The sequence below is a fragment of the Oncorhynchus keta genome, unplaced genomic scaffold, assembly GCF_023373465.1.
Source record: "Oncorhynchus keta strain PuntledgeMale-10-30-2019 unplaced genomic scaffold, Oket_V2 Un_scaffold_2149_pilon_pilon, whole genome shotgun sequence".
In the NCBI taxonomy this organism is placed as follows: Eukaryota; Metazoa; Chordata; class Actinopteri; order Salmoniformes; family Salmonidae; genus Oncorhynchus; species Oncorhynchus keta.
Genome location: NW_026290864.1, coordinates 757698 through 829786, shown reverse-complemented (window position 1 = coordinate 829786; position 72089 = coordinate 757698). Strand labels below are relative to the sequence as shown.

At 48.4% G+C, this 72089-nt stretch overlaps 1 protein-coding gene across 1 annotated transcript; it reads left to right on the top strand.

The window, feature by feature from the left end:
• Window positions 1-14080: 14080 nt before the first annotated feature.
• On the top strand, window positions 14081-55077 carry LOC127928113 (ephrin-A3-like). Its single transcript, XM_052515122.1, has 5 exons — window positions 14081-14100; window positions 20473-20756; window positions 23815-23880; window positions 25355-25414; window positions 54470-55077. The coding sequence occupies exons 1-5, from the start codon at window positions 14081-14083 to the stop codon at window positions 54586-54588; spliced, it is 549 nt and encodes a 182-aa protein (XP_052371082.1). The 3' UTR covers window positions 54589-55077.
• Window positions 55078-72089: the final 17012 nt, after the last annotated feature.

The window sequence follows — 72089 nt, the reverse complement described above, 5'->3', positions numbered from 1 at the left end:
GTATTCTGCCACTGTGTACTCTCTGTTTAGGGTCAGTCACAGTGGTCAGGTATTCTGCCACTGTGTACTCTCTGTTTAGGGACAGTCACAGTGGTCAGGTATTCTGCCACTGTGTATTCTCTGTTTAGGGACAGTCACATTGGTCAGGTATTCTGCCACTGTGTACTCTCTGTTTAGGGTCAGTCACATTGGTCAGGTATTCTGCCACTGTGTACTCTCTGTTTAGGGACAGTCACATTGGTCAGGTATTCTGCCACTGTGTACTCTCTGTTTAGGGACAGTCAGTGGTCAGGTATTCTGCCACTGTGTACTCTCTGTTTAGGGTCAGTCACAGTGGTCAGGTATTCTGCCACTGTGTACTCTCTGTTTAGGGACAGTCACAGTGGTCAGGTATTCTGCCACTGTGTACTCTCTGTTTAGGGACAGTCACAGTGGTCAGGTATTCTGCCACTGTGTACTCCCTGTTTAGGGACAGTCACAGTGGTCAGGTATTCTGCCACTGTGTACTCTCTGTTTAGGGTCAGTCACAGTGGTCAGGTATTCTGCCACTGTGTATTCTCTGTTTAGGGACAGTCACATTGGTCAGGTATTCTGCCACTGTGTACTCTCTGTTTAGGGTCAGTCACATTGGTCAGGTATTCTGCCACTGTGTACTCTCTGTTTAGGGACAGTCACATTGGTCAGGTATTCTGCCACTGTGTACTCTCTGTTTAGGGACAGTCAGTGGTCAGGTATTCTGCCACTGTGTACTCTCTGTTTAGGGACAGTCACAGTGGTCAGGTATTCTGCCACTGTGTACTCTCTGTTTAGGGTCAGTCACAGTGGTCAGGTATTCTGCCACTGTGTACTCTCTGTTTAGGGTCAGTCACAGTGGTCAGGTATTCTGCCACTGTGTACTCTCTGTTTAGGGACAGTCACAGTGGTCAGGTATTCTGCCACTGTGTACTCTCTGTTTAGGGACAGTCACAGTGGTCAGGTATTCTGCCACTGTGTACTCTCTGTTTAGGGACAGTCACAGTGGTCAGGTATTCTGCCACTGTGTACTCTCTGTTTAGGGTCAGTCACAGTGGTCAGGTATTCTGCCACTGTGTACTCTCTGTTTAGGGACAGTCACAGTGGTCAGGTATTCTGCCACTGTGTACTCTCTGTTTAGGGACAGTCACAGTGGTCAGGTATTCTGCCACTGTGTACTCCCTGTTTAGGGACAGTCACAGTGGTCAGGTATTCTGCCACTGTGTACTCTCTGTTTAGGGTCAGTCACAGTGGTCAGGTATTCTGCCACTGTGTACTCTCTGTTTAGGGACAGTCACAGTGGTCAGGTATTCTGCCACTGTGTACTCTCTGTTTAGGGACAGTCACAGTGGTCAGGTATTCTGCCACTGTGTACTCTTTGTTTCGGGACAAATAGAATTCTAGTTTGCTCTGTTTTTTAATAAATCCTTTCCGTTGTGTCAAGTAATTCTCTTTTTGTTTTCCTATGATTTGGTGGTGTCTAATTGTGCTGCTGCCCTGGGGTTCTGTGGGGGCTGTTTGGGTTTGTGAACAGAGCCCCAGGACCAGCTTGCTCAGGGGACTCTTCTCCAGGTTTTTCTCTCTGTGGGTGATGGCTTTGTTATGGACGGTTCGGGACACACTCTCTCTCCCTCTCTCCCTCTCTACACACACACACTCTCTCTCCCTCTTTCCCTCTCTACACACACACACTCTTTGCATCCTGTATACTGTTGATGTACTTGTATGCAATCAGGGGACAACAACAAAGACACAAACTCAAGCAAAAACACAGCCAGTCACACTATCACTTGTAGTGAACACACACTCACACGCCTGAGATCTCTCTGTCAGGATGCAGGACTGTTTAACAGGGTGGGATTGGTCAGGATGCAGGACTGTTTAACAGGGTATGATTGGTCAGGAGGCAGGACTGTTTAACAGGTTGGGATTGGTCAGGAGGCAGGACTGTTTAACAGGTTGGGATTGGTCAGGAGGCAGGACTGTTTAACAGGGTATGATTGGTCAGGAGGCAGGACTGTTTAACAGGGTGGGATTGGTCAGGATGCAGGACTGTTTAACAGGGTGGGATTGGTCAGGATGCAGGACTGTGTAACAGGGTATGATTGGTCAGGAGGCAGGACTGTTTAACAGGGTATGATTGGTCAGGAGGCAGGACTGTTTAACAGGTTGGGATTGGTCAGGATGCAGGACTGTTTAACAGGGTGGGATTGGTCAGGATGCAGGACTGTTTAACAGGTTGGGATTGGTCAGGATGCAGGACTGTTTAACAGGGTATGATTGGTCAGGAGGCAGGACTGTTTAACAGGGTGGGATTGGTCAGGAGGCAGGACTGTTTAACAGGGTATGATTGGTCAGGAGGCAGGACTGTTTAACAGGTTGGGATTGGTCAGGATGCAGGACTGTTTAACAGGGTATGATTGGTCAGGAGGCAGGACTGTTTAACAGGTTGGGATTGGTCAGGAGGCAGGACTGTTTAACAGGGTATGATTGGTCAGGAGGCAGGACTGTTTAACAGGGTGGGATTGGTCAGGATGCAGGACTGTTTAACAGGGTGGGATTGGTCAGGAGGCAGGACTGTTTAACAGGTTGGGATTGGTCAGGATGCAGGACTGTTTAACAGGGTGGGATTGGTCAGGATGCAGGACTGTTTAACAGGGTGGGATTGGTCAGGATGCAGGACTGTTTAACAGGGTGGGATTGGTCAGGATGCAGGACTGTTTAACAGGTTGGGATTGGTCAGGAGGCAGGACTGTTTAACAGGGTATGATTGGTCAGGATGCAGGACTGTTTAACAGGGTGGGATTGGTCAGGATGCAGGACTGTTTAACAGGGTGGGATTGGTCAGGATGCAGGACTGTTTAACAGGGTATGATTGGTCAGGAGGCAGGACTGTTTAACAGGTTGGGATTGGTCTGGAGGCAGGACTGTTTAACAGGGTGGGATTGGTCAGGATGCAGGACTGTTTAACAGGGTGGGATTGGTCAGGAGGCAGGACTGTTTAACAGGGTGGGATTGGTCAGGAGGCAGGACTGTTTAACAGGGTGGGATTGGTCAGGAAGCAGGACTGTTTAACAGGGTGGGATTGGTCAGGAGGCAGGACTGTTTAACAGGGTGGGATTGGTCAGGAGGCAGGACTGTTTAACAGGGTGGGATTGGTCAGGATGCAGGACTGTTTAACAGGGTGGGATTGGTCAGGAGGCAGGACTGTTTAACAGGGTGGGATTGGTCAGGAGGCAGGACTGTTTAACAGGGTGGGATTGGTCAGGAAGCAGGACTGTTTAACAGGGTGGGATTGGTCAGGAGGCAGGACTGTTTAACAGGTTGGGATTGGTCAGGATGCAGGACTGTTTAACAGGTTGGGATTGGTCAGGAGGCAGGACTGTTTAACAGGTTGGGATTGGTCAGGATGCAGGACTGTTTAACAGGGTGGGATTGGTCAGGAGGCAGGACTGTTTAACAGGGTGGGATTGGTCAGGAGGCAGGACTGTTTAACAGGGTGGGATTGGTCAGGAAGCAGGACTGTTTAACAGGGTGGGATTGGTCAGGAGGCAGGACTGTTTAACAGGTTGGGATTGGTCAGGATGCAGGACTGTTTAACAGGTTGGGATTGGTCAGGAGGCAGGACTGTTTAACAGGTTGGGATTGGTCAGGATGCAGGACTGCTTAACAGGGTGGGATTGGTCAGGATGCAGGACTGTTTAACAGGTTGGGATTGGTCAGGAGGCAGGACTGTTTAACAGGGTGGGATTGGTCAGGAGGCAGGACTGTTTAACAGGGTGGGATTGGTCAGGATGCAGGACTGTTTAACAGGGTGGGATTGGTCAGGAGGCAGGACTGTTTAACAGGTTGGGATTGGTCAGGAGGCAGGACTGTTTAACAGGTTGGGATTGGTCAGGATGCAGGACTGTTTAACAGGGTATGATTGGTCAGGAAGCAGGACTGTTTAACAGGTTGGGATTGGTCAGGAGGCAGGACTGTTTAACAGGTTGGGATTGGTCAGGAGGCAGGACTGTTTAACAGGGTGGGATTGGTCAGGAGGCAGGACTGTTTAACAGGTTGGGATTGGTCAGGAAGCAGGACTGTTTAACAGGGTGGGATTGGTCAGGAGGCAGGACTGTTTAACAGGTTGGGATTGGTCAGGAGGCAGGACTGTTTAACAGGTTGGGATTGGTCAGGATGCAGGACTGTTTAACAGGGTATGATTGGTCAGGAAGCAGGACTGTTTAACAGGGTGGGATTGGTCAGGAGGCAGGACTGTTTAACAGGGTGGGATTGGTCAGGAAGCAGGACTGTTTAACAGGGTGGGATTGGTCAGGAGGCAGGACTGTTTAACAGGGTGGGATTGGTCAGGATGCAGGACTGTTTAACAGGGTGGGATTGGTCAGGAGGCAGGACTGTTTAACAGGGTGGGATTGGTCAGGAGGCAGGACTGTTTAACAGGGTGGGATTGGTCAGGAGGCAGGACTGTTTAACAGGGTGGGATTGGTCAGGAAGCAGGACTGTTTAACAGGGTGGGATTGGTCAGGAGGCAGGACTGTTTAACAGGGTGGGATTGGTCAGGAAGCAGGACTGTTTAACAGGGTGGGATTGGTCAGGATGCAGGACTGTTTAACAGGTTGGGATTGGTCAGGATGCAGGACTGTTTAACAGGTTGGGATTGGTCAGGAAGCAGGACTGTTTAACAGGTTGGGATTGGTCAGGAGGCAGGACTGTTTAACAGGTTGGGATTGGTCAGGATGCAGGACTGCTTAACAGGGTGGGATTGGTCAGGATGCAGGACTGTTTAACAGGTTGGGATTGGTCAGGAGGCAGGACTGTTTAACAGGGTGGGATTGGTCAGGAGGCAGGACTGTTTAACAGGGTGGGATTGGTCAGGAGGCAGGACTGTTTAACAGGTTGGGATTGGTCAGGAGGCAGGACTGTTTAACAGGGTATGATTGGTCAGGAGGCAGGACTGTTTAACAGGTTGGGATTGGTCAGGAGGCAGGACTGTTTAACAGGTTGGGATTGGTCAGGAGGCAGGACTGTTTAACAGGTTGGGATTGGTCAGGATGCAGGACTGCTTAACAGGGTGGGATTGGTCAGGATGCAGGACTGTTTAACAGGTTGGGATTGGTCAGGAGGCAGGACTGTTTAACAGGGTGGGATTGGTCAGGATGCAGGACTGTTTAACAGGTTGGGATTGGTCAGGATGCAGGACTGTTTAACAGGGTGGGATTGGTCAGGAGGCAGGACTGTTTAACAGGGTATGATTGGTCAGGATGCAGGACTGTTTAACAGGGTGGGATTGGTCAGGATGCAGGACTGTTTAACAGGGTGGGATTGGTCAGGAGGCAGGACTGTTTAACAGGGTGGGATTGGTCAGGAGGCAGGACTGTTTAACAGGGTGGGATTGGTCACGATGCAGGACTGTTTAACAGGTTGGGATTGGTCAGGATGCAGGACTGTTTAACAGGGTGGGATTGGTCACGATGCAGGACTGTTTAACAGGGTATGATTGGTCAGGAGGCAGGACTGTTTAACAGGGTGGGATTGGTCAGGAGGCAGGACTGTTTAACAGGGTATGATTGGTCAGGATGCAGGACTGTTTAACAGGGTATGATTGGTCAGGAGGCAGGACTGTTTAACAGGGTGGGATTGGTCAGGAGGCAGGACTGTTTAACAGGTTGGGATTGGTCAGGAGGCAGGACTGTTTAACAGGGTGGGATTGGTCAGGATGCAGGACTGTTTAACAGGTTGGGATTGGTCAGGAGGCAGGACTGTTTAACAGGTTGGGATTGGTCAGGAGGCAGGACTGTTTAACAGGGTGGGATTGGTCAGGAGGCAGGACTGTTTAACAGGTTGGGATTGGTCAGGATGCAGGACTGTTTAACAGGGTGGGATTGGTCAGGAGGCAGGACTGTTTAACAGGGTGGGATTGGTCAGGAGGCAGGACTGTTTAACAGGGTGGGATTGGTCAGGAGGCAGGACTGTTTAACAGGGTGGGATTGGTCAGGAGGCAGGACTGTTTAACAGGGTGGGATTGGTCAGGAGGCAGGACTGTTTAACAGGGTGGGATTGGTCAGGAGGCAGGACTGTTTAACAGGGTGGGATTGGTCAGGAGGCAGGACTGTTTAACAGGGTGGGATTGGTCAGGAGGCAGGACTGTTTAACAGGGTATGATTGGTCAGGATGCAGGACTGTTTAACAGGGTGGGATTGGTCAGGATGCAGGACTGTTTAACAGGGTGGGATTGGTCAGGAGGCAGGACTGTTTAACAGGGTGGGATTGGTCAGGAGGCAGGACTGTTTAACAGGGTGGGATTGGTCAGGAGGCAGGACTGTTTAACAGGGTATGATTGGTCAGGATGCAGGACTGTTTAACAGGGTGGGATTGGTCAGGATGCAGGACTGTGTAACAGGGTGGGATTGGTCAGGAGGCAGGACTGTTTAACAGGGTATGATTGGTCAGGATGCAGGACTGTTTAACAGGGTGGGATTGGTCAGGATGCAGGACTGTTTAACAGGGTGGGATTGGTCAGGATGCAGGACTGTTTAACAGGTTGGGATTGGTCAGGATGCAGGACTGTTTAACAGGTTGGGATTGGTCAGGATGCAGGACTGTTTAACAGGTTGGGATTGGTCAGGATGCAGGACTGTTTAACAGGTTGGGATTGGTCAGGATGCAGGACTGTTTAACAGGTTGGGATTGGTCAGGATGCAGGACTGTTTAACAGGGTATGATTGGTCAGGATGCAGGACTGTTTAACAGGTTGGGATTGGTCAGGAGGCAGGACTGTGTAACAGGGTATGATTGGTCAGGAGGCAGGACTGTTTAACAGGGTGGGATTGGTCAGGAGGCAGGACTGTTTAACAGGGTATGATTGGTCAGGAGGCAGGACTGTTTAACAGGGTGGGATTGGTCAGGATGCAGGACTGTTTAACAGGGTGGGATTGGTCAGGAGGCAGGACTGTTTAACAGGGTATGATTGGTCAGGATGCAGGACTGTTTAACAGGGTGGGATTGGTCAGGATGCAGGACTGTTTAACAGGGTATGATTGGTCAGGACGCAGGACTGTTTAACAGGTTGGGATTGGTCAGGATGCAGGACTGTTTAACAGGTTGGGATTGGTCAGGATGCAGGACTGTTTAACAGGTTGGGATTGGTCAGGATGCAGGACTGTTTAACAGGTTGGGATTGGTCAGGATGCAGGACTGTTTAACAGGGTGGGATTGGTCAGGATGCAGGACTGTTTAACAGGTTGGGATTGGTCAGGAGGCAGGACTGTTTAACAGGGTGGGATTGGTCAGGAGGCAGGACTGTTTAACAGGGTATGATTGGTCAGGATGCAGGACTGTTTAACAGGGTGGGATTGGTCAGGATGCAGGACTGTTTAACAGGGTATGATTGGTCAGGAGGCAGGACTGTTTAACAGGTTGGGATTGGTCAGGATGCAGGACTGTTTAACAGGGTGGGATTGGTCAGGATGCAGGACTGTTTAACAGGGTGGGATTGGTCAGGATGCAGGACTGTTTAACAGGTTGGGATTGGTCAGGATGCAGGACTGTTTAACAGGTTGGGATTGGTCAGGATGCAGGACTGTTTAACAGGTTGGGATTGGTCAGGATGCAGGACTGTTTAACAGGTTGGGATTGGTCAGGATGCAGGACTGTTTAACAGGTTGGGATTGGTCAGGAGGCAGGACTGTGTAACAGGGTATGATTGGTCAGGATGCATGACTGTTTAACAGGGTGGGATTGGTCAGGATGCAGGACTGTTTAACAGGGTGGGATTGGTCAGGAGGCAGGACTGTTTAACAGGGTGGGATTGGTCAGGATGCAGGACTGTTTAACAGGTTGGGATTGGTCAGGAGGCAGGACTGTTTAACAGGGTGGGATTGGTCAGGAGGCAGGACTGTTTAACAGGGTGGGATTGGTCAGGAGGCAGGACTGTTTAACAGGTTGGGATTGGTCAGGATGCAGGACTGTTTAACAGGTTGGGATTGGTCAGGATGCAGGACTGTTTAACAGGTTGGGATTGGTCAGGATGCAGGACTGTTTAACAGGTTGGGATTGGTCAGGATGCAGGACTGTTTACAGGGTGGGATTGGTCAGGATGCAGGACTGTTTAACAGGGTGGGATTGGTCAGGATGCAGGACTGTTTAACAGGTTGGGATTGGTCAGGATGCAGGACTGTTTAACAGGGTGGGATTGGTCAGGATGCAGGACTGTTTAACAGGTTGGGATTGGTCAGGATGCAGGACTGTTTAACAGGGTGGGATTGGTCAGGAGGCAGGACTGTTTAACAGGGTGGGATTGGTCAGGAGGCAGGACTGTTTAACAGGTTGGGATTGGTCAGGAGGCAGGACTGTTTAACAGGTTGGGATTGGTCAGGAGGCAGGACTGTTTAACAGGTTGGGATTGGTCAGGAGGCAGGACTGTTTAACAGGGTGGGATTGGTCAGGATGCAGGACTGTTTAACAGGTTGGGATTGGTCAGGAGGCAGGACTGTTTAACAGGGTGGGATTGGTCAGGATGCAGGACTGTTTAACAGGTTGGGATTGGTCAGGAGGCAGGACTGTTTAACAGGGTGGGATTGGTCAGGATGCAGGACTGTTTAACAGGTTGGGATTGGTCAGGAGGCAGGACTGTTTAACAGGATTGGTCAGGAGGCAGGACTGTTTAACAGGGTGGGATTGGTCAGGATGCAGGACTGTTTAACAGGGTGGGATTGGTCAGGAGGCAGGACTGTTTAACAGGTTGGGATTGGTCAGGAGGCAGGACTGTTTAACAGGGTGGGATTGGTCAGGAGGCAGGACTGTTTAACAGGGTGGGATTGGTCAGGAGGCAGGACTGTTTAACAGGGTGGGATTGGTCAGGAGGCAGGACTGTTTAACAGGGTGGGATTGGTCAGGAGGCAGGACTGTTTAACAGGGTGGGATTGGTCAGGAGGCAGGACTGTTTAACAGGGTGGGATTGGTCAGGATGCAGGACTGTTTAACAGGGTGGGATTGGTCAGGAGGCAGGACTGTTTAACAGGGTATGATTGGTCAGGAGGCAGGACTGTTTAACAGGGTGGGATTGGTCAGGAGGCAGGACTGTTTAACAGGGTATGATTGGTCAGGAGGCAGGACTGTTTAACAGGGTATGATTGGTCAGGAGGCAGGACTGTTTAACAGGGTGGGATTGGTCAGGAGGCAGGACTGTTTAACAGGGTATGATTGGTCAGGAGGCAGGACTGTTTAACAGGGTATGATTGGTCAGGAGGCAGGACTGTTTAACAGGTTGGGATTGGTCAGGAGGCAGGACTGTTTAACAGGTTGGGATTGGTCAGGAGGCAGGACTGTTTAACAGGGTGGGATTGGTCAGGAGGCAGGACTGTTTAACAGGGTATGATTGGTCAGGAGGCAGGACTGTTTAACAGGGTGGGATTGGTCAGGAGGCAGGACTGTTTAACAGGGTATGATTGGTCAGGAGGCAGGACTGTTTAACAGGGTGGGATTGGTCAGGAGGCAGGACTGTTTAACAGGGTGTGATTGGTCAGGAGGCAGGACTGTTTAACAGGTTGGGATTGGTCAGGAGGCAGGACTGTGTAACAGGGTGGGATTGGTCAGGATGCAGGACTGTTTAACAGGTTGGGATTGGTCAGGAGGCAGGACTGTTTAACAGGGTGGGATTGGTCAGGATGCAGGACTGTTTAACAGGTTGGGATTGGTCAGGAGGCAGGACTGTTTAACAGGGTGGGATTGGTCAGGATGCAGGACTGTTTAACAGGTTGGGATTGGTCAGGAGGCAGGACTGTTTAACAGGGTGGGATTGGTCAGGAGGCAGGACTGTTTAACAGGGTATGATTGGTCAGGAGGCAGGACTGTTTAACAGGGTGGGATTGGTCAGGAGGCAGGACTGTTTAACAGGTTGGGATTGGTCAGGAGGCAGGACTGTTTAACAGGGTGGGATTGGTCAGGATGCAGGACTGTTTAACAGGTTGGGATTGGTCAGGAGGCAGGACTGTTTAACAGGGTGGGATTGGTCAGGAGGCAGGACTGTTTAACAGGTTGGGATTGGTCAGGAGGCAGGACTGTTTAACAGGGTGGGATTGGTCAGGATGCAGGACTGTTTAACAGGTTGGGATTGGTCAGGAGGCAGGACTGTTTAACAGGGTGGGATTGGTCAGGATGCAGGACTGTTTAACAGGTTGGGATTGGTCAGGAGGCAGGACTGTTTAACAGGATTGGTCAGGAGGCAGGACTGTTTAACAGGGTGGGATTGGTCAGGATGCAGGACTGTTTAACAGGGTGGGATTGGTCAGGAGGCAGGACTGTTTAACAGGTTGGGATTGGTCAGGATGCAGGACTGTTTAACAGGGTGGGATTGGTCAGGAGGCAGGACTGTTTAACAGGGTGGGATTGGTCAGGAGGCAGGACTGTTTAACAGGGTGGGATTGGTCAGGAGGCAGGACTGTTTAACAGGGTGGGATTGGTCAGGAGGCAGGACTGTTTAACAGGGTGGGATTGGTCAGGAGGCAGGACTGTTTAACAGGGTGGGATTGGTCAGGATGCAGGACTGTTTAACAGGTTGGGATTGGTCAGGATGCAGGACTGTTTAACAGGTTGGGATTGGTCAGGATGCAGGACTGTTTAACAGGGTGGGATTGGTCAGGATGCAGGACTGTTTAACAGGGTGGGATTGGTCAGGATGCAGGACTGTTTAACAGGTTGGGATTGGTCAGGATGCAGGACTGTTTAACAGGGTGGGATTGGTCAGGATGCAGGACTGTTTAACAGGTTGGGATTGGTCAGGATGCAGGACTGTTTAACAGGGTGGGATTGGTCAGGAGGCAGGACTGTTTAACAGGGTGGGATTGGTCAGGAGGCAGGACTGTTTAACAGGTTGGGATTGGTCAGGAGACAGGACTGTTTAACAGGTTGGGATTGGTCAGGAGGCAGGACTGTTTAACAGGTTGGGATTGGTCAGGAGGCAGGACTGTTTAACAGGGTGGGATTGGTCAGGATGCAGGACTGTTTAACAGGTTGGGATTGGTCAGGAGGCAGGACTGTTTAAGCGGGTGGGATTGGTCAGGATGCAGGACTGTTTAACAGGTTGGGATTGGTCAGGAGGCAGGACTGTTTAACAGGGTGGGATTGGTCAGGATGCAGGACTGTTTAACAGGTTGGGATTGGTCAGGAGGCAGGACTGTTTAACAGGATTGGTCAGGAGGCAGGACTGTTTAACAGGGTGGGATTGGTCAGGATGCAGGACTGTTTAACAGGGTGGGATTGGTCAGGAGGCAGGACTGTTTAACAGGTTGGGATTGGTCAGGAGGCAGGACTGTTTAACAGGGTGGGATTGGTCAGGAGGCAGGACTGTTTAACAGGGTGGGATTGGTCAGGAGGCAGGACTGTTTAACAGGGTGGGATTGGTCAGGAGGCAGGACTGTTTAACAGGGTGGGATTGGTCAGGAGGCAGGACTGTTTAACAGGGTGGGATTGGTCAGGAGGCAGGACTGTTTAACAGGGTGGGATTGGTCAGGATGCAGGACTGTTTAACAGGGTGGGATTGGTCAGGAGGCAGGACTGTTTAACAGGGTATGATTGGTCAGGAGGCAGGACTGTTTAACAGGGTGGGATTGGTCAGGAGGCAGGACTGTTTAACAGGGTATGATTGGTCAGGAGGCAGGACTGTTTAACAGGGTATGATTGGTCAGGAGGCAGGACTGTTTAACAGGGTGGGATTGGTCAGGAGGCAGGACTGTATAACAGGGTATGATTGGTCAGGAGGCAGGACTGTTTAACAGGGTATGATTGGTCAGGAGGCAGGACTGTTTAACAGGTTGGGATTGGTCAGGAGGCAGGACTGTTTAACAGGTTGGGATTGGTCAGGAGGCAGGACTGTTTAACAGGGTGGGATTGGTCAGGAGGCAGGACTGTTTAACAGGGTATGATTGGTCAGGAGGCAGGACTGTTTAACAGGGTGGGATTGGTCAGGAGGCAGGACTGTTTAACAGGGTATGATTGGTCAGGAGGCAGGACTGTTTAACAGGGTATGATTGGTCAGGAGGCAGGACTGTTTAACAGGGTGGGATTGGTCAGGAGGCAGGACTGTTTAACAGGGTATGATTGGTCAGGAGGCAGGACTGTTTAACAGGGTATGATTGGTCAGGAGGCAGGACTGTTTAACAGGTTGGGATTGGTCAGGAGGCAGGACTGTTTAACAGGTTGGGATTGGTCAGGAGGCAGGACTGTTTAACAGGTTGGGATTGGTCAGGAGGCAGGACTGTTTAACAGGTTGGGATTGGTCAGGAGGCAGGACTGTTTAACAGGTTGGGATTGGTCAGGAGGCAGGACTGTTTAACAGGTTGGGATTGGTCAGGAGGCAGGACTGTTTAACAGGTTGGGATTGGTCAGGAGGCAGGACTGTTTAACAGGTTGGGATTGGTCAGGAGGCAGGACTGTTTAACAGGGTATGATTGGTCAGGAGGCAGGACTGTTTAACAGGGTATGATTGGTCAGGAGGCAGGACTGTTTAACAGGTTGGGATTGGTCAGGAGGCAGGACTGTTTAACAGGTTGGGATTGGTCAGGAGGCAGGACTGTTTAACAGGTTGGGATTGGTCAGGAGGCAGGACTGTTTAACAGGTTGGGATTGGTCAGGAGGCAGGACTGTTTAACAGGTTGGGATTGGTCAGGAGGCAGGACTGTTTAACAGGGTATGATTGGTCAGGAGGCAGGACTGTTTAACAGGGTATGATTGGTCAGGAGGCAGGACTGTTTAACAGGTTGGGATTGGTCAGGATGCAGGACTGTTTAACAGGTTGGGATTGGTCAGGAGGCAGGACTGTTTAACAGGTTGGGATTGGTCAGGAGGCAGGACTGTTTAACAGGTTGGGATTGGTCAGGAGGCAGGACTGTTTAACAGGTTGGGATTGGTCAGGAGGCAGGACTGTTTAACAGGGTATGATTGGTCAGGAGGCAGGACTGTTTAACAGGGTATGATTGGTCAGGAGGCAGGACTGTTTAACAGGTTGGGATTGGTCAGGAGGCAGGACTGTTTAACAGGTTGGGATTGGTCAGGAGGCAGGACTGTTTAACAGGGTATGATTGGTGAGGAGGCAGGACTGTTTAACAGGTTGGGATTGGTCAGGAGGCAGGACTGTTTAACAGGGTGGGATTGGTCAGGATGCAGGACTGTTTAACAGGGTGGGATTGGTCAGGATGCAGGACTGTTTAACAGGGTGGGATTGGTCAGGAGGCAGGACTGTGTAACAGGGTGGGATTGGTCAGGATGCAGGACTGTTTAACAGGGTGGGATTGGTCAGGATGCAGGACTGTTTAACAGGGTGGGATTGGTCAGGATGCAGGACTGTTTAACAGGGTGGGATTGGTCAGGATGCAGGACTGTTTAACAGGTTGGGATTGGTCAGGATGCAGGACTGTTTAACAGGGTGGGATTGGTCAGGATGCAGGACTGTTTAACAGGGTATGATTGGTCAGGAGGCAGGACTGTTTAACAGGGTGGGATTGGTCAGGATGCAGGACTGTTTAACAGGGTGGGATTGGTCAGGATGCAGGACTGTTTAACAGGGTGGGATTGGTCAGGATGCAGGACTGTTTAACAGGGTATGATTGGTCAGGATGCAGGACTGTTTAACAGGTTGGGATTGGTCAGGAGGCAGGACTGTTTAACAGGGTGGGATTGGTCAGGATGCAGGACTGTTTAACAGGTTGGGATTGGTCAGGAGGCAGGACTGTTTAACAGGGTGGGATTGGTCAGGAGGCAGGACTGTTTAACAGGTTGGGATTGGTCAGGATGCAGGACTGTTTAACAGGTTGGGATTGGTCAGGATGCAGGACTGTTTAACAGGGTGGGATTGGTCAGGAGGCAGGACTGTTTAACAGGGTGGGATTGGTCAGGAGGCAGGACTGTTTAACAGGTTGGGATTGGTCAGGATGCAGGACTGTTTAACAGGGTGGGATTGGTCAGGATGCAGGACTGTTTAACAGGGTGGGATTGGTCAGGATGCAGGACTGTTTAACAGGGTGGGATTGGTCAGGATGCAGGACTGTTTAACAGGGTGGGATTGGTCAGGATGCAGGACTGTGTAACAGGGTATGATTGGTCAGGATGCAGGACTGTTTAACAGGGTGGGATTGGTCAGGAGGCAGGACTGTTTAACAGGGTATGATTGGTCAGGAGGCAGGACTGTTTAACAGGGTGGGATTGGTCAGGAGGCAGGACTGTTTAACAGGGTATGATTGGTCAGGAGGCAGGACTGTTTAACAGGGGATTGGGGAGGCAGGACTGGTAACAGGGAGATTGGTCAGGACTGTTTAACAGGTATGATTGGTCAGGAGGCAGGACTGTTTAACAGGTTGGGATTGGTCAGGAGGCAGGACTGTTTAACAGGTTGGGATTGGTCAGGATGCAGGACTGTTTAACAGGTTGGGATTGGTCAGGAGGCAGGACTGTTTAACAGGTTGGGATTGGTCAGGAGGCAGGACTGTTTAACAGGTTGGGATTGGTCAGGAAGCAGGACTGTTTAACAGGTTGGGATTGGTCAGGTTGATTGGTCAGGAAGCAGGACTGTTTAACAGGTTGGGATTGGTCAGGAGGCAGGACTGTTTAACAGGTTGGGATTGGTCAGGAGCAGGACTGTTTAACAGGTTGGGATTGGTCAGGAGGCAGGACTGTTTAACAGGGTGGGATTGGTCAGGATGCAGGACTGTTTAACAGGGTGGGATTGGTCAGGAGGCAGGACTGTTTAACAGGTTGGGATTGGTCAGGAGGCAGGACTGTTTAACAGGTTGGGATTGGTCAGGAGGCAGGACTGTTTAACAGGGTGGGATTGGTCAGGAGGCAGGACTGTTTAACAGGGTGGGATTGGTCAGGAGGCAGGACTGTTTAACAGGTTGGGATTGGTCAGGAGGCAGGACTGTTTAACAGGGTGGGATTGGTCAGGAGGCAGGACTGTTTAACAGGTTGGGATTGGTCAGGAGGCAGGACTGTTTAACAGGTTGGGATTGGTCAGGAGGCAGGACTGTTTAACAGGTTGGGATTGGTCAGGAAGCAGGACTGTTTAACAGGTTGGGATTGGTCAGGAGGCAGGACTGTTTAACAGGTTGGGATTGGTCAGGAAGCAGGACTGTTTAACAGGTTGGGATTGGGGATGTGGTTGGGATTGGTCAGGAGGCAGGACTGTTTAACAGGTTGGGATTGGTCAGGAAGCAGGACTGTTTAACAGGTTGGGATTGGTCAGGAGGCAGGACTGTTTAACAGGGTGGGATTGGTCAGGAGGCAGGACTGTTTAACAGGGTGGGATTGGTCAGGAGGCAGGACTGTTTAACAGGGTGGGATTGGTCAGGAGGCAGGACTGTTTAACAGGGTGGGATTGGTCAGGAGGCAGGACTGTTTAACAGGGTGGGATTGGTCAGGAGGCAGGACTGTTTAACAGGTTGGGATTGGTCAGGAGGCAGGACTGTTTAACAGGTTGGGATTGGTCAGGAGGCAGGACTGTTTAACAGGTTGGGATTGGTCAGGAAGCAGGACTGTTTAACAGGTTGGGATTGGTCAGGATGCAGGACTGTTTAACAGGTTGGGATTGGTCAGGAGGCAGGACTGTTTAACAGGTTGGGATTGGTCAGGAGGCAGGACTGTGTAACAGGTTGGGATTGGTCAGGATGCAGGACTGTTTAACAGGTTGGGATTGGTCAGGATGCAGGACTGTTTAACAGGTTGGGATTGGTCAGGATGCAGGACTGTTTAACAGGTTGGGATTGGTCAGGATGCAGGACTGTTTAACAGGTTGGGATTGGTCAGGAGGCAGGACTGTGTAACAGGGTGGGATTGGTCAGGAAGCAGGACTGTTTAACAGGTTGGGATTGGTCAGGAAGCAGGACTGTTTAACAGGTTGGGATTGGTCAGGATGCAGGACTGTTTAACAGGTTGGGATTGGTCAGGAGGCAGGACTGTTTAACAGGTTGGGATTGGTCAGGAGGCAGGACTGTTTAACAGGTTGGGATTGGTCAGGAGGCAGGACTGTTTAACAGGTTGGGATTGGTCAGGAGGCAGGACTGTGTAACAGGGTGGGATTGGTCAGGAGGCAGGACTGTGTAACAGGGTGGGATTGGTCAGGAGGCAGGACTGTTTAACAGGGTGGGATTGGTCAGGAGGCAGGACTGTTTAACAGGTTGGGATTGGTCAGGAGGCAGGACTGTTTAACAGGTTGGGATTGGTCAGGAGGCAGGACTGTTTAACAGGTTGGGATTGGTCAGGATGCAGGACTGTTTAACAGGTTGGGATTGGTCAGGAGGCAGGACTGTTTAACAGGTTGGGATTGGTCAGGAGGCAGGACTGTGTAACAGGGTGGGATTGGTCAGGAAGCAGGACTGTTTAACAGGTTGGGATTGGTCAGGATGCAGGACTGTTTAACAGGTTGGGATTGGTCAGGATGCAGGACTGTTTAACAGGTTGGGATTGGTCAGGAGGCAGGACTGTTTAACAGGTTGGGATTGGTCAGGATGCAGGACTGTTTAACAGGTTGGGATTGGTCAGGAGGCAGGACTGTTTAACAGGTTGGGATTGGTCAGGAGGCAGGACTGTTTAACAGGGTGGGATTGGTCAGGAAGCAGGACTGTTTAACAGGTTGGGATTGGTCAGGATGCAGGACTGTTTAACAGGTTGGGATTGGTCAGGAGGCAGGACTGTTTAACAGGTTGGGATTGGTCAGGAGGCAGGACTGTGTAACAGGGTGGGATTGGTCAGGAAGCAGGACTGTTTAACAGGTTGGGATTGGTCAGGATGCAGGACTGTTTAACAGGTTGGGATTGGTCAGGATGCAGGACTGTTTAACAGGTTGGGATTGGTCAGGATGCAGGACTGTTTAACAGGTTGGGATTGGTCAGGAGGCAGGACTGTTTAACAGGTTGGGATTGGTCAGGAGGCAGGACTGTGTAACAGGGTGGGATTGGTCAGGAAGCAGGACTGTTTAACAGGTTGGGATTGGTCAGGATGCAGGACTGTTTAACAGGTTGGGATTGGTCAGGAGGCAGGACTGTTTAACAGGTTGGGATTGGTCAGGAGGCAGGACTGTGTAACAGGGTGGGATTGGTCAGGAAGCAGGACTGTTTAACAGGTTGGGATTGGTCAGGATGCAGGACTGTTTAACAGGTTGGGATTGGTCAGGATGCAGGACTGTTTAACAGGTTGGGATTGGTCAGGAGGCAGGACTGTTTAACAGGTTGGGATTGGTCAGGATGCAGGACTGTTTAACAGGTTGGGATTGGTCAGGAGGCAGGACTGTTTAACAGGTTGGGATTGGTCAGGAGGCAGGACTGTGTAACAGGGTGGGATTGGTCAGGAAGCAGGACTGTTTAACAGGTTGGGATTGGTCAGGATGCAGGACTGTTTAACAGGTTGGGATTGGTCAGGAGGCAGGACTGTGTAACAGGGTGGGATTGGTCAGGAAGCAGGACTGTTTAACAGGTTGGGATTGGTCAGGATGCAGGACTGTTTAACAGGTTGGGATTGGTCAGGAGGCAGGACTGTTTAACAGGTTGGGATTGGTCAGGAGGCAGGACTGTTTAACAGGTTGGGATTGGTCAGGATGCAGGACTGTTTAACAGGTTGGGATTGGTCAGGAGGCAGGACTGTTTAACAGGTTGGGATTGGTCAGGAGGCAGGACTGTGTAACAGGGTGGGATTGGTCAGGAGGCAGGACTGTGTAACAGGGTGGGATTGGTCAGGATGCAGGACTGTTTAACAGGGTGGGATTGGTCAGGAGGCAGGACTGTTTAACAGGTTGGGATTGGTCAGGATGCAGGACTGTTTAACAGGTTGGGATTGGTCAGGAGGCAGGACTGTTTAACAGGTTGGGATTGGTCAGGAGGCAGGACTGTTTAACAGGTTGGGATTGGTCAGGATGCAGGACTGTTTAACAGGGTGGGATTGGTCAGGAGGCAGGACTGTTTAACAGGTTGGGATTGGTCAGGATGCAGGACTGTTTAACAGGTTGGGATTGGTCAGGAGGCAGGACTGTTTAACAGGTTGGGATTGGTCAGGAGGCAGGACTGTTTAACAGGTTGGGATTGGTCAGGATGCAGGACTGTTTAACAGGTTGGGATTGGTCAGGAGGCAGGACTGTTTAACAGGTTGGGATTGGTCAGGAGGCAGGACTGTTTAACAGGTTGGGATTGGTCAGGATGCAGGACTGTTTAACAGGTTGGGATTGGTCAGGAGGCAGGACTGTTTAACAGGTTGGGATTGGTCAGGAGGCAGGACTGTTTAACAGGTTGGGATTGGTCAGGAGGCAGGACTGTTTAACAGGTTGGGATTGGTCAGGAGGCAGGACTGTTTAACAGGGTGGGATTGGTCAGGAGGCAGGACTGTTTAACAGGTTGGGATTGGTCAGGAGGCAGGACTGTTTAACAGGTTGGGATTGGTCAGGAAGCAGGACTGTTTAACAGGTTGGGATTGGTCAGGAGGCAGGACTGTTTAACAGGTTGGGATTGGTCAGGAGGCAGGACTGTTTAACAGGTTGGGATTGGTCAGGAGGCAGGACTGTTTAACAGGTTGGGATTGGTCAGGAAGCAGGACTGTTTAACAGGGTGGGATTGGTCAGGAGGCAGGACTGTTTAACAGGTTGGGATTGGTCAGGAAGCAGGACTGTTTAACAGGGTGGGATTGGTCAGGAGGCAGGACTGTTTAACAGGTTGGGATTGGTCAGGAAGCAGGACTGTTTAACAGGGTGGGATTGGTCAGGAGGCAGGACTGTTTAACAGGTTGGGATTGGTCAGGAAGCAGGACTGTTTAACAGGGTGGGATTGGTCAGGAGGCAGGACTGTTTAACAGGTTGGGATTGGTCAGGATGCAGGACTGTTTAACAGGTTGGGATTGGTCAGGATGCAGGACTGTTTAACAGGTTGGGATTGGTCAGGATGCAGGACTGTTTAACAGGGTGGGATTGGTCAGGAGGCAGGACTGTTTAACAGGTTGGGATTGGTCAGGATGCAGGACTGTTTAACAGGTTGGGATTGGTCAGGAGGCAGGACTGTTTAACAGGTTGGGATTGGTCAGGAGGCAGGACTGTTTAACAGGTTGGGATTGGTCAGGAGGCAGGACTGTTTAACAGGTTGGGATTGGTCAGGAGGCAGGACTGTTTAACAGGTTGGGATTGGTCAGGAGGCAGGACTGTTTAACAGGTTGGGATTGGTCAGGAAGCAGGACTGTTTAACAGGGTATGATTGGTCAGGAGGCAGGACTGTTTAACAGGTTGGGATTGGTCAGGAGGCAGGACTGTTTAACAGGTTGGGATTGGTCAGGAAGCAGGACTGTTTAACAGGGTATGATTGGTCAGGAGGCAGGACTGTTTAACAGGTTGGGATTGGTCAGGAGGCAGGACTGTTTAACAGGTTGGGATTGGTCAGGAGGCAGGACTGTTTAACAGGTTGGGATTGGTCAGGAGGCAGGACTGTTTAACAGGTTGGGATTGGTCAGGATGCAGGACTGTTTAACAGGTTGGGATTGGTCAGGATGCAGGACTGTTTAACAGGTTGGGATTGGTCAGGATGCAGGACTGTTTAACAGGTTGGGATTGGTCAGGATGCAGGACTGTTTAACAGGGTGGGATTGGTCAGGAGGCAGGACTGTTTAACAGGTTGGGATTGGTCAGGATGCAGGACTGTTTAACAGGGTGGGATTGGTCAGGAGGCAGGACTGTTTAACAGGTTGGGATTGGTCAGGATGCAGGACTGTTTAACAGGGTGGGATTGGTCAGGATGCAGGACTGTTTAACAGGTTGGGATTGGTCAGGATGCAGGACTGTTTAACAGGTTGGGATTGGTCAGGATGCAGGACTGTTTAACAGGTTGGGATTGGTCAGGAGGCAGGACTGTTTAACAGGTTGGGATTGGTCAGGAGGCAGGACTGTTTAACAGGTTGGGATTGGTCAGGAGGCAGGACTGTTTAACAGGTTGGGATTGGTCAGGAGGCAGGACTGTTTAACAGGTTGGGATTGGTCAGGATGCAGGACTGTTTAACAGGGTATGATTGGTCAGGAGGCAGGACTGTTTAACAGGGTATGATTGGTCAGGAGGCAGGACTGTTTAACAGGGTATGATTGGTCAGGAGGCAGGACTGTTTAACAGGGTATGATTGGTCAGGAGGCAGGACTGTGTAACAGGGTATGATTGGTCAGGAGGATAGCGAGTGAAGAGAGTGACTCTGGTTATAAACATGACACTTCACTTGACTCTGACTTGACAACAGAATCCTGCAGTAACAGCCCTGCCCAGAGTCAGCTTGGGGATGTTTCTCTATACATACACACAGATGGAGAGATAGACACTGATTGATTGGTTAATTGAATGATTGGTTGGCTGATTGGTTGGTTGGTTAATCAGCTGGTTCATTTAACGATTGGTTGGTTGATTGATAGATTTACATACTGATTAATTGATTAACCTCTCCTCTGCTGTGTCTCTCCAGTCTGCGTAGGGAGGGCTACACGGTGCAGGTGAATGTGAACGACTACCTGGACATCTACTGTCCCCACTACAATGACAGCCAGCGCGTGGTTGGCACCGGGGAGCAGTACATCCTCTACATGGTCAGCTACCGTGGTTACAGGACCTGTGACCCCCAGCTGGGCTTCAAGAGGTGGGAGTGTAACCGCCCCCACGCACCAATCAAATTCTCAGAGAAGTTCCAACGCTACAGCGCCTTCTCCCTGGGCTACGAGTTCCACGTGGGTCAGGAGTATTACTACATATGTGAGTATACTACTATACTACTACCATACTACCACCACTACCACGTGGGCCAGGAGTATTACTACATCTGTGACTATACTACTATACTACTACCACTACCACGTGGGCCAGGAGTATTACTACATCTGTGAGTATACTACTATGCTACTACCACTACCACGTTGGCCAGGAGTATTACTACATCTGTGAGTATACTACTATACTACTATCATACTACTACCACTACCACGTGGGCCAGGAGTATTACTACATCTGTGAGTATCCTACTATACTACTATCATACTACTACCACTACCACGTGGGTCAGGAGTATTACTACATCTGTGAGTATACTACTATACTACTACCACTACCATGTGGGTCAGGAGTATTACTACATCTGTGAGTATACTACTATACTATACTACTATCATACTACTACCATTACCACGTGGGCCAGAAGTATAACTACATCTGTGAGTGTTCTACTATACAACTACCACTACCACATGGGTCAGGAGTATTACTACATCTGTGAGTATACTACTATACTACTATCATACTACTAACACTACCATGTGGGTCAGGAGTATTACTACATCTGTGAGTATACTACTATACTACTCTCATACTATTACCACTACCACGTGGGCCAGAAGTATTACTACATCTGTGAGTATACTACTATACTACTACCACTACCACATGGGCCAGGAGTATTACTAGATCTGTGAGTATGCTACTATACTACTACCACTACCATGTGGGCCAGGAGTATTACTACATCTGTGAGTATACTACTATACTATACTACTATCGTACTACTACCACGTTGGCCAGGAGTATTACTACGTCTGTGAATATACTGCTATACTATACTACTACCACTACCACATTGGCCAGGAGTATTACTACATCTGTGAGCATACTACTATACTACTACCACTACCACGTGGGTCAGGAGTATTACTACATCTATGAGTATACTACTATACTACTATCATACTACTAACACTACCATGTGGGTCAGGAGTATTACTACATCTGTGAGTATACTACTATACTACTCTCATACTATTACCACTACCACGTGGGCCAGAAGTATTACTACATCTGTGAGTATACTACTATACTACTACCACTACCACGTGGGCCAAGAGTATTACTACATCTGTGAGTATACTACTATACTACTACCACTACCACGTGGGCCAGAAGTATTACTACATCTGTGAGTATACTATTATACTACTACCACGTGGGCCAGGAGTATTACTACATCTGTGAGTATACTACTATACTACTACCACTACCACGTGGGCCAGGAGTATTACTACATCTGTGAGTATAATACTATGCTACTACCACTACCACGTTGGCCAGGAGTATTACTACATCTGTGAGTATACTACTATACTACTATCATACTACTACCACTACCACGTGGGCCAGGAGTATTACTACATCTGTGAGTATCCTACTATACTACTATCATACTACTACCACTACCATGTGGGTCAGGAGTATTACTACATCTGTGAGTATACTACTATACTTCTACCACTACCACATTGGCCAGGAGTATTACTACAGCTGTGAGCATACTACTATACTACTACCACTAGCACGTGGGTCCAGAGTATTACTACATCTATGAGTATACTACTATACTATACTACTATCATACTACTACCACGTGGGCCAGGATTATTACTACATCTGTAAGTATACTACTATACTATACTACTATCGTACTACTACCACGTTGGCCAGGAGTATTACTACGTCTGTGAATATACTGCTATACTATACTACTACCACTACCACATTGGCCAGGAGTATTACTACATCTGTGAGCATACTACTATACTACTACCACTACCACGTGGGTCAGGAGTATTACTACATCTATGAGTATACTACTATACTACTACCACTACCACGTGGGTCAGGAGTATTACTACATCTGTGAGTATACTACTATACTATACTACTATCATACTACTACCATTACCACGTGGGCCAGAAGTATTACTACATCTATAAGTATACTACTATACTACTACCACTACCATGTGGGTCAGGAGTATTACTACATCTGTGAGTATACTACTATACTATACTACTATCATACTACTACCATTACCACGTGGGCCAGAAGTATAACTACATCTGTGAGTGTTCTACTATACAACTACCACTACCACGTGGGTCAGGAGTATTACTACATCTGTGAGTATACTACTATACTACTATCATACTACTAACACTACCATGTGGGTCAGGAGTATTACTACATCTGTGAGTATACTACTATACTACTCTCATACTATTACCACTACCACGTGGGCCAGAAGTATAACTACATCTGTGAGTGTTCTACTGTACAACTACCACTACCACGTGGGTCAGGAGTATTACTACATCTGTGATTATACTACTATACTACTATCATACTACTAACACTATCATGTGGGTCAGGAGTATTACTACATCTGTGAGTATACTACTATACTACTCTCATACTATTACCACTACCACGTGGGCCAGGATTATTACTACATCTGTAAGTATACTACTATACTATACTACTATCGTACTACTACCACGTTGGCCAGGAGTATTACTACGTCTGTGAATATACTGCTATACTATACTACTATCATACTACTACCACTACCACGTGAGCCAGGAGTATTACTACATCTGTAAGTATACTTCTATACTATACTACTATCATACTACTACCACGTTGGCCAGGAGTATTACTACGTCTGTGAATATACTGCTATACTATACTACTATCATACTACTACCACTATAAACGCGGGCCAGGATTATTACTACTATCATACAGTATACCACTATGACATGGGCCACATTTGTGTGTATTGATATTATTACTATATTACTACTAATATAATACTACTACTATAGTATTGCTACAGTACAATACTACCACATACCATGGGTGAGGAGTACCACTATGTCAGTTCTAGTGGTGTCCTACATCATCATGTGTGCACGCTGGTAGCATGTTTGGATCTTTCTGGTTCATTAAATGTTTGTGTGTTAACAGCTACACCCACTCATCACCACGGTCGCAGCTGTCTCAGACTGAGAGTTTATGTCTGCTGCTCCACAGGTGAGGCACACACACACACACACGCGCACGCACGCACGCACGCAGACACATACATACATAAACACACACACACACACGCACGCACACACATACATACATAAACACACACACACACCAGTCGACTCCACCAGTGAGTAACACACATCTACTCCCTCCCTCCCTCCCTCCCTCCCTCCCTCCCTCCCTCCCCCCCCTCCCTCCCTCCCTCCCTCCCTCCCTCCCTCCCTCCCTCCCTCCCTCCCTCCCTCCCTCCCTCCCTCCCTCCCTCCCTCCCTCCCTCCCACCCAGTCTGCATTGTATTGAAGGGCCCAGCCCAGTCGACTCCACCAGTGAGTAACACACATCTACTCCCTCCCTCCCTCCCTCCCTCCCTCCCTCCCTCCCTCCCTCCCTCCCTCCCTCCCTCCCCCTCCCCCTCCCTCCCACCCAGTCTGTATTGTATTGAAGGGCCCAGCCCAGTCGACTCCACCAGTGTGTAACACACATCTACTCCCTCCCTCCCTCCCTCCCTCCCTCCCTCCCTCCCTCCCTCCCTCCCTCCCTCCCTCCCTCCCTCCCTCCCTCCCCCTCCCTCCCTTCCTCCTCCCCCTCCCTCCCTCCCTCCCTCCCTCCCTCCCACCCAGTCTGCATTGTATTGAAGGGCCCAGCCCAGTCGACTCCACCAGTGTGTAACACACATCCCCTCCCTCCCTCCCTCCCTCCCTCCCTCCCTCCCTCCCTCCCTCCCCTCCCTCCCTCCCTCCCTCCCACCCTCCCACCCAGTCTGCATTGTATTGAAGGGCCCAGCCCAGTCAACTCCACCAGTGTGTAACACACATCTCCAGCCGAAGCCCTCATCTCTGCTGCTCACTGCTCCACACCAACACACTCTGTCTCTGGCTGGGCTCATTTCTGGATGCCACACTTACCAGGCCAGGGAACAGTGTACTCTGGCTAGTGTATTTGGAGGGGGTTAAGTGTGGGTAAATGTAGGTAAGGTGCAGTGTTAAGTGATGTGTTTAGGAGTTTGTGTGGAAGTCGTTACCATGGCTGAAGTCTAGGCTTTCAAGGCCTACATCTGTGAGGTGTGTCAATATGACTTCTCTCTTAATCACTGTTTAATCTCTCTCTCTCTCTCTCTCTCTCTCTCTCTCTCTCTCTCTCTCTCTCTCTCTCTCTCTCTCTCTCTCTCTCTCTCTCTCTCTCTCTCTCTCTCTCTCTCTCTCTCTCTCTCTCTCTCTCTCTCTCTCTCTCTCTCTCTCTCTCTCTCTCTCTCTCTCTCTCTCTCTCTCTCTCTCTCTCTCTCTCTCTCTCTCTCTCTCTCTCTCTCTCTCTCTCTCTCTCTCTCTCTCTCTCTCTCTCTCTCTCTCTCTCTCTCTCTCTCTCTCTCTCTCTCTCTCTCTCTCTCTCTCTCTCTCTCTCTCTCTCTCTCTCTCTCTCTCTCTCTCTCTCTCTCTCTCTCTCTCTCTCTCTCTCTCTCTCTCTCTTAATATAGAACCAGGACATCCAGAAACAGACTACACACTCAGACCAGACATCAAAATCCAGGACATCGGTGAGTCACACACACATCAAGTTGACGTCCCAATGTGATGCTAAGTCAAGATGGACTAGCTGTCATTTCCTTCATAAGTGATGGTAGCCAATAAAATACAGTGTTGTTTTGGTAGATGCTGGACATCCCAGTCATAGTTATCCTGCTGCACACTCATACATCTGTGTGTGTGTGTGTGTGTGCAAGTATGTGTGTGTGCATGTATGTGTGTGTGCACGTATGTGTGTGTGCATGTATGTGTGTGTGTGCTCCTAGAGGGAGGTGATAACAGGACATCCAAAGGGTCAGAGGTCAAATAGATCAGATATCCCTCATCTCTCCTTTCCCACTGTCGTCTCACCGTCCTCCCCTCTCTCATCCCTCCTTTCCCACTTGCCTCCCCTCCCTCATCCCTCCTTTCCCACCGTCCTCCCTTCCCTCATCCCTCCTTTCCCACCATCCTCCCCTCCCTCATCCCTCCTTTCCCACTTGCCTCCCCTCCCTCATCCCTCCTTTCTCACCATCCTCCCCTCCCTCATCCCTCCTTTCCCACTTGCCTCCCCTCCCTCATCCCTCCTTTCCCACCGTCCTCCCCTCCCTCATCCCTCCTTTCCCACTTGCCTCCCCTCCCTCATCCCTCCTTTCTCACCGTCCTCCCCTCCCTCATCCCTCCTTTCCCACTTGCCTCCCCTCCCTCATCCCTCCTTTCCTACTTGCCTCCCCTCCCTCATCCCCCCTTTATCACCATCCTCCTCTCCCTCATCCCTCCTTTCCCACCGTCCTCCCTCCCTCATCCCTCCTTTCCCACCGTCCTCCCCCCTCATCCCTCCTTTCCTACTTTCCTCCCCTCCCTCATCCCTCCTTTCCCACCGTCCTCCCCTCCCTCATCCCTCCTTTCCCACCGTCCTCCCCTCCCTCATCCCTCCTTTCTCACCGTCCTCCCCTCCCTTATCCCTCCTTTCCCACTTGCCTCCCCTCCCTCATCCCTCCTTTCCCACCTTCCTCCCCTCCCTCATCCCTCCTTTCCCACCGTCCTCCCCTCCCTCATCCCTCCTTTCCCTCCATCCTCCCCTCCTTTCCCGCCCTCCCTAACTCCCCATGCTCACACTTATCCTCCTTTCCTCTCCTCATTCCTCCTCCTATAACATTACAGACTAGAAGACAGCTACCTCTACTGTTCACCCTTCTGTCTTCCTCATTCCTCCTCCTATAACATACATATTAGGAGACATCTACCTCTACTGTTCACCCTCCTGTCTTCCTCATTCCTCCTCCTATAACATTACAGATTAGGAGACAGCTACCTCTACTGTTCACCCTCCTGTCTTCCTCATTCCTCCTCCTATAACATACAGACTAGAAGACAGCTACCTCTACTGTTCAGCCTCCTGTCTTCCTCATTCCTCCTCCTATAACATTACAGACTAGGAGACAGCTACCTCTACTGTTCACCCTCCTGTCTTCCTCATTCCTCCTCCTATAACATACATATTAGGAGACATCTACCTCTACTGTTCACCCTCCTGTCTTCCTCATTCCTCCTCCTATAACATTACAGATTAGGAGACAGCTACCTCTACTGTTCAGCCTCCTGTCTTCCTCATTCCTCCTCCTATAACATACATATTAGGAGACATATACCTCTACTGTTCAGCCTCCTGTCTTCCTCATTCCTCCTCCTATAACATTACAGACTAGAAGACAGCTACCTCTACTGTTCAGCCTCCTGTCTTCCTCATTCCTCCTCCTATAACATTACAGACTAGGAGACAGCTACCTCTACTGTTCACCCTCCTGTCTTCCTCATTCCCCCTCCTATAACATTACAGATTAGGAGACAGCTACCTCTACTGTTCAGCCTCCTGTCTTCCTCATTCCTCCTCCTATAACATTACAGACTAGAGACAGCTACCTCTACTGTTCAGCCTCCTGTCTTCCTCATTCCTCCTCCTATAACATTACAGACTAGGAGACAGCTACCTCTACTGTTCAGCCTCCTGTCTTCCTCATTCCTCCTCCTATAACATTACAGATTAGGAGACATCTACCTCTACTGTTCACCCTCCTGTCTTCCTCATTCCTCCTCCTATAACATACAGATTAGGAGACATATACCTCTACTGTTCAGCCTCCTGTCTTCCTCATTCCTCCTCCTATAACATTACAGACTAGGAGACAGCTACCTCTACTGTTCAGCCTCCTGTCTTCCTCATTCCTCCTCCTATAACATTACAGACTAGGAGACAGCTACCTCTACTGTTCACCCTCCTGTCTTCCTCATTCCTCCTCCTATAACATTACAGATTAGGAGACAGCTACCTCTACTGTTCAGCCTCCTGTCTTCCTCATTCCTCCTCCTATAACATTACAGACTAGGAGAAAGCTACCTCTACTGTTCAGCCTCCTGTCTTCCTCATTCCTCCTCCTATAACATTACAGACTAGGAGACAGCTACCTCTACTGTTCAGCCTCCTGTCTTCCTCTATTTCAGCCTCCTATCTTCCTCATTCCTCCTCCTATAACATTACAGATTAGGAGACAGCTACCTCTACTGTTCAGCCTCCTGTCTTCCTCATTCCTCCTCCTATAACATTACAGATTAGGAGACATCTACCTCTACTGTTCACCCTCCTGTCTTCCTCATTCCTCCTCCTATAACATTACAGATTAGGAGACAGCTACCTCTACTGTTCACCCTTCTGTCTTCCTCATTCCTCCTCCTATAACATACATCATATACTGCCTCCTGTCTTCCTCATTCCTCCTCCTATAACATTACAGACTAGAGACAGCTACCTCTACTGTTCAGCCTCCTGTCTTCCTCATTCCTCCTCCTATAACATTACAGACTAGGAGACAGCTACCTCTACTGTTCACCCTCCTGTCTTCCTCATTCCTCCTCCTATAACATTACAGATTAGGAGACAGCTACCTCTACTGTTCAGCCTCCTGTCTTCCTCATTCCTCCTCCTATAACATTACAGACTAGGAGACAGCTACCTCTACTGTTCAGCCTCCTGTCTTCCTCATTCCTCCTCCTATAACATTACAGACTAGGAGACAGCTACCTCTACTGTTCAGCCTCCTGTCTTCCTCATTCCTCCTCCTATAACATTACAGATTAGGAGACATCTACCTCTACTGTTCACCCTCCTGTCTTCCTCATTCCTCCTCCTATAACATTACAGATTAGGAGACAGCTACCTCTACTGTTCAGCCTCCTGTCTTCCTCATTCCTCCTCCTATAACATTACAGACTAGGAGAAAGCTACCTCTACTGTTCAGCCTCCTGTCTTCCTCATTCCTCCTCCTATAACATTACAGACTAGGAGAAAGCTACCTCTACTGTTCAGCCTCCTGTCTTCCTCATTCCTCCTCCTATAACATTACAGATTAGAGACAGCTACCTCTACTGTTCAGCCTCCTGTCTTCCTCATTCCTCCTCCTATAACATTACAGATTAGGAGACAGCTACCTCTACTGTTCAGCCTCCTGTCTTCCTCATTCCTCCTCCTATAACATTACAGATTAGGAGACAGCTACCTCTACTGTTCAGCCTCCTGACTAGAGAGACAGCTACCTCTACTGTTCAGCCTCCTATCTTCCTCATTCCTCCTCCTATAACATTACAGATTAGGAGACAGCTACCTCTACTGTTCACCCTCCTGTCTTCCTCATTCCTCCTCCTATAACATTACAGATTAGGAGACATCTACCTCTACTGTTCACCCTCCGCTCTTCCTCATTCCTCCTCCTATAACATTACAGATTAGGAGACAGCTACCTCTACTGTTCAGCCTCCTGTCTTCCTCATTCCTCCTATAACATTACAGACTAGGAGACAGCTACCTCTACTGTTCACCCTCCGCTCTTCCTCATTCCTCCTCCTATAACATTACAGATTAGGAGACATCTACCTCTACTGTTCAGCCTCCTATCTTCCTCATTCCTCCTCCTATAACATTACAGATTAGGAGACAGCTACCTCTACTGTTCACCCTCCTGTCTTCCTCATTCCTCCTCCTATAACATTACAGATTAGGAGACAGCTACCTCTACTATTCAGCTTCCTGTCTTCCTCATTCCTCCTCCTATAACATTACAGACTAGGAGACAGCTACCTCTACTGTTCACCCTCCTGTCTTCCTCATTCCTCCTCCTATAACATTACAGACTAGGAGACAGCTACCTCTACTGTTCAGCCTCCTGTCTTCCTCATTCCTCCTCCTATAACATTACAGACTAGGAGACAGCTACCTCTACTGTTCAGGCTCCTGTCTTCCTCATTCCTCCTCCTATAACATTACAGATTAGGAGACAGTTACCTCTACTGTTCAGCCTCCTGTCTTCCTCATTCCTCCTCCTATAACATTACAGACTAGGAGACAGCTACCTCTACTGTTCAGCCTCCTGTCTTCCTCATTCCTCCTCTACACCTCACCCCTTCTGACACAGCTACCACACTATCACTCTGACACCTTTATTCCCCCCCCCTCATCTGACACCTATACCCCCTCTTCCCTGACACCTCTACACCCTCTCTCTGACACCTCTACCACCCTATCACTCTGACACCTCTACCACCCTATCACTCTGACACCTCAACCACCCTCACTCTCTGACACCTCTACCACCCTATCACTCTGACACCTCTACCACCCTATCACTCTGACACCTCAACCACCCTATCACTCTGACACCTCAACCACCCTCACTCTCTGACACCTCTACCACCCTATCTCTCTGACACCTCTACCACCCTCTCTCTCTGACACCTCTACCACCCTCTCTCTCTGACACCTCTACCACCCTCTCTCTCTGACACCTCTACCACCCTCTCTGTCTGACACCTCTACCACCCTCTCTCTCTGACACCTCTACCACCCTCTCTCTCTGACACCTCTACCACCCTCTCTGTCTGACACCTCTACCACCCTCTCTGTCTGACACCTCTACCACCCTCTCTCTCTGACACCTCTACCACCCTCTCTCTCTGACACCTCTACCACCCTCTCTGTCTGACACCTCAACCACCCTATCACTCTGACACCTCTACCACCCTCTCTGTCTGACACCTCTACCACCCTCTCTGTCTGACACCTCTACCACCCTCTCTGTCTGACACCTCAACCACCCTATCACTCTGACACCTCTACCACCCTCTCTCTCTGACACCTCTACCACCCTCTCTCTCTGACACCTCTACCACCCTCTCTCTCTGACACCTCTACCACCCTCTCTGTCTGACACCTCTACCACCCTCTCTGTCTGACACCTCTACCACCCTCTCTGTCTGACACCTCTACCCCCCTCTCTGTCTGACACCTCTACCACCCTCTCTCTTTATTGGATTGGGAAACGTATGTTTACATTGCCAAAGCAAGTGAATTATGTAATAAACAAAAGTGAAATAAACAATAAAAATAAACAGTAAACATTACACTCACAATAGTTGCAAAAGAATAAAGACATTACAGATGTCATGTCTCTCTCTCTCGTGCTCTCTGTTTCTCCGTCTATCTCGCTTGGCCTGTCACTCACTCTTCTCTCCCTCTCTGTTCTGTCTGTTATGTGCTGGGTCCTGGCAGCAGTTCTCTGTATTACAGCACTTCACTAATCAGAACATTATTCCAATCACTGTGAAACAGGCCCTACACAGGCCCACACACACACACACACACACACACACACACACACACACACACACACACACACACACAGAGCTCAATACGGATTTGTTTGATTAGTATGACATGGAGTTTAGCTGAGCAGAACGCTCTACAAGTTCATTTTGCAATCCCTCTCTCTTCCTCTCCTTCCCTCTCTCTTCCTCTCTCTCTCTCTCTCTCTCTCTCTCTCTCTCTCTCTCTCTCTCCTCTCTCTCTCTCTCCTTCCCTCTCTCTCTCTCTCTCTCCTCTCTCTCTCTTCTCTCTCTCTCTCTCTCCTTCTCTCTCTCTCTCTCTTCCTCTCTCTCTTCTCTCTCTATCCTTCCTCTATCCTTCCCTCTCTCCTTCCCTCTCCTTCCCTCTCCTTCCTTCTCTCCTTCCCTCTATCCTTCTCTCCCCCCTCTCTCTCTCTTCCCTCTATCCTTCTCCCCCCCTCTCTCTCTCCTTCCCTCTATCCTTCTCTCTCTCTCCTTCCCTCCTTCTCTTTCTCTTCCCTTCTCGGTCCCTCTCAGTGCTATTTCAGGGGGCTGCCCACTTGAATTAGTGTCGGCTGCAAATCAGCCCCCCACCACATGCCCCTCTGCATCTTGTATTAAATTCAATTTCAATCTAATTCTCCTTCAGATGTAATAGTGTGAGCAGGTCCCTGTACGCCCATAAAGATACAACCAAATGCCTCAGTAAGAGATGATGCAGCAGAATGTACAGTAGGCCTACATAGTGCACTTCATTATAGCATTAGCATATCATGCTAATCAACAGCAGAAATAGCCTCTGGGTTAGCTTCTTGTTAGCCACAAAAAAGCCACAGGACCTGACCAAGAAAGAACCCAGACTCCCCCTCCCCTAGATCACAGAGTTTTTTATGTGCAGGTCATCTGGAAAACCTCCTGGCCCTGCATTGTGAAAGCAGTGAGGACTGTTACTGAGGCAACATTAACATATTAAACAATCTATTAGCATCCATTTTGTATTAGCGTCAATGCACTGATTAACCATCAAAAAGAATGTTGGCAACGTTTGGCTAATTAGCCTCGGTGTTGCACAATAGCATCTTATCAGCATCCAGTGGCTCTAATTCATTAGTGTAAGCATGTTTATGCTAATTAGCTGTGAGTTTGCCACACACGCACACATACATACGCACACATACACATGCACACACAAACACACACACAGTACCCTGAGGAGCAGTGAGTTCAGTTTTAGTGACAGATGCGTTAGTATCATTGTAGCTTGTGTTGACAACTCAAACAGTCAATCAGTGTTGCATTATCTTGCTAATCACTCCATAGCATTAGGCTGATTGGTAATGATGCAGCATCAGTGATAGGATGAACTATTATCAATATTGACACAGTCTCCCCTCCTGCCTCCTTGAGTCTGACACACACACACAGACACACACACACGCACGCACGCACGCACGCACGCACGCACGCACGCACGCACTCACTCACTCACTCACTCACTCACTCACTCACTCACTCACTCACTCACTCACTCACTCACTCACTCACACACACACTCACACACACACGTCCACATATCCATCTGAAGGAGAGCAGGAGCATAAACGAATGAAGAGGAATTGATTAGTTGTTCTTTCTAAACGGCTCTAAGCAGCAGCTCTAGATGGCTGCCAGTGGTCTTCAGGTCTCTACAGCCAATAGATTACATGACGTCTGGTAGCAGATTGAGAGAGAAGGGAGAAGACTGCCATTCTGCTAGTGTTGTTCCTCAACCCCTGGCACATCTCAAATGATCGTTTTAATCTATTCTCAGCAATCCTCCACAGTGCATGGACTACAGAAGCAGAGTCTAACTCTAGTCCAACTCTAAAGGACTTGAGAATCTGATCATGTCTGTGTCTCGTCTCCCAGCTGACTGCACCAGTCAGACCACTAACACTGGCCCCTGCTGACCTCTAGTGGTCACCACACACACTGCAGCACAATGACGAATGTCTGTGAGTGATGTGCGGGTTGACTCATAACCGACAGTCCCTATGGTTATATTCGCGAGGCAGATGGGTTTAGGGTCAATAAATATTGTGTATCCTGAATAGTGTACCCCTTACCCTGTATCCTGTATAGTGTACCCCTTTCCCTGGATAGTGTACCCTGTATCCTGTATAGTGTACCCCTTCCCCTGTATCCTGTATAGTGTACCCTGTATCCTGTATAGTGTACCCCTTGCCCTGTATAGTGTACCCCTTCCCCTGTATCCTGTATAGTGTACCCTGTATCCTGTATAGTGTGTCCTCTATAGTGTACCCCTTACCCTGTATCCTGTATAGTGTTCCCCTTTCCCTGTATAGTGTACCCCTTACCCTGTAGGCTGTATAGTGCACCCCTTCCCCTGTACCCTGTATAGTGTACCCCTTACCCTGTGTCCTGTATAGTGTACCCCTTCCCCTGTATAGTGCACCCCTTACCCTGTATAGTGCACCCCTTCCCCTGTATCCTGTATAGTGTACCCCTTACCCTGTATCCTGTATAGTGTACCCCTTACCCTGTATAGTGTACCCCTTCCCCTGTATCCTGTATAGTGCACCCCTTACCCTGTATCCTGTACAGTGTACCCTTACCCTGTATAGTGTACCCCTTCCCTGTATCCTGTACAGTGTACCCCTTCCCCTGTATCCTGTATAGTGCACCCCTTCCCCTGTATACTGTATAGTGTACCCCTTACCCTGTATCCTGTATAGTGTACCCCTTCCCCTGTATAGTGTACCCCTTCCCCTGTATCCTGTATAGTGTACCCTGTATCCTGTATAGTGTACCCTGTATCCTGTATAGTGTACCCCTTACCCTGTATCCTGTATAGTGCACCCCTTCCCCTGTATACTGTATAGTGTACCCCTTACCCTGTATCCTGTATAGTGCACCCCTTCCCCTGTATCCTGTATAGTGTACCCCTTACCCTGTATAGTGTACCCCTTCCCCTGTATCCTGTATAGTGTACCCCTTACCCTGTATCCTGTATAGTGCACCCCTTACCCTGTATAGTGTACCCCTTCCCCTGTATCCTGTATAGTGTACCCCTTCCCCTGTATAGTGCACCCCTTCCCCTGTATCCTGTATAGTGTACCCCTTCCCCTGTATCCTGTATAGTGTACCCCTTCCCCTGTATAGTGTACCCCTTCCCCTGTATCCTGTATAGTGTACCCTGTATCCTGTATAGTGTACCCCTTACCCTGTATCCTGTATAGTGTACCCCTTACCCTGTATAGTGTACCCCTTCCCCTGTATCCTGTATAGTGTACCCTGTATCCTGTATAGTGTATCCTGTATAGTGTACCCCTTACCCTGTATCCTGTATAGTGTTCCTCTTTCCCTGTATAGTGTACGCCTTACCCTGTATGCTGTATAGTGTACCCCTTACCCTGTATGCTGTATAGTGCACCCCTTCCCCTGTATCCTGTATAGTGTACCCCTTACCCTGTATCATGTATAGTGTACCCTGTATCCTGTATAGTGTACCTGTATCCTGTATAGTATACCCTGTATCCTGAATAGTGTACCCCTTACCCTGTATCCTGTATAGTGTTCCCCTTTCCCTGTATAGTGTACCCTGTATCCTGTATAGTGTACCCCTTCCCCTTTATCCTGTATAGTGTACCCCTTTCCCTGGATAGTGTACCCTGTATCCTGTATAGTGTACCCCTTCCCCTGTATCCTGTATAGTGTACCCTGTATCCTGTATAGTGTACCCCTTACCCTGTATAGTGTACCCCTTCCCCTGTATCCTGTATAGTGTACCCTGTATCCTGTATAGTGTATCCTCTATAGTGTACCCCTTACCCTGTATCCTGTATAGTGTTCCCCTTTCCCTGTATAGTGTACCCCTTACCCTGTAGGCTGTATAGTGCACCCCTTCCCCTGTACCCTGTATAGTGTACCCCTTACCCTGTATCCTGTATAGTGTACCCCTTCCCCTGTATAGTGCACCCCTTACCCTGTATAGTGCATCCCTTCCCCTGTATCCTGTATAGTGTACCCCTTACCCTGTATCCTGTATAGTGTACCCCTTACCCTGTATAGTGTACCCCTTCCCCTGTATCCTGTATAGTGCACCCCTTACCCTGTATCCTGTACAGTGTACCCCTTCCCCTGTATCCTGTATAGTGTACCCCTTCCCCTGTATAGTGTACCCCTTCCCCTGTATCCTGTATAGTGTACCCCTTCCCCTGTATAGTGCACCCCTTCCCCTGTATCCTGTATAGTGCACCCCTTACCCTGTATCCTGTACAGTGTACCCCTTCCCCTGTATCCTGTATAGTGTGCCCCTTACCCTGTATAGTGCACCCCTTCCCCTGCATAGTGTACCCCTTCCCCTGTATCCTGTATAGTGTACCCCTTCCCCTGTATAGTGCACCCCTTCCCTGTATCCTGTATAGTGTACCCTTCCCTGTATCCTGTATAGTGTACCCCTTCCCTGTATAGTGTACCCCTTCCCCTGTATCCTGTATAGTGTACCCTGTATCCTGTATAGTGTACCTCTTACCCTGTATCCTGTATAGTGTATCCCTTACCCTGTATAGTGTACCCCTTCCCCTGTATCCTGTATAGTGTACCCTGTATCCTGTATAGTGTATTCTGTATAGTGTACCCCTTACCCTGTATCCTGTATAGTGTTCCTCTTTCCCTGTATAGTGTACCCCTTACCCTGTATGCTGTATAGTGCACCCCTTTCCCTGTGTCCTGTATAGTGTACCCCTTACCCTGTATCCTGTATAGTGTACCCCTTCCCCTGTATCCTGTATAGTGTACCCCTTCCCCTGTATAGTGTACCCCTTCCCCTGTATCCTGTATAGTGTACCCCTACCCCTGTATCCTGTATAGTGCACCCCTACCCTGTATAGTGTACCCCTTCCCCTGTATCCTGTATACTGTGCCCCTTCTCCTGTATCCTGTATAGTGTACCCCTTACCCTGTATCCTGTATAGTGCACCCCTTCCCCTGTATCCTGTATACTGTGCCCCTTACCCTGTATCCTGTATAGTGCACCCCTTCCCTGTATAGTGTACCCTTCCCTGTATCCTGTATAGTGTACCCCCCTGTATCCTGTATAGTGTACCCCTTCCCTGTATCCTGTATAGTGCACCCCTTCCCTGTATCCTGTATAGTGCCCCTTCCCTGTATCCTGTATAGTGCACCCCTTCCCCTGTATCCTGTATACTGTGCCCCTTACCCTGTATCCTGTATAGTGCACCCCTTCCCCTGTATAGTGTACCCCTTCCCCTGTATACTGTATAGTGTACCCCTTACCCTGTATCCTGTATAGTGTACCCCTTCCCCTGTATAGTGTATCCCTTACCCTGTATGCTGTATATTGTACCCTGTATCCTGTATAGTGTACCCTGTATCCTGTATAGTGTACCCCTTACCCTGTATCCTGTATAGTGTACCCCTTCCCATGTATCCTGTATAGTGTACCCTGTATCATGAATAGTGTACCCTGTATCCTGTATAGTGTACCCCCTACCCTGTATAGTGTACCCCATACCCTGTATCCTGTATAGTGTTCCCCTTTTCCTGTATAGTGTACCCTGTATCCTGTATAGTGTACCCCTACCCCTGTATCCTGTATAGTGCACCCCTACCCTGTATAGTGTACCCCTTCCCCTGTATAGTGTACCCCTTCCCCTGTATCCTGTATAGTGTACCCCTTCCCCTGTATCATGTATAGTGCACCCCTTCCCCTGTATCCTGTATGCTGTGCCCCTTACCCTGTATCCTGTATAGTGCACCCCTTCCCCTGTATAGTGTACCCCTTCCCCTGTATCCTGTATAGTGTACCCCTTACCCTGTATCCTGTATAGTGTACCCCTTCCCCTGTATCCTGTATAGTGTACCCCTTCCCCTGTATCCTGTATAGTGCACCCCTTCCCCTGTATCCTGTATAGTGTACCCCTTCCCCTGTATCCTGTATAGTGCACCCCTTCCCCTGTATCCTGTATAGTGCACCCCTTCCCCTGTATCCTGTATAGTGTACCCCTACCCCTGTATCCTGTATAGTGCACCCCTACCCTGTATAGTGTACCCCTTCCCCTGTATAGTGTACCCCTTCCCCTGTATCCTGTATAGTGTACCCCTTCCCCTGTATCCTGTATAGTGCACCCCTTCCCCTGTATCCTGTATACTGTGCCCCTTACCCTGTATCCTGTATAGTGCACCCCTTCCCCTGTATAGTGTACCCCTTCCCCTGTATCCTGTATAGTGTACCCCTTACCCTGTATCCTGTATAGTGTACCCCTTCCCCTGTATCCTGTATAGTGCACCCCTTCCCCTGTATCCTGTATAGTGTACCCCTTCCCCTGTATCCTGTATAGTGTACCCCTTCCCCTGTATCCTGTATAGTGTACCCCTTCCCCTGTATCCTGTATACTGTGCCCCTTACCCTGTATCCTGTATAGTGCACCCCTTCCCCTGTATAGTGTACCCCTTCCCCTGTATCCTGTATAGTGCACCCCTTCCCCTGTATCCTGTATACTGTGCCCCTTACCCTGTATCCTGTATAGTGCACCCTTCCCCTGTATAGTGTACCCCTTCCCCTGTATCCTGTATAGTGTACCCCTTACCCTGTATCCTGTATAGTGTACCCCTTCCCCTGTATAGTGTATCCCTTACCCTGTATGCTGTATATTGTACACTGTATCCTGTATAGTGTACCCTGTATCCTGTATAGTGTACCCTTACCCTGTATCCTGTATAGTGCACCCCTTCCCTGTATAGTGTACCCCTTCCCTGTATCCTGTATAGTGTACCCCTTACCCTGTATCCTGTATAGTGTACCCCTTCCCTGTATAGTGTATCCCTTACCCTGTATGCTGTATATTGTACACTGTATCCTGTATAGTGTACCCTGTATCCTGTATAGTGTACCCCTTCCCGTGTATCCTGTATAGTGTACCCTGTATCATGAATAGTGTACCCTGTATCCTGTATAGTGTACCCCCTACCCTGTATAGTGTACCCCATACCCTGTATCCTGTATAGTGTTCCCCTTTTCCTGTATAGTGTACCCTGTATCCTGTATAATGTACCCCTTCCCCTTTATCCTGTATAGTGCACCCCTTTCCCTGGATAGTGTACCCTGTATCCTGTATAGTGTACCCATTCCCTGTATCCTGTATAGTGTACCCTGTATCCTGTATAGTGTATCCTCTATAGTGTACCCCTTACCCTGTATCCTGTATAGTGTTCCCCTTTCCCTGTATAGTGTACCCCTTACCCTGTATGCTGTATAGTGCACCCCTTCCCCTGTACCCTGTATAGTGTACCCCTTACCCTGTATCCTGTATAGTGTACCCCTTACCCTGTATAGTGTACCCCTTCCCCTGTATAGTGCACCCCTTACCCTGTATAGTGCACCCCTTCCCCTGTATCCTGTATAGTGTACCCCTTACCCTGTATCCTGTATAGTGTACCCCTTACCCTGTATAGTGTACCCCTTCCCCTGTATCCTGTATAGTGTACCCCTTACCCTGTATCCTGTATAGTGCACCCCTTACCCTGTATAGTGTACCCCTTCCCTGTATCCTGTATAGTGTACCCCTTCCCCTGTATAGTGCACCCTTCCCTGTATCCTGTATAGTGTACCCCTTCCCTGTATAGTGCACCCCTTCCCTGTATACTGTATAGTGTACCCCTTCCCCTGTATAGTGTACCCCTTCCCCTGTATCCTGTATAGTGTACCCTGTATCCTGTATAGTGTACCCCTTCCCCTGTATAGTGTACCCCTTCCCCTGTATAGTGTACCCCTTCCCCTGTATAGTGTACCCCTTCCCCTGTATAGTGCAACCCTTCCCCTGTATAGTGCACCCCTTCCCCTGTGTAGTGTACCCCTTCCCCTGTATAGTGTACCCCTTCCCCTGTATAGTGTACCCCTTCCCCTGTATAGTGTACCCCTTCCCCTGTATAGTGTACCCCTTCCCCTGTATAGTGTACCCTTCCACTGTATAGTGCACCCCTTCCCCTGTATAGTGCACCCCTTCCCCTGTGTAGTGTACCCCTTCCCCTGTATCCTGTATAGTGTACCCCTTACCCTGTATAGTGTACCCCTTCCCCTGTATAGTGTACCCCTTCCCCTGTATCCTGTATAGTGTACCCCTTCCTCTGTATCCTGTATAGTGTACCCCTTACCCTGTATCCTCTATAGTGTACCCCTTACCCTGTATCCTGTATAGTGCACCCCTTCCCCTGTATACTGTATAGTGTACCCCTTACCCTGTATCCTGTATAGTGTACCCCTTCCCCTGTATCCTGTATAGTGTACCCTGTATCCTGTATAGTGTACCCTGTATCCTGTATAGTGTACCCCTTCCCCTGTATCCTGTATAGTATACCCTGTATCCTGTATAGTGTACCCCTTACCCTGTATCATGTATAATGCACCCCTTCCCCTGTATCCTGTATACTGTACCCCTTACCCTGTATCCTGTATAGTGCACCCCTTCCCCTGTATAGTGTACCCCTTCCCCTGTATAGTGTACCCCTTCCCCTGTATAGTGTACCCCTTCCCCTGTATAGTGCGCCCCTTCCCCTGTATAGTGCACCCCTTCCCCTGTATAGTGTACCCCTTCCCCTGTATAGTGTACCCCTTCCCCTGAATAGTGTACCCCTTCCCCTGTATACTGTATAGTGTACCCCTTACCCTGTATCCTGTATAGTGCTCCCCTTCCCCTGTATCCTGTATAGTGTACCCCTTACCCTGTATCCTGTATAGTGTACCCCTTACCCTGTATAGTGTACCCCTTCCCTGTATCCTGTATAGTGTACCCCTTACCCTGTATCCTGTATAGTGTGCCCTTACCCTGTATCCTGTATAGTGCACCCCTTACCCTGTATAGTGTACCCCTTCCCCTGTATCCTGTATAGTGTACCCCTTCCCCTGTATAGTGCACCCCTTCCCCTGTATCCTGTATAGTGTACCCCTTCCCCTGTATCCTGTATAGTGTACCCCTTCCCCTGTATAGTGTACCCCTTCCCCTGTATCCTGTATAGTGTACCCTGTATCCTGTATAGTGTACCCCTTACCCTGTATCCTGTATAGTGTACCCCTTACCCTGTATCCTGTATAGTGTACCCCTTCCCGTGTATCCTGTATAGTGTACCCTGTATCATGAATAGTGTACCCTGTATCCTGTATAGTGTACCCCCTACCCTGTATAGTGTACCCCATACCCTGTATCCTGTATAGTGTTCCCCTTTTCCTGTATAGTGTACCCTGTATCCTGTATAGTGTACCCCTTCCCCTTTATCCTGTATAGTGCACCCCTTTCCCTGGATAGTGTACCCTGTATCCTGTATAGTGTACCCGTTCCCCTGTATCCTGTATAGTGTACCCTGTATCCTGTATAGTGTATCCTCTATAGTGTACCCCTTACCCTGTATCCTGTATAGTGTTCCCCTTTCCCTGTATAGTGTACCCCTTACCCTGTATGCTGTATAGTGCACCCCTTCCCCTGTACCCTGTATAGTGTACCCCTTACCCTGTATCCTGTATAGTGTACCCCTTACCCTGTATAGTGTACCCCTTCCCCTGTATAGTGCACCCCTTACCCTGTATAGTGCACCCCTTCCCCTGTATCCTGTATAGTGTACCCCTTACCCTGTATCCTGTATAGTGTACCCCTTACCCTGTATAGTGTACCCCTTCCCCTGTATCCTGTATAGTGTACCCCTTACCCTGTATCCTGTATAGTGCACCCCTTACCCTGTATAGTGTACCCCTTCCCCTGTATCCTGTATAGTGTACCCCTTCCCCTGTATAGTGCACCCCTTCCCCTGTATCCTGTATAGTGTACCCCTTCCCCTGTATAGTGCACCCCTTCCCCTGTATACTGTATAGTGTACCCCTTCCCCTGTATAGTGTACCCCTTCCCCTGTATCCTGTATAGTGTACCCTGTATCCTGTATAGTGTACCCCTTCCCCTGTATAGTGTACCCCTTCCCCTGTATAGTGTACCCCTTCCCCTGTATAGTGTACCCCTTCCCCTGTATAGTGCAACCCTTCCCCTGTATAGTGCACCCCTTCCCCTGTGTAGTGTACCCTTCCCTGTATAGTGTACCCTTCCCTGTATAGTGTACCCTTCCCTGTATAGTGTACCCTTCCCTGTATAGTGTACCCCTTCCCTGTATAGTGTAAGATTGGGACCTTCCACTGTATAGTGCACCCCTTCCCCTGTATAGTGCACCCTTCCCTGTGTAGTGTACCCCTTCCCCTGTATCCTGTATAGTGTACCCCTACCCTGTATGGGCGTCCTCGGGATAAAGGATGCTTGAAAGGGGCGATAAATGACCAGGATGTTAAGCTTGAAGGGCAGTGACATGGAATTCAAAGAGGCAGTGTACCCCTTCCCCTGTATAGTGTACCCCTTCCCCTGTATCCTGTATAGTGTACCCCTTCCTCTGTATCCTGTATAGTGTACCCCTTACCCTGTATCCTCTATAGTGTACCCCTTACCCTGTATCCTGTATAGTGCACCCCTTCCCCTGTATACTGTATAGTGTACCCCTTACCCTGTATCCTGTATAGTGTACCCCTTCCCCTGTATCCTGTATAGTGTACCCTGTATCCTGTATAGTGTACCCTGTATCCTGTATAGTGTACCCCTTCCCCTGTATCCTGTATAGTGTACCCTGTATCCTGTATAGTGTACCCCTTACCCTGTATCATGTATAATGCACCCCTTCCCCTGTATCCTGTATACTGTACCCTTACCCTGTATCCTGTATAGTGCACCCTTCCCCTGTATAGTGTACCCCTTCCCCTGTATAGTGTACCCCTTCCCCTGTATAGTGTACCCCTTCCCCTGTATAGTGCGCCCCTTCCCCTGTATAGTGCACCCCTTCCCCTGTATAGTGTACCCCTTCCCCTGTATAGTGTACCCCTTCCCCTGAATAGTGTACCCCTTCCCCTGTATACTGTATAGTGTACCCCTTACCCTGTATCCTGTATAGTGCTCCCCTTCCCCTGTATCCTGTATAGTGTACCCCTTACCCTGTATCCTGTATAGTGTACCCCTTACCCTGTATAGTGTACCCCTTCCCCTGTATCCTGTATAGTGTACCCCTTACCCTGTATCCTGTATAGTGTGCCCCTTACCCTGTATCCTGTATAGTGCACCCCTTACCCTGTATAGTGTACCCCTTCCCCTGTATCCTGTATAGTGTACCCCTTCCCCTGTATAGTGCACCCCTTCCCCTGTATCCTGTATAGTGTACCCCTTCCCCTGTATCCTGTATAGTGTACCCCTTCCCCTGTATAGTGTACCCCTTCCCCTGTATCCTGTATAGTGTACCCTGTATCCTGTATAGTGTACCCCTTACCCTGTATCCTGTATAGTGTACCCCTTACCCTGTATAGTGTACCCCTTCCCCTGTATCCTGTATAGTGTACCCTGTATCCTGTATAGTGTATCCTGTATAGTGTACCCCTTACCCTGTATCCTGTATAGTGTTCCTCTTTCCCTGTATAGTGTACCCCTTACCCTGTATGCTGTATAGTGCACCCCTTCCCCTGTATCCTGTATAGTGTACCCCTTACCCTGTATCATGTATAGTGTTCCCTGTATCCTGTATAGTGTACCTGTATCCTGTATAGTATACCCTGTATCCTGAATAGTGTACCCCTTACCCTGTATCCTGTATAGTGTTCCCCTTTCCCTGTATAGTGTACCCTGTATCCTGTATAGTGTACCCCTTCCCCTTTATCCTGTATAGTGTACCCCTTTCCCTGGATAGTGTACCCTGTATCCTGTATAGTGTACCCCTTCCCCTGTATCCTGTATAGTGTACCCGGTATCCTGTATAGTGTATCCTCTATAGTGTACTCCTTACCCTGTATCCTGTATAGTGTTCCCCTTTCCCTGTATAGTGTACCCCTTACCCTGTAGGCTGTATAGTGCACCCCTTCCCCTGTACCCTGTATAGTGTACCCCTTACCCTGTATCCTGTATAGTGTACCCCTTCCCCTGTATAGTGCACCCCTTACCCTGTATAGTGCACCCCTTACCCTGTATCCTGTATAGTGTACCCCTTACCCTGTATCCTGTATAGTGTACCCCTTACCCTGTATAGTGTACCCCTTCCCCTGTATCCTGTATAGTGTACCCCTTCCCCTGTATCCTGTATAGTGCACCCCTTCCCCTGTATCCTGTATAGTGTACCCCTACCCCTGTATCCTGTATAGTGCACCCCTTACCCTGTATCCTGTACAGTGTACCCCTTCCCCTGTATCCTGTATAGTGTACCCCTTCCCCTGTATAGTGTACCCCTTCCCCTGTATCCTGTATAGTGTACCCCTTCCCCTGTATCCTGTATAGTGTGCCCCTTACCCTGTATCCTGTATAGTGCACCCCTTCCCCTGTATAGTGTACCCCTTCCCCTGTATCCTGTATAGTGTACCCCTTCCCCTGTATAGTGCACCCCTTCCCCTGTATCCTGTATAGTGTACCCCTTCCCCTGTATCCTGTATAGTGTACCCCTTCCACTGTATAGTGTACCCCTTCCCCTGTATCCTGTATAGTGTACCCTGTATCCTGTATAGTGTACCCCTTACCCGGTATCCTGTATAGTGTATCCCTTACCCTGTATAGTGTACCCCTTCCCCTGTATCCTGTATAGTGTACCCTGTATCCTGTATAGTGTATTCTGTATAGTGTACCCCTTACCCTGTATCCTGTATAGTGTTCATCTTTCCCTGTATAGTGTACCCCTTACCCTGTATGCTGTATGCTGTATAGTGCACCCCTTCCCTGTATCCTGTATAGTGTACCCCTTACCCTGTATCCTGTATAGTGTACCCCCTTACCCTATAGTGCACCCCTTCCCTGTATAGTGTGCCCCCTTCCCCTGTATCCTGTATAGTGCACCCCTTCCCTGTATCCTGTATAGTGCACCCCTTCCCTGTATAGTGTACCCCTTCCCCTGTATCCTGTATAGTGTACCCCTTCCCCTGTATCATGTATAGTGCACCCCTTCCCCTGTATACTGTGCCCCTTACCCTGTATCCTGTATAGTGCACCCCTTCCCTGTATAGTGTACCCCTTCCCTGTATAGTGTACCCCTTCCCTGTATAGTGTACCCCTTCCCTGTATAGTGTACCCCTTCCCTGTATAGTGCACCCCTTCCCTGTATAGTGCACCTTTCCCCCTATAGTGTCCTGTATAGTGTACCCCTTCCCTGAATAGTGTACCCCTTCCCTGTATAGTGTACCCCTTCCCTGTATAGTGCACCCCCTTCCCTGTATAGTGTACCCCTTCCCCCCTTACCCTGTATAGTGCACCCCTTCCCCTGTATAGTGCACCCCTTCCCCTGTATAGTGTACCCCTTCCCTGTATAGTGCACCCCTTCCCTGTATAGTGTACCCCTTCCTGTATAGTGCACCCCTTCCCTGTATAGTGCACCCCTTCCCCTGTATCCTGTATAGTGTACCCCTTCCCCTGTATCCTGTATAGTGTACCCCTTCCACTGTATAGTGTACCCCTTCCCCTGTATCCTGTATAGTGTACCCTGTATCCTGTATAGTGTACCCCTTACCCGGTATCCTGTATAGTGTATCCCTTACCCTGTATAGTGTACCCCTTCCCCTGTATCCTGTATAGTGTACCCTGTATCCTGTATAGTGTATTCTGTATAGTGTACCCCTTACCCTGTATCCTGTATAGTGTTCATCTTTCCCTGTATAGTGTACCCCTTACCCTGTATGCTGTATAGTGCACCCCTTCCCCTGTATCCTGTATAGTGTACCCCTTACCCTGTATCCTGTATAGTGTACCCCTTACCCTGTATCCTGTATAGTGTACCCCTTCCCCTGTATCCTGTATAGTGCACCCCTTCCCCTGTATCCTGTATAGTGCACCCCTTCCCCTGTATCCTGTATAGTGTACCCCTTCCCCTGTATCCTGTATAGTGTACCCCTTCCCCTGTATCATGTATAGTGCACCCCTTCCCCTGTATACTGTGCCCCTTACCCTGTATCCTGTATAGTGCACCCCTTCCCCTGTATAGTGTACCCCTTCCCCTGTATAGTGTACCCCTTCCCCTGTATAGTGTACCCCTTCCCCTGTATAGTGTACCCCTTCCCCTGTATAGTGCACCCCTTCCCCTGTATAGTGCACCCCTTCCCCTGTATAGTGTACCCCTTCCCCTGTATAGTGTACCCCTTCCCCTGTATAGTGTACCCCTTCCCCTGTATAGTGCACCCCTTCCCCTGTATAGTGTACCCCTTCCCCTGTATAGTGCACCCCTTCCCCTGTATAGTGCACCCCTTCCCCTGTATAGTGTACCCCTTCCCCTGTATAGTGCACCCCTTCCCCTGTATAGTGTACCCCTTCCCCTGTATAGTGTACCCCTTCCCCTGTATAGTGCACCCCTTCCCCTGTATAGTGCACCCCTTCCCCTGTGTACCCCTTCCCCTGTATAGTGTACCCCTTCCCCTGTGTAGTGCACCCCTTCCCCTGTGTAGTGTACCCCTTCCCCTGTATAGTGCACCCCTTCTCCTATATAGTGCACCCCTTCCCCTGTGTAGTGTACCCCTTCCCCTGTATAGTGTACCCCTTCCCCTGTATAGTGCACCCCTTCCCCTGTGTAGTGTGCCCCTTCCCCTGTATAGTGCACCCCTTCCCCTGTATAGTGCACCCCTTCCCCTGTATAGTGCACCCCTTCCCCTCTGTAGTGTACCCCTTCCCCTGTATAGTGTACCCCTTCCCCTGTATAGTGTATCCCTTACCCTGTATTTTGTACCCCTTCCCCTGTATCCTGTATAGTGTAGCCTGTATCCTGTATAGTGTATTCTGTATAGTGTACCCCTTACCCTGTATCCTGTATAGTGTTCCTCTTTCCCTGTATAGTGTACCCCTTACCCTGTATGCTGTATAGTGCACCCCTTCCCCTGTATCCTGTATAGTGTACCCCTTACCCTGTATCCTGTATAGTGTACCCCTTCCCCTGTATCCTGTATAGTGCACCCCTTCCCCTGTGTCCTGTATAGTGTACCCCTACCCCTGTATCCTGTATAGTGCACCCCTACACTGTATAGTGTACCCCTTCCCCTGTATAATGTACCCCTTCCCCTGTATCCTGTATAGTGTACCACTTCCCCTGTATCCTGTATAGTGTGCCCCTTACCCTGTATCCTGTATAGTGCACCCCTTCCCCTGTATAGTGTACCCCTTCCCATGTATAGTGTACCCCTTCCCCTGTATAGTGTACCCCTTCCCCTGTATAGTGCACCCCTTCCCCTGTATAGTGCACCCCTTCCCTGTATAGTGTACCCCTTCCCTGTATAGTGTACCCTTCCCCTGTATAGTGTACCCCTTCCCCTGTGTAGTAGTGCCCCTTCCCCTGTATAGTTGTCCCCTTCCCTGTATAGTGCACCCCTTCCCCTGTATAGTGCACCCCTTCCCTGTGTAGTGTACCCTTCCCTGTATAGTGTACCCCTTCCTGTATAGTGTACCCCTTCCACTGTATAGTGCACCCCTTCCTCTGTATAGTGCACCCCTTCCCCTGTATAGTGTACCCCTTCCCTGTATAGTGCACCCCTTCCCTGTATAGTGCACCCTTCCCTGTATAGTGCACCCCTTCCCCTGTATAGTGTACCCCTTCCCCTGTATAGTGCACCCCTTCCCTGTATAGTGCACCCCTTCCCTGTGTAGTGTACCCTTCCCTGTGTAGTGTACCCTTCCCCTGTGTAGTGTACCCCTTCCCCTGTGTAGTGTACCCTTCCCTGTATAGTGCACCCCTTCCCCTGTATAGTGCACCCCTTCCCTGTATAGTGCACCACTTCCCGGTATAGTGTACCCCTTCCCCTGTATAGTGCACCCCTTCCCTGTATAGTCTACCCCTTCCCTTGTATAGTGTACCCCTTCCCTGTATAGTGCACCCCTTCCCTGTATAGTCTACCCTTCTCTGTATCCTGTATAGTGTACCCCTTACCCTGTATAGTGTACCCCTTCCCCTGTATCCTGTATAGAGTACCCTGTATCCTGTATAGTGTTCCTCTTTCCCTGTATAGTGTACCCCTTACCCTGTATCCTGTATAGTGTACCCATTCCCCTGTATCCTGTATAGTGTACCCCTTCCCCTGTATAGTGTACCCCTTCCCCTGTATCGTGCACCCCTTACCCTGTATCCTGTATAGTGTACCCCTTCCCCTGTATCCTGTATAGTGTACCCTTCCCCTGTATAGTGTACCCCTTCCCCTGTAACCTGTATAGTGTACCCTGTATCCTGTATAGTGTACCCCTTACCCTGTATCCTGTTCTATAGAGCCCTAGGGTTCTATAGGGCTCTGTTCTAAAGTAGTCCACTATACAGGGAATAGGGTTCTATCGGACTCTGGTCTAAAGTAGTCCACTATACAGGGAATTAGGTTCTATAGGGCTCTGGTCTAAAGTAGTCCACTATACAGGGAATAGGGTTCTATAGGGCTCTGGTCTAAAGTAGTCCACTATACAGGGAATAGGGTTATATAGGGCTCTGGTCTAAAGTAGTCCACTATACAGGGAATAGGGTTCTATAGGGCTCTGGTCTAAAGTAGTGCACTATACAGGGAATAGGGTTCTATAGGGCTCTGGTCTACAGTTGTCCACTATACAGGGAATAGGGTTCTATAGGGCTCTGGTCTAAAGTAGTCCACTATACAGGGAATAGGGTTCTATAGGGCTCTGGTCTACAGTAGTCCACTATACAGGGAATAGGGTTCTATAGGGCTCTGGTCTAAAGTAGTCCACTATACAGGGAATAGGGTTCTATAGGGCTCTGGTCTAAAGTAGTGCACTATACAGGGAATAGGTTATATAGGGCTCTGGTCTAAAGTAGTCCACTATACAGGGAATAGGGTTATATAGGGCTCTGGTCTAAAGTAGTCCACTATACAGGGAATAGGGTTCTATAGGGCTCTGGTCTAAAGTAGTCCACTATACAGGGAATAGGGTTCTATAGGGCTCTGGTCTAAAGTAGTGCACTATACAGGGAATAGGGTTCTATAGGGCTCTGGTCTAAAGTAGTCCACTATACAGGGAATAGGGTTCTATAGGGCTCTGGTCTACAGTAGTGCACTATACAGGGGATAGGGTTCTATAGGGCTCTGGTCTAAAGTAGTGCACTATACAGGGAATAGGGTTCTATAGGGCTCTGGTCTACAGTAGTCCACTATACAGGGAATAGGGTTCTATAGGGCTCTGGTCTAAAGTAGTCCACTATACAGGGAATAGGGTTCTATAGGGCTCTGGTCTAAAGTAGTGCACTATACAGGGAATAGGGTTCTATAGGGCTCTGGTCTAAAGTAGTGCACTATACAGGGAATAGGGTTCTATAGGGCTCTGGTCTAAAGTAGTCCACTATACAGGGAATAGGGATCTATAGGGCTCTGGTCTAAAGTAGTCCACTATACAGGGAATAGGGTTCTATAGGGCTCTGGTCTAAAGTAGTGCACTATACAGGGAATAGGGTTCTATAGGGCTCTGGTCTACAGTAGTCCACTATACAGGGAATAGGGTTCTATAGGGCTCTGGTCTAAAGTAGTGCACTATACAGGGAATAGGGTTCTATAGGGCTCTGGTCTAAAGTAGTGCACTATACAGGGAATAGGGTTCTATAGGGCTCTGGTCTAAAGTAGTGCACTATACAGGGAATAGGGTTCTATAGGGCTCTGGTCTAAAGTAGTGCACTATACAGGGAATAGGGTTCTATAGGGCTCTGGTCTAAAGTAGTCCACTATACAGGGAATAGGGTTCTATAGGGCTCTGGTCTAAAGTAGTCCACTATACAGGGAATAGGGTTCTATAGGGCTCTGGTCTAAAGTAGTGCACTATACAGGGAATAGGGTTCTATAGGGCTCTGGTCTAAAGTAGTGCACTATACAGGGAATAGGGTTCTATAGGGCTCTGGTCTAAAGTAGTCCACTATACAGGGAATAGGGATCTATAGGGCTCTGGTCTAAAGTAGTCCACTATACAGGGAATAGGGTTCTATAGGGCTCTGGTCTAAAGTAGTCCACTATACAGGGAATAGGGTTCTATAGGGCTCTGGTCTAAAGTAGTCCACTATACAGGGAATGGGTTCTATAGGGCTCTGGTCTAAAGTAGTCCACTATACAGGGAATAGGGTTCTATAGGGCTCTGGTCTAAAGTAGTGCACTATACAGGGAATAGGGTTATATAGGGCTCTGGTCTAAAGTAGTGCACTATACAGGGAATAGGGTTATATAGGGCTCTGGTCTAAAGTAGTCCACTATACAGGGAATAGGGTTATATAGGGCTCTGGTCTAAAGTAGTCCACTATACAGGGAATAGGGTTCTATAGGGCTCTGGTCTAAAGTAGTCCACTATACAGGGAATAGGGTTCTATAGGGCTCTGGTCTAAAGTAGTGCACTATACAGGGAATAGGGTTCTATAGGGCTCTGGTCTAAAGTAGTCCACTATACAGGGAATAGGGTTCTATAGGGCTCTGGTCTACAGTAGTGCACTATACAGGGATACATAGGGATAGGGTTCTATAGGGCTCTGGTCTAAAGTAGTGCACTATACAGGGAATAGGGTTCTATAGGGCTCTGGTCTACAGTAGTCCACTATACAGGGAATAGGGTTCTATAGGGCTCTGGTCTAAAGTAGTCCACTATACAGGGAATAGGGTTCTATAGGGCTCTGGTCTAAAGTAGTGCACTATACAGGGAATAGGGTTCTATAGGGCTCTGGTCTAAAGTAGTGCACTATACAGGGAATAGGGTTCTATAGGGCTCTGGTCTAAAGTAGTCCACTATACAGGGAATAGGGATCTATAGGGCTCTGGTCTAAAGTAGTCCACTATACAGGGAATAGGGTTCTATAGGGCTCTGGTCTAAAGTAGTGCACTATACAGGGAATAGGGTTCTATAGGGCTCTGGTCTACAGTAGTCCACTATACAGGGAATAGGGTTCTATAGGGCTCTGGTCTAAAGTAGTGCACTATACAGGGAATAGGGTTCTATAGGGCTCTGGTCTAAAGTAGTGCACTATACAGGGAATAGGGTTCTATAGGGCTCTGGTCTAAAGTAGTGCACTATACAGGGAATAGGGTTCTACAGGGCTCTGGTCTAAAGTAGTGCACTATACAGGGAATAGGGTTCTATAGGGCTCTGGTCTAAAGTAGTCCACTATACAGGGAATAGGGTTCTATAGGGCTCTGGTCTAAAGTAGTCCACTATACAGGGAATAGGGTTCTATAGGGCTCTGGTCTAGTAGTGCACTATACAGGGAATAGGGTTCTATAGGGCTCTGGTCTAAAGTAGTGCACTATACAGGGAATAGGGTTATATAGGGCTCTGGTCTAAAGTAGTCCACTATACAGGGAATAGGGATCTATAGGGCTCTGGTCTAAAGTAGTCCACTATACAGGGAATATGGATCTATAGGGCTCTGGTCTAAAGTAGTGCACTATACAGGGAATAGGGTTCTATAGGGCTCTGGTCTAAAGTAGTCCACTATACAGGGAATAGGGTTCTATAGGGCTCTGGTCTAAAGTAGTCCACTATACAGGGAATAGGGTTCTATAGGGCTCTGGTCTACAGTAGTCCACTATACAGGGAATAGGGTTCTATAGGGCTCTGGTCTAAAGTAGTCCACTATACAGGGAATAGGGTTCTATAGGGCTCTGGTCTAAAGTAGTGCACTATACAGGGAATAGGGTTCTATAGGGCTCTGGTCTAAAGTAGTGCACTATACAGGGAATAGGGTTCTATAGGGCTCTGGTCTAAAGTAGTCCACTATACAGGGAATAGGGATCTATAGGGCTCTGGTCTAAAGTAGTCCACTATACAGGGAATAGGGTTCTATAGGGCTCTGGTCTAAAGTAGTGCACTATACAGGGAATAGGGTTCTATAGGGCTCTGGTCTAAAGTAGTGCACTATACAGGGAATAGGGTTCTATAGGGCTCTGGTCTAAAGTAGTCCACTATACAGGGAATAGGGTTCTATAGGGCTCTGGTCTAAAGTAGTGCACTATACAGGGAATAGGGTTCTATAGGGCTCTGGTCTAAAGTAGTCCACTATACAGGGAATAGGGTTCTATAGGGCTCTGGTCTAAAGTAGTCCACTATACAGGGAATAGGGTTCTATAGGGCTCTGGTCTAAAGTAGTGCACTATACAGGGAATAGGGTTCTATAGGGCTCTGGTCTAAAGTAGTGCACTATACAGGGAATAGGGTTCTATAGGGCTCTGGTCTAAAGTAGTGCACTATACAGGGAATAGGGTTCTATAGGGCTCTGGTCTAAAGTAGTGCACTATACAGGGAATAGGGTTCTATAGGGCTCTGGTCTAAAGTAGTCCACTATACAGGGAATAGGGTTCTATAGGGCTCTGGTCTAAAGTAGTCCACTATACAGGGAATAGGGTTCTATAGGGCTCTGGTCTAAAGTAGTGCACTATACAGGGAATAGGGTTCTATAGGGCTCTGGTCTAAAGTAGTGCACTATACAGGGAATAGGGTTCTATAGGGCTCTGGTCTAAAGTAGTGCACTATACAGGGAATAGGGTTCTATAGGGCTCTGGTCTAAAGTAGTCCACTATACAGGGAATAGGGTTCTATAGGGCTCTGGTCTAAAGTAGTGCACTATACAGGGAATAGGGTTCTATAGGGCTCTGGTCTAAAGTAGTCCACTATACAGGGAATAGGGATCTATAGGGCTCTGGTCTAAAGTAGTCCACTATACAGGGAATAGGGGTCTATAGGGCTCTGGTCTAAAGTAGTGCACTATACAGGGAATAGGGTTCTATAGGGCTCTGGTCTAAAGTAGTCACTATACAGGGAATAGGGTTCTATAGGGCTCTGGTCTAAAGTAGTGCACTATACAGGGAATAGGGTTCTATAGGGCTCTGGTCTAAAGTAGTTCACTATACAGGGAATAGGGATCTATAGGGCTCTGGTCTAAAGTAGTCCACTATACAGGGAATAGGGTTCTATAGGGCTCTGGTCTAAAGTAGTCCACTATACAGGGAATAGGGTTCTATGGGGCTCTGGTCTAAAGTAGTGCACTATACAGGGAATAGGGTTCTATAGGGCTCTGGTCTAAAGTAGTGCACTATACAGGGAATAGGGTTCTATAGGGCTCTGGTCTAAAGTAGTGCACTATACAGGGAATAGGGTTCTATAGGGCTCTGGTCTAAAGTAGTCCACTATACAGGGAATAGGGTTCTATAGGGCTCTGGTCTAAAGTAGTCCACTATACAGGGAATAGGGTTCTATAGGGCTCTGGTCTAAAGTAGTGCACTATACAGGGAATAGGGTTCTATAGGGCTCTGGTCTAAAGTAGTGCACTATACAGGGAATAGGGGCCATTCAGAAGCAGCCATGGTGGCAGTGAAAACACAGAGAAAATAAGTAGTTGTATTATATAGACTGAACTGTGGCCTACAGCATCCCACTGTTCTTCAGGCTATGACAGGTTACCACTGTTTCTAATGCTATGACAGGTTACCACTGTTTCTAATGCTATGACAGGTTACCACTGTTTCTAATGCTATGGCAGGTTACCACTGTTTCTAATGCTATGACAGGTTACCACTGTTCTTCAGGCTATTACAGGTTACCACTGTTTCTAATGCTATGACAGGTTACCACTGTTCTTCAGGCTATGGCAGGTTACCACTGTTTCTAATGCTATGGCAGGTTACCACTGTTTCTAATGCTATGACAGGTTACCACTGTTCTTCAGGCTATGACAGGTTACCACTGTTTCTAATGCTATGACAGGTTACCACTGTTCTTCAGGCTATGGCAGGTTACCACTGTTTCTAATGCTATGACAGGTTACCACTGTTTCTAATGCTATGGCAGGTTACCACTGTTTCTAATGCTATGGCAGGTTACAACTGTTCTTCAGGCTATGACAGGTTACCACTGTTTCTAATGCTATGGCAGGTTACCACTGTTTCTAATGCTATGGCAGGTTACCACAGTTTCTAATGCTATGACAGGTTACCACTGTTTCTAATGCTATGGCAGGTTACCACAGTTTCAAATTCAAATCAAATCAAATTTATTTATATAGCCCTTCTTACATCAGCTGATATCTCAAAGTGCTGTACAGAAACCCAGCCTAAAACCCCAAACAGCAAGCAATGCAGGTGTAGAAGTTTCTAATGCTATGGCAGGTTATCACTGTTTCTAATGCTATGGCAGGTTATCACTGTTTCTAATGCTATGACAGGTTACCACTGTTTCTAATGCTATGACAGGTTACCACTGTTTCTAATGCTATGGCAGGTTACCACTGTTTCTAATGCTATGGCAGGTTACCACTGTTTCTAATGCTATGGCAGGTTATCACTGTTTCTAATGCTATGACAGGTTAGCACTGTTTCTAATGCTATGACAGGTTAGCACTGTTTCTATTGCTATGACAGGTTAGCACTGTTTCTAATGCTATGACAGGTTAGCACTGTTTCTAATGCTATGACAGGTTACCACTGTTCTTCAGGCTATGACAGGTTACCACTGTTCTTCAGGCTATGACAGGTTACCACTGTTTCTAATGCTATGACAGGTTAGCACTGTTTCTAATGCTATGACAGGTTACCACTGTTTCTAATGCTATGACAGGTTAGCACTGTTTCTAATGCTATGACAGGTTAGCACTGTTTCTAATGCTATGACAGGTTACCACTGTTTCTAATGCTATGACAGGTTAGCACTGTTTCTAATGCTATGACAGGTTACCACTGTTTCTAATGCTATGACAGGTTAGCACTGTTTCTATTACCACTGTTTCTAATGCTATGACAGGTTACCACTGTTTCTAATGCTATGACAGGTTACCACTGTTTCTAATGCTATGACAGGTTACCACTGTTTCTAATGCTATGACAGGTTACCACTGTTTCTAATGCTATGACAGGTTAGCACTGTTTCTCATGCTATGACAGGTTACCACTGTTTCTAATGCTATGACAGGTTACCACTGTTTCTATTGCTATGGCAGGATGCTGACACCGATTGGACTGGTAGATGTGCTGTTTCCCTCTAATAAAATGATTGCTAATTCTCTCTCACTCTCTCTGTCTCTCTCTCTCTCTGTGTCTCTCTGTCTCTCTCTGTCCCTGTCTTTCTCTCTGTATCTCTCTTTCTCTCTCTGTCTCTCTCTCTCTGTCTCTCTCTGTCCCTGTCTCTCTCTGTGTGTCTCTCTCTGTCCCTGTCTCTCTCTGTGTGTCTCTCTCTGTCCCTGTCTCTCTCTCTGTGTCTCTCTCTGTCTCTCTCTCTCTCTGTCTCTCTCTGTCTCTCTCTGTCCCTATCTCTCTCTCTGTCTCTCTGTCTCTCTATCTGTCTCTCTCTGTCCCTGTTTCTCTCTCTCTGTCTCTCTCTGTCTCTCTCTGTGTCCCTGTCTCTTTCTCTCTGTCTCTCTGTCTCTCTCTCTCCATGTAGATGATTTTAACCCTGAGATTCCTAAACTGGAGAAGAGTGTCAGTGGAAGCAGCCCATCCAGGGATCGCCTACTCATCACCATAGCGACGCTCCTTCTCGCTGCCATCACCATCTCCTAGCAACGGCCATCCCATCAGTATCACCATGCCAACCAGCCATGGGAGGGCTTGGGCAGGAGGGGTGAAGGATGAGGAGGACTGAGGATTTGGGGGAAAGGGGACAGGAGATTAAGGGAACATGGAAAATGGAGAGTTAGAAGACCTTCTGAATGACATTGGTTGACAAGGTGTGTGTGTGTGTGTGTGTGTGTGTGTGTGTGTGTGTGTGTGTGTGTGTGTGTGTGTGTGTGTGTGTGTGTGTGTGTGTGTGTGTGGTGTTGTGTGTGTGTGTGTGTGTGTGTGTGTGTGGACTGGTGTTGGTGTGTGAAGTGAAGGAGGGAAGTTGGAAGGCTTCTTTGTGTGTGGTGTGTGTGTGTGTGTGTGTGTGTGTGTGTGTGTGTGTGTGTGTGTGTGTGTGTGTGTGTGTGTGTGTGTGTGTGTGTGTGTGTGTGTGTGTGTGTGTGTGTGTGTGTGTGGACTGGTGTTGGTGTGTGAAGTGAAGGAGGGAAGTTGGAAGGCTTCTTTTGTGTGTGTGTGTGTGTGGTGTGTGTGTGTGTGTGTGTGTGTGTGTGTGTGTGTGTGTGTGTGTGTGTGTGTGTGTGTGTGTGTGTGTGTGTGTGTGTGTGTGTGTGTGTGTGTGTGTGCATGTGTGTATGCACGCGCGTGCGTGTGTGCATGATTGCGTGTGTGTGCGTGTGCGTGTGCGTGTGCGCATGCGTGTGCGTGTGTGCATGATTGCGTGTGCGTGTGTGTGTGTGTGTGTGTGTGTGTGTGTGTGTGTGTGTGTGTGTGTGTGTGTGTGTGTGTGTGTGTGTGTGTGTGTCCTTTTATGACTTTGGACATTGGGCCTGCATGTGTAGGTATGTTTCAGAGTGTGTGTGTCTCAACATGTGGTGGAGGTAGCCTGTTGAAACATGCACACTGCATACAGCATTTATTAGAGAGGAGAAGAGGACCTGACTTTCTATTGGAGCAGCTGATCGCAATGAAACACAGTGACACTTTTTCATGCAATCTGATTGGCTGACACAGTTCTCTTCTTAGGGCTAGTTGCCTGTTTCTTGCTCCGGAGACTGAACTGATTGAACTTGACTGAAACTAACTGAATTATTGCCTTTTTGTTCTGCCAACCTGATTCAACCAGATCTAGTCTAGATCCCTTCTGTGGAACTGGATCTAGTGGTCCTCCTCCCATGTGATCTGGTCTGATCTGGACCGTAAGCAGCCTGGTATGAAAGAGCCAGTCTGGGTCCAGGTTTCTGAACAGGGAAGTGGGATCACTCAGTCTAATATGAGAGGGTGAGAGAGAGCTACAGTACTGTATCAGAGTAGTAATATGTGTCAATACAATGACAGCTATAGGTTCTAGGTCAGTGGTTGTATACATTGTTATACACATTGACACAACCTCTGGCTCATCATTAAACCCCCTAGAGACATGTTTGTCCTTCATTCATGAATTCCTGGATAGCATTATCTCTGATCTCAGAGGTCAGAAAAGCACAGCAATACTGTCATCTAATGCATTGTATTGTATTGTACACTGAGGACCTCTCTTCCTCTCTGCTGGAGTCGGATGGAATGGGACTACATACCACAGACTCCACATGCCAAACTCTCCTGTTTTATTTTACCATACACACTAGAACTAGAATCACTCTGTGTGTGTGTGTGTGTATGTGTGTGTACTGACAATACACACAGCAACATACTGTACATGTCTTAAGTTTAAGTAACTGAACAAACCAAGTGTATCTGAACATATAGACAACACTAAATAAACCTTGGGTTTAGGTTCTACATGCAAAACAAGTGTATCTGAACATACAGACAACACTAAATAAACCTTGGGTTTAGGTTCTACATGCAAACCAAGTGTATCTGAACATACAGACAACACTAAATAAACCTTGGGTTTAGGTTCTACATGCAAACCAAGTGTATCTGAACATACAGACAACACTAAATAAACCTTGGGTTTAGGTTCTACATGCAAACCAAGTGTATCTGAACATACAGACAACACTAAATAAACCTTGGGTTTAGGTTCTACATGCAAAACAAGTGTATCTGGGAGGACAGGAGAACAATGGGTTAAACTTCATCCTACAGTCCTCTGATTGACATGTTATTTTCCTAAAACTGGTAAGCTGGTAATTACATGTTTCTTTGGGATCATAGAAACAATCATTTTGGTAGTTACTCATTGTATTGGTACCAGAAAGTACATTACATATTTTTTCATTTTTCCTTTATTTAACTAGGCAAGTCAGTTAAGAACACATTCTTATTTTCAAGGACGGCCTGGGAACAGTGGGTTAACTGCCTGTTCAGGGGCAGAATGACAGATTTGTACCTTGTCAGCTCGGGGGTTTGAACTCGCAACCTTCCGGTTACTAGTCCAACGCTCTAACCACTAGGCTACCCTGCCTTAGTAAATACTAAGTTAATACTGTCTGAAAGAGGACTGTAATGAAGTGTTACTGAACAATGTGAACAAACTGTACTAACCTGTTACCATGGTTCTTGACTAACTCTTTTCACTAGGAACTGTCACTTTGTGGGCCATAGTAACACCTTACCTTACTGCAATGTGTATAGGCAGTCTACTGTAGTAGGGCATGCATGGCTTACTGGAGTAGCTCTGAAGATGATGATGATGAAGGTATGGATGGCCTATCAGATACAGAGCTGACCTATAGGGGTCAAAGAGGTCACACGTCTTGACACGTGTCACAGACATTCTAGAACTTTCACACGCCGAGAATGGATTTTTCTGAGATCTTGAACTCTGACAGAATGAAATGTGATGTAAGCATTTTTACAAACTTGAAGCTCAATTTCCTTGTTCTGTATTTTTTATTTTGCTGTCGTGTACGTTGGGGCGCTGGGAAGGGGTAAACGTGGGGATAACTGGACTAGAGACATGCAGTACTGTATAGGACACGGAGTTCCACTAAGGTGGTTTCAGATTTACCATTTCAATAAGCACCATGTTGCAACAAATGTTTCCAGACCGTCACATTGGAATCATACTGTCATTGAAACGTGGTGCCAACATGAGGGACAGTTGGCTGAGATCAGGAGGTATACAGTATGTATGGCTTTGGGGTGGGGGCTGAGATCAGGAGGTATACAGTATGTATGGCTTTGGGGTGGGAGGTGAGATCAGGAGGTATACAGTATGTATGGCTTTGGGGTGGGGGGTGAGATCAGGAGGTATACAGTATGTATGGCTTTGGGGTCGGGGGTGAGATCAGGAGGTATACAGTATGTATGGCTTTGGGGTGGGGGCTGAGATCAGGAGGTATACAGTATGTATGGCTTTGGGGTGGGGGCTGAGATCAGGAGGTATACAGTATGTATGGCTTTGGGGTGGGGGGTGAGATCAGGAGGTATACAGTATGTATGGCTTTGGGGTGGTGGCTGAGATCAGGAGGTATACAGTATGTATGGCTTTGGGGTGGGGGGTGAGATCAGGAGGTATACAGTATGTATGGCTTTGGGGTGGGGGGTGAGATGGGGGTCTGGGTTCTGCTAGTGAAGTGTGTGTGTATGGGGGGGGTAGAAGAGCTGATTAGTAACTAAAAGGGGAAATCACTCTGTTGCACTTAAGAACTTAGACACGATATCAAGAGTGTGTGTGTGTGTTTGAGAGTGTGTGTGTGTGCGTGTGTGTGTGTGTATGTGCGTGTGTGTTACTGTATGTGCGCGAGTGCGTCCGTGTATTTTTCTTTGTGCGACTGTTGTCCAATGTCTAATTACAGCATGACTGTGTGTGAGAGATTGTATTGTCTGGAAAAACAAACAAAAGCATTTAATAGTGTTGGAAACAACAATTACAATCATGTTTACCTTCGACTGGAATGAATCTCAATGAACTTGAAAATAAACTGTAAAATAAACAAACCATAACAAAGGTTATATTGATGATCAAGATAACAAAATAATCATTTTACGAGTCTTACTTTTAACAAGTGTGTCTGTGTGTTTATTGATTCTCTCTCTTCCTCTCTGAGATTTAGGCTTTTATCTCAACCATGTCTCTCTCTCTCTCTCTCTCTCTCTCTCTCTCTCTCTCTCTCTCTCTCTCTCTCTCTCTCTCTCTCTCTCTCTCTCTCTCTCTCTCTCTCTCTCTCTCTCTCTCTCTCTCTCTCTCCTCTACCTACCTACCTACCTACCTACCTACCTACCTACCTACCTGGCTGGTATGTGCAGGGCTGTAGATTGGCCTAATGATGAGATTTTCCATATCAAAGTTGTCTGGCCCGGTTTTCATACCTTTACATGGTCCGATTTCAAGAGATAAGCAGTTAAATCACACCCCTAATTTACATAACAATGGTATATCATTTCTGCCTGGTGTCTTCTGTGGTACTGAGGGACTGAGTGATGTCACAGTCACCACCAGGGACATTAGTATATGTAGTATATGTAGTATATGATTAGCAGTCTGATGGTATGGGGTTGAATAAAATACATCAATCAGCATTTCATGATAGACAGATACAACAGCCAGAGACAAGAGGAAGTCCTGTTATAGGACTCATTAGCAAGTTTCTCCGCCACAAGAAAGATGAATGTTAGTTCATTATAGGCCTAATGACAGGACACATCTTTGGGTAAGAGAGTAGGCCGGCAGGCAAATGAAGGGAAGGCTAGACTATTGTTTTAGGTCTGTCTCATCAGGAGTGACAGACATAGACACGTCTCAATCCACCTGATTCGCCTGTCGGCCTTCTGCATCTGCGTTGGAAGGTGGCCAAGCTACAGGGGCGTTTGTCAGACCATGAGACATCCCGAAAATTCTCACAAAAACATAGCGTCCAACCATTTGGGCTACAAACTAATATGACTCTATCACTCCATGGACTGAAGAGGTGATCACGTTTTGCTGTAGGACCCCCACAATTCTTCCAGGACTGAAGGTAACCTGGTACCGCTTTAAAACATGAGTGGAGGCATGGAGGTTGGTTTGTGCCAACAAAAAAGGAATAAAATATGTGTTTTGTTATATCTCCTAGATATAGGACAGACACTATATATTTGTTTATACCTACAGGGCTCCTAATATTCTACATCAAAGAGCTAAATGATCCATGGTATGACCATCTTTGTGTAAGAGATGCCCTCCTCCCCTCCAGGCTTCGACTATCAGAGGTTAATCATTTCAATCATTTCCCCACTGTGTTGGCTATAGTCAACTATGACTAAACCGTTCTGGTTCTGTCGGGAACAGGCGCAGCACACCGTCTGGTGAGATTAAGACACCGAGCTCAGCAGCCAGACAGGAGCAGCTGTGACTGATATCCCGGTAACAATAACCTACAGTCATTGAGTCATTCTATCCGCCTCAGATCACGGGAATTAGGCTATAATAACAGCAATTCTTTGTTTCCAGACTGACTGTTTTACTGCAAGGCTTTTGTGGGGTGAAAATATAAATGACCGCAAATCTGGACTTTTGTGTATTGGACAGTTTTTAGTGTGTCTATTCAACTGATATATAAGGCCTGTTCGGTTACATCAAATATATCTATTGAAATGAAACTCCTCTCTCTCTCTGTTCATATGTTTACGTCACATCTCGGAGAGGAACTCTTGTGGAAGTCAGGGGCTAAATAGGGAGCACTGATAAAAGTCATTACATTTGGCCACCAAATGAACCAGGCCCCTCAGGGGAGAGGAATCAGAAGTGAGCTCAGCCTCTTTCTCCATATTGATACGGCGCCATCAAAGTCTAAAGCAGGAAGGACTAAAGCTTTCAGCAGAATGAGATTGTGTAATGAGTTGACATTTGTTCTAATTTATGGAACAACTTTCCACCAGTAGACTGCAGTCATCTAACCCATGCGGCAGTAGCCATATTCTGCCTCTAGGTGTCGCTGTTTGGTGACCGCTACAGAAGAGAGTAGGCCTCTTGTCCACATACTTGTTCAGACTCGCTGTAATCTGCTGTCTAAATAAATAAATAACTAACTACAACAATGGGTGTTGTGTAAGAGACGCCAGGGAGTCAGACGGATTAAAAACATGGGATTTGTTTAGTAGGTTTAGATATAATCATGATATAATCATGATATAATCATGTGCTAAAACATGTTGTGACTGTTTTGCCAGAGTCCATCCACTGGCCCAGTTGTTGCTGCCCAAAATGAGTGTTTGGACTCTGAGATGGTGGTTCTTTTGATGAGCTTTTACTTGCTGAGTGTACTAAATAAAGTGTGTGTGTGGATGTCCATTAGTTACTCTGTAGGCATATACCTAGGATCAGCAGCCCTCTGCCAATCCTAACCTAAACCATCAGGGTAATGGGGAGGTGAAACTGACCTTAGATCAGTGTCAAGGGGCAAATGTCTGCACTCTGTTCCATTATTATTATTTCTCTAAGGCCTGTGGACAGTGAGGTTCTGGCTTTCACTATGAAACACATCTAACACAGACTTCAGAATCACACACACATGACTGCACTGTTTGAGGAGACTCATAACTAAGGGGATAAGTACCTTGTCAGAATGTGCTCCAGTGTTTCCCACTGTGATAACTGACTCCACGGTCTGCATCCTAAGGCCACAATGTAACGCATGACAGGACCCATTCTGAACATGTTTACAATGACGCTTGGCTTGTGCAAGCAGAGGACTACAAAATAAATCACCACACACTCACTGACTCACAGTCTCACACCAACTCGCAGACACACACACACACACACACACACACACACACACACACTCTCTCTCTCTCTCTGTATTACGTGACCCAGTAACTCATACACTCACATGTGTCCTGTGAGTGTGCTGCTGAGAGGGAAGCCTGGCCGTAAGGCCCGGTACAAATAACCTGGTTATCACCACCAGGACATGAGCATCATCAGGAAGAGGTGGTTGACACTGGAGAGTGGGAGGTTGGGCTGCTTCCAGGGAGGTCAGATAACGCTGTGTCACAGAACGTCACGTTGCTGTGGGACCAGGGTAGTATCACGAGATGTCCTCTCTGACAAAATATTCCTCCTAGCAGCGTGAGAGGGTAACAGACTGACATCTGAGAGATTCTCCTCCGATTAGATGATTTAGGAACAGGTGTGACCGGTGCCACATAGCGTGACAGACACGTGTCTTGTTATCTGGTTCTGTGGTTAGAACATGCTGGCACCTGGGTGTTGATGGTCCGAGCAGAAACACGTAGAAATGCTCAGATGTGATGGGTTTGGGTAGCAGATTTGGTCGAATAAGACCAGAAATGAGGAACTGACCCACATACATGCGGGACAACGTACGAAAGGCACACAGACATACATTGTCACCTTCCCTCACCTCGACTAACCAATCAGATCCGTCCGGCCCCGCAGATTAACATCCAATGAGATAAATACCATTTCTACGGTGACCTACTGTGAAATACCCAGTGCTCCTCTATATCCAAAGTTTCAGTACTAAATGACTATTTCCATCACAACAGTTGAAGTTATTAGTAGTCATTACAATGCAGTTTTTTACAATCACTTTGGCACTAATTTCAGAACCTTGTGGTCATTTCTCAAAACTCTAGTGTTAAGGTTTTCTTCCGGTGAAGGAGAGAACCAAAATGCAGCGTGGTTATTTCGATACATCTTTAATGAAGAATATAACAATACAAAACAATAAATGTAACGTGAAAAAAAAACCAAAACAGCCTTATCTGTGCAAACAAACACAGAGATAGGAACAATCACCCACGAAACACTCAAAGAATATGGCTGCCTAAATATGGTTCCCAATCAGAGACAACGATAAACACCTGCCTCTGATTGAGAACCACTCCAGGCAACCATAGACATTTCTAGACAACCCCACTAACCACAATCCCATAACCTACAAAAAAAGCCCTAGACAAAACACACCACATAAATAACCCATGTCACACCTTGGCCTGGCCAAAATAATAAAGAAAACACAAAATACTAAGACCTGGGGCCTGTTGCACAAAACTAGGATAAGGGATTAGGCCAGGATATCTTGGTGATCCTGGCTCAATTGATCCGTAATCCGGTTGCACTAAAGATGGATAGGGGGCAGGAGGATATGTTATGGTATAAATTACCATGGAGATTTATTCTGTGGAGCTAGCCTGCTCCAGACCAGGCTAAATTCCAGGATCTATTTAATCTCATCCTAATGTCAGTCAGCAGTCACCACAAATGGAAACCAATAGTTATTTCACTGCTCACTATACATTGTTATCACATATAACTAGACCCACTGTCATTATTTAAACGTTTGTGATCATTAATTTCAATGATTTTGGATAAAAAATGATTTTTAGATGTTGCTATCATTAGATAATTTACAGTTTCCATAGACTATATATAAAATGATAGAATATTAGGGCCACAGAGGGAAAAAAAGACAAGTCATAATATTGTAACCAGTTGTTTTAAAGGAGGACAGTTGTTAAAATGACAGATGCGGGGCATTTCGTGAAATTGTACTTCAGTATGGTTTCATAAACAAAGACATGCTGATGTGCCAGAATATTAAGTATCACATTGTCATAAGTATCAAAACTGTAAAAACAATATGTAGCTTTTCTGCAGAAAGAACCAGCCTCATAAATGTATGACTTTATCCTTTTTCTTCAGTGTGGCCCTAGTACTCTGTCATATAAACAAATACACATTCCATATGAATATAAAAACACAATGTGTAACATTATGTTCCTTTATTGAATAAGGACAAAACAAAGCAGGTAAACCATCAGCTCCTTTCGAAACTGAAGTCACAGTGACTCTACAAGATGGAAAGCACAGAATCCAAGCATATTATACTAAATGATACATACACATTCAAAGGTCTGTATATAACACACCCTGCATGTCTGCACACTAAAATAAATGCAGGACAAATCCATACACATCAACTGAACAGACAAATGAATGGATGCAGTAGCCTCCCTGCAGCCTTGTATTACACACAGTATACCGCACAAACATCATAAGAGGCCAAATTCGTAAAAAACGAACCCAAAAAAAACCAAATTCCTCTGCCACCGCAGGACATATTTAACCAAAATTGAAAGCACACATACTAACTAAAATAATTCAACACATATTGGTCCCTCAGCAGCCGACCACTGTTGTCATCAGGGAAGATTGCCGGATTGTCCCAGTCCATGGCTGGTGGCACTCTGGGGGCCCTCTCCTTCCTCAGGCAGGCCACATTGTGGAGGACAGCACAAGCCACAGTAATATCACATGCCCTAACAGGGCTGACCCTTAATTTGTGAAGGCAGTGAAAGCGTGCCTTCAGGAGGCCAAAGGTCATTTCAACTCTGGCCCTGGTCCTGGCATGGGCATGGTTGTAGGCCTGCTGTGCTTCCTGGGGGTCTGTGAAAGGTGTCAGGAGAAAAGGCTGTCTCCCAGCAACACACCAGAGAATTCACCTGTCAACACAAAATCTCATCATTACTACCTCATAAACACAGTGATATTCTTGACACAGCCATGATGGTTATAAATAGGGGTTGTGTGGCTTACCTTGTGATAGGCACTGATAGATTTCAGAGGCCCGAAAGATTCTGGAGTCATGGACTGAGCCAGGCCATTTTGCCACAACATTGCTGATCACACAGTCAGCATTGCAGACCATCTGAAATCATAAGATGAGGAATATTACACCAATCAATGCACATCACTGGCAGATTTTTTTGCTTATTTTCCTAGGTAATTTTGCTCAAGAAAATATTCAAGATGTTTTTTAGATATTTTTTTACTGAAAACAAGACAAAAATACTAAGTAAGAAATACATTTTTGCAGTGCAGTGAGCAACCGACCTTGGGTCCTTTGAAAGGCGCTATATAAATTAAAGTGATTATTATTATAGCTCATCTATTTATTCAATTAAATTGTATTTATATAGCACTTTTCACAATTGTTTCATTCTGTCAAAGCAGCTTTACATTAATGAAAGCAGGAGAAACACAAAAAAACGGTGGACAACATAAGAAGCAGAGTACAACGGCTAAGATTAAACCGTACTGAGCGTAGTAACGTTAAATAATAATGTAAGGCTTTAATAATAATTTATCATAGCTTTATACAGTGTGATGGACTTACTTTACACAATTTCACTCATATCTGCAGTGCATTTCAATTAAAAATGTAACCGTTTCATAATTACAGTACAACTGCGTTTTTGGAGATGTGAATTAAATATTTGAATTGTAATTGTGATGTTTCAGCGGAGCGGTGAGTGTGTAATTGTGCACTACTTACGCATTCAGGCGGTCTGCAATACTTTGCCACGCTTTTTCTCTTTGCTTTATCACTGTGGCGGTGTTGCCTTTCTTCTTAATTATATATTTTACCTCCTCGTATGCCTCCATGAGGATTTGTGCTTCCGACCGGGAAAAGTACGCGGCTCTAGTTGCCATGGTAAATCAGTTAATCTGTGATCTGTGGCGGGGTCTATTTGAGTGAGCCGTGAGCGCGCACCTATCCAGGATTGGTTTCACCTGGCTTAATGAATCCGTGTCTGCTCATCCTGGCTTGGTCTTTGTGCAACCAATTAAGCCTGGACGCACATGTTTTGGCTTCATTGAGCTCAGCTTAGTCATTTATCCCGGATGTCTTAATTCTACTTTTGTGCAACAGGCCCCAGGACGTGACATCTAGACACTAAACTCAAAACGGTCATCACTTGTAACACAGGCTGTCCAATGTTCAAAACATTGCAGTGTGCATTCATATCTTTAAAGAAACATTGCACTTGTAGAATCATAGGTTCAAATAACTAATTTATGATGAAATACTATAGGAACATTTGTTTAGATCACCCACACACAAAATACTGATAGTTTCACTGTGTAGTTGTTCGTACAATCATTAATAAATATTGTAGTACAAAATATTTACATTTACATTTAAGTCATTTAGCAGACGCTCTTATCCAGAGCGACTTACAAATTGGTGCATACACCTTATGACATCCAGTGGAACAGCCACTTTACAATAGTGCATCTAAATCTTTTTAGGGGGGGTGAGAAGGATTACTTACCCTATCCTAGGTATTCCTTGAAGAGGTGGGGTTTCAGGTGTCTCCGGAAGGTGGTGATTGACTCCGCTGTCCTGGCGTCGTGAGGGAGTGTGTTCCACCATTGGGAGCCAGAGCAGCGAACAGTTTTGACTGGGCTGAGCGGGAACTGTACTTCCTCAGTGGTAGGGAGGTGAGCAGAGGTGGATGAACGCAGTGCCCTTGTTTGGGTGTAGGGCCTGATCAGAGCCTGGAGGTACTGAGGTGCCGTTCCCCTCACAGCTCCGTAGGCAAGCACCATGGTCTTGTAGCGGATGCGAGCTTCAACTGGAAGCCAGTGGAGAGAGCGGAGGAGCGGGGTGACGTGAGAGAACTTGGGAAGGTTGAACACCAGACGGGCTGCGGCGTTCTGGATGAGTTGTAGGGGTTTAATGGCACAGGCAGGGAGCCCAGCCAACAGCGAGTTGCAGTAATCAAGATGGGAGATGACAAGTGCCTGGATTAGGACCTGCGCCGCTTCCTGTGTGAGGCAGGGTCGTACTCTGCGGATGTTGTAGAGCATGAACCTACAGGAACGGGACACCGCCTTGATGTTAGTTGAGAACGACAGGGTGTTGTCCAGGATCACGCCAAGGTTCTTAGCGCTCTGGGAGGAGGACACAATGGAGTTGTCCAAATATGTGACACATGTTTAATGATGCTACTACACGTAAATACATCACTGTAAAAGGACTAGTAGAGAGAATACTACAGACACAGTGGAATCATTGAACAAAATATGGAATTTATTGATGAAATACAAATAATTAGCAACCAAAAAAAGGAAAAACAGTTGAAGGTCAACTGCAGTGTTCCTCACCTGGCTTACTGTAAAAACCAGAACAAAGGGTTGATTACTGTACTTCTGTATTGCCATCAACCCTGTCTTGTGGATTTGGCCACAAGTTCTCATCCACATCACAATGGATGTTTTCATTAGCTAAACATCTTGGGAAGAATCTTCGGGCGAATCCAGGCCTGATACTGGTCTGCCGTGATGTCATTGCATGCGTCATCCATGGCCTGGAGAAGGGTGGCTTGTTTGTGAAGGCGCCTATGATATACCTTCCACCTCCATGTGGAGAACAAATCCTCGATCAGGTTGAGGAAAGGAGAATATGGGGGTAAGTACAAGGTGGTAAATTGTGAATGGGCCTGAAACCATGCTTGCACCATTTGAGCATGGTGGAACCTGACATTATCCCACACAATGACATAGGTCACACCATCAGCTCTACAGACCTGATTTAGATCATCACGGAAGGTTACAAGGAGAGCTGCATTATATGATCCAATACGAGGTCTGCATCCCACCACACCCTCTTCTGATATAGCCACTCACATGGTGATGTTTTCACCACGTTGTCCCGGTACTTGGATGGTTGCCCGCTGGCCAAGGAAATTCCGACCTCTCCTCCGTGTCTTGGCCAGGTTGAAACCTGCCTCATCCAAAAATAGGAATTTGTGATGGTTTTCATCAGCATCCAGCTCCATCACCCTCTAAAAATATATTTTGGAAAAATAATTTCTGATTACAATGATGTAGAATTTTGGGGGAATTTTTTACAACAGGCATCTTGAAAACTGAACATACCTGAACATACTCAGTCCTCAGTTGCTTCACTCTGCATTTCTTTCAAAAGGCACACAGTATAGCTGTTTTAGAGACACCTGGTGCCTTTTCAGCATGCGGGCAATAGTTGGCAAGCTTAAGGCTTCCACGTTGTTGAACATGTCGTCATTGTCCAAAATATGCCGCCAAATTTCTGTAAGGAGAATATCATTTCTGGCCCGAACCAAATTGATCACAGCCCGCTCTTGTTGGTCAGTCAGAATTTTGCCTATGCCTCCCCTATTTAGCCTAGTCGCAATTATGTTGGGAAAATTACAGTAAGGATACATTTAGTCACATCACCTACTGTGTGGTACACATTGGCATGCAGTATACGATCATTTGACAATTGAGAGTAGCCTAATGTTGAGTGCACACTGAAGACTTACCGGTTCTCATTGCGTAAAGTTCTGATGATTGAGGCCACAGTTGATCATCTGAGGTTTGGTTGAATCATTGTAGCTGCCTCAGTCATTGTCATGATTTACGACATGGTTTACAACTGTTGCTCGGATTTCATTGGGCACTCTCTGCTGTTGCTGCTGCTGTCTTGGTCCGTGGCCTTGTCCTCTACCACGTTCCCCCACACATCTCAAACGAGGCCCACGACCACCTCTCAGAAGGGGTGCTTGTCCTCTACCACGTTCCCCCACACATCTCAAACGAGGCCCACGACCACCTCTCAGAAGGGGTGCTCGTCCTCTACCACGTTCCCCCACACATCTCAAACGAGGCCCACGACCACCTCTCAGAAGGGGTGCTCGTCCTCTACCACGTTCCCCCACACATCTCAAACGAGGCCCACGACCACCTCTCAGAAGGGGTGCTTGTCCTCTACCACGTTCCCCCACACATCTCAAACGAGGCCCACGACCACCTCTCAGAAGGGGTGCTTGTCCTCTACCACATCTCAAACGAGGCCCACGACCACCTCTCAGAAGGGGTGCTTGTCCTCCACCACGTTCCCCCACACATCTCAAACGAGGCCCATGACCACCTCTCAGAAGGGGTGCTTGTGCTCTACCACGTTCCCCCACACATCTCAAACGAGGCCCATGACCACCTCTCAGAAGGGGTGCTTGTCCTCTACCACGTTCCCCCACACATCTCAAATGAGGCCCACGACCACCTCTCAGAAGGGGTGCTCGTCCTCTACCACGTTCCCCCACACATCTCAAACGAGGCCCACGACCACCTCTCAGAAGGGGTGCTCGTCCTCCACCACATCTCAAACGAGGCCCATGACCACCTCTCAGAAGAGGTGCTCGTCCTCTACCACGTTCCCCCACACATCTCAAACGAGGCCCACGACCACCTCTCAGAAGGGGTGCTTGTCCTCCACCACGTTCCCCCACATCTGAAACGAGGCCCATGACCACCTCTCAGAAGGGGTGCTCGTCCTCTACCACGTTCCCCACATCTCAAACGAGGCCCATGACCACCTCTCAGAAGGGGTGCTCATCCTCTACCACGTTCCCCACACATCTCAAACGAGGCCCATGACCACCTCTCAGAAGGGGTGCTTGTCCTCTACCACGTTCCCCACACATCTCAAATGAGGCCCATGACCACCTCTCAGAAGGGGTGCTCGTCCTCTACCACGTTCCCCACACATCTCAAACGAGGCCCACGACCACCTCTCAGAAGGGGTGCTCGTCCTCTACCACGTTCCCCACACATCTCAAACGAGGCCCATGACCACCTCTCAGAAGGGGTGCTCGTCCTCTACCACGTTCCCCACACATCTCAAACGAGGCCCATGACCACCTCTCAGAAGGGGTGCTCCTCCTCTACCACGTTCCCCACACATCTCAAACGAGGCCCATGACCACCTCTCAGAAGGGGTGCTCGTCCTCTACCACGTTCCCCACACATCTCAAACGAGGCCCATGACCACCTCTCAGAAGGGGTGCTCGTCCTCTACCACGTTCCCCACACATCTCAAACGAGGCCCATGACCACCTCTCAGAAGGGGTGCTCGTCCTCTACCACGTTCCCCATCTCAAACGAGGCCCATGACCACCTCTCAGAAGGGGTGCTCGTCCTCTACCACGTTCCCCACACATCTCAAACGAGGCCCACGACCACCTCTCAGAAGGGGTGCTTGTCCTCTACCACGTTCCCCACACATCTCAAACGAGGCCCACGACCACCTCTCAGAAGGGGTGCTCGTCCTCCACCACGTTCCCCCACACATCTCAAACGAGGCCCACGACCACCTCTCAGAAGGGGTGCTCGTCCTCTACCACGTTCCCCACACATCCCAAACGAGGCCCACGACCACCTCTCAGAAGGGGTGCTCGTCCTCTACCACGTTCCCCCACACATCTCAAACGAGGCCCACGACCACCTCTCAGAAGGGGTGCTCGTCCTCTACCACGTTCCCCCACACATCTCAAACGAGGCCCACGACCACCTCTCAGAAGGGGTGCTCGTCCTCTACCACGTTCCCCACACATCTCAAACGAGGCCCACGACCACCTCTCAGAAGGGGTGCTCGTCCTCTACCACGTTCCCCCACACATCTCAAACGAGGCCCACGACCACCTCTCAGAAGGGGTGCTCGTCCTCTACCACGTTCCCCCACACATCTCAAACGAGGCCCACGACCACCTCTCAGAAGGGGTGCTCGTCCTCTACCACGTTCCCCCACACATCTCAAACGAGGCCCACGACCACCTCTCAGAAGGGGTGCTCGTCCTCTACCACGTTCCCCACAAAACGGGCCCACGACCACCTCTCAGAAGGGGTGCTCGTCCTCTACCACGTTCCCCCACACATCTCAAACGAGGCCCACGACCACCTCTCAGAAGGGGTGCTCGTCCCTACCACGTTCCCCACACATCTCAAACGAGGCCCACGACCACCTCTCAGAAGGGGTGCTCGTCCTCTACCACGTTCCCCACACATCTCAAACGAGGCCCACGACCACCTCTCAGAAGGGGTGCTCGTCCTCTACCACGTTCCCCACACATCTCAAACGAGGCCCACGACCACCTCTCAGAAGGGGTGCTCGTCCTCTACCACGTTCCCCACACATCTCAAACGAGGCCCACGACCACCTCTCAGAAGGGGTGCTCGTCCTCTACCACGTTCCCCACACATCTCAAACGAGGCCCACGACCACCTCTCAGAAGGGGTGCTCGTCCTCTACCACGTTCCCCACACATCTCAAACGAGGCCCATGACCACCTCTCAGAAGGGGTGCTTCCCCACACATCCTCCACCACGGTGCTCGTCCCCACCACGTTCCCTCACACATCTCAAACGAGGCCCATGACCACCTCTCAGAAGGGGTGCTCGTCCTCCACCACGTTCCCCACACATCTCAAACGAGGCCCATGACCACCTCTCAGAAGGGGTGCTCGTCCTCTACCACGTTCCCCACACATCTCAAACGAGGCCCATGACCACCTCTCAGAAGGGGTGCTCGTCCTCTACCACGTTCCCCACACATCTCAAACGAGGCCCACGACCACCTCTCAGAAGGGGTGCTCGTCCTCCACCACGTTCCCCACACATCTCAAACGAGGCCCACGACCACCTCTCAGAAGGGGTGCTCGTCCTCCACCACGTTCCCCACACATCTCAAACGAGGCCCACGACCACCTCTCAGAAGGGTGCTCGTCCTCTACCACGTTCCCCACACATCAAACCCCACGACCACCTCTCAGAAGGGGTGCTCGTCCTCTACCACGTTCCCCACACATCTCAAACGAGGCCCACGACCACCTCTCAGAAGGGGTGCTCGTCCTCTACCACGTTCCCCACACATCTCAAACGAGGCCCACGACCACCTCTCAGAAGGGGTGCTCGTCCTCTACCACGTTCCCCACACATCTCAAACGAGGCCCACGACCACCTCTCAGAAGGGATGCTCGTCCTCTACCACGTTCCCCACACATCTCAAACGAGGCCCATGACCACCTCTCAGAAGGGGTGCTCGTCCTCTACCACGTTCCCCCACACATCTCAAACGAGGCCCACGACCACCTCTCAGAAGGGGTGCTTGTCCTCCACCACGTTCCCCCACACATCTCAAACGAGGCCCATGACCACCTCTCAGAAGGGGTGCTCGTCCTCTACCACGTTCCCCCACACATCTCAAACGAGGCCCATGACCACCTCTCAGAAGGGGTGCTCATCCTCTACCACGTTCCCCCACACATCTCAAACGAGGCCCATGACCACCTCTCAGAAGGGGTGCTTGTCCTCTACCACGTTCCCCCACACATCTCAAATGAGGCCCATGACCACCTCTCAGAAGGGGTGCTCGTCCTCTACCACGTTCCCCACACATCTCAAACGAGGCCCACGACCACCTCTCAGAAGGGGTGCTCGTCCTCTACCACGTTCCCCCACACATCTCAAACGAGGCCCACGACCACCTCTCAGAAGGGGTGCTCGTCCTCCACCACGTTCCCCCACACATCTCAAACGAGGCCCATGACCACCTCTCAGAAGGGGTGCTCGTCCTCTACCACGTTCCCCCACACATCTCAAACGAGGCCCACGACCACCTCTCAGAAGGGGTGCTTGTCCTCTACCACGTTCCCCCACACATCTCAAACGAGGCCCACGACCACCTCTCAGAAGGGGTGCTTGTCCTCCACCACGTTCCCCCACACATCTCAAACGAGGCCCATGACCACCTCTCAGAAGGGGTGCTTGTCCTCTACCACGTTCCCCCACACATCTCAAACGAGGCCCATGACCACCTCTCAGAAGGGGTGCTCGTCCTCTACCACGTTCCCCCACACATCTCAAACGAGGCCCATGACCACCTCTCAGAAGGGGTGCTCGTCCTCTACCACGTTCCCCCACACATCTCAAACGAGGCCCATGACCACCTCTCAGAAGG

Excerpts from the sequence above, each read along its gene's own strand:
- LOC127928113 (XM_052515122.1), top strand. The coding sequence starts at position 14,081 with ATGCAGGACTGTGTAACAGG. Across the intron at positions 14,101-20,472 it reads ATGCAGGACTGTGTAACAGG|TCTGCGTAGGGAGGGCTACA; the intron begins GTATGATTGGTC and ends GTGTCTCTCCAG. Across the intron at positions 23,881-25,354 it reads TTATGTCTGCTGCTCCACAG|AACCAGGACATCCAGAAACA; the intron begins GTGAGGCACACA and ends CTCTTAATATAG.